Source organism: Hemitrygon akajei, chromosome 10 (assembly GCF_048418815.1).
Source record: "Hemitrygon akajei chromosome 10, sHemAka1.3, whole genome shotgun sequence".
Taxonomy (NCBI): domain Eukaryota; kingdom Metazoa; phylum Chordata; class Chondrichthyes; order Myliobatiformes; family Dasyatidae; genus Hemitrygon; species Hemitrygon akajei.
Genome location: NC_133133.1, coordinates 126,880,456 through 126,948,418, shown reverse-complemented (window position 1 = coordinate 126,948,418; position 67,963 = coordinate 126,880,456). Strand labels below are relative to the sequence as shown.

Sequence of the window (67,963 nt, the reverse complement as noted above, 5' to 3'; positions counted from 1 at the left end):
CAATCTACTCCCACACTGTCGTTTTGCTCCTGTTCATCCTGCAGGTGTTGTAGGCTGTAACGATACATTTTCGGTGTTTCTTTCTCCACTAAGCTAGCTTCAGTAATTGCCACGAGCATCGGAAATTGTTTGGTTGCAGCACGTACTACAAGAGATTTGAGACAAGGAAGAAAACAGCACAGCAGAAGCGCACAGCTCAACAATACAATACTGACAGTTATTGCCATTTTAGTCAGCCATGCTCCCCATCCTCCGAGTCTACTTTCTAACCAATCAAAGAACTGATGTCCGAACCCTACATTCTGTTTGATCTCCGTCCGCAGATTCTTTAATTTATTCATTGCTCTGGTGAAAGACCCTTCTGGGCTAGTATTGTTCGGTATGAAAGTGCAGCATTGTTCTCCAAACGTTACACACACACACCCTTTCTCTGCCAAAAGCCAATCCAGTACCTGTCTGTTTTGCCACGCCACCCTGCTAGTTGCATCTAGCTGTTGCCCTAAGGCCTCCAGTGCATCATCGGTGTAGTTGATGAATCTCTGTTGATTGTAGTATATATAGTTTATCCATTCAACATTTTTGCTTACCCCTATCACAGGTATGATAGCTTCCCAGTGAGCATCTCATGCAGTGTCAGGCATGTGATTCGATTAGTTTGCATGCGGTAACTCATCAATGCTAACCAAAGCATCGACCCAATTAAGTTTAGTGTCTGCACAAATTTTGTTTAGTTCGGCTTTCAGGGTTCCATTAATTCTCTCTACCATGCCCTGCGCCTGAGGGTGGTATACACATCCAAACCTTTGCTTTATCCTCAGTGCTTGTAGTACCAGTTTGACCACTTTCTGGATAAAAGCTGAACCATTGTCTGAGCTAACTTCTGTAGGTATTCCAAACCTTGGGATCACTTCATTTGTCAGGAATTTTACCACTGTCTTTATCATGTCTACGTAATCAATCACTAAATGTTTAAATGGTCCTTCAGGTACAGGAATGTGACCTATTGGGGTTGTAATTCCCTTCCGAACATTATTTTGTGCGCATACCTCGCACTGTGACAAAACAAAGTCCACTGAAGCCTGTAAATAAAGGTGACCAAAAACCATCCTTCTTTATTTTCTTTATCACTTCCCCCCTTTGCACAATGGTCCATCCCATGCGCTTCTGAAATCAGAATCGTCAGTAGAGGGGTGGGCGCTACCAACAAACCGTCTTCCGTGCTCCGCAAGCCTTCCGGGTTCTGCTTGGCCCCCCTTTTTCTCCACATTGTCTGTTCTGCCAAAGTTGCCTTACCTTGTATTTCAATTAGGTCCTCCACGCCAGGTTCTGGAGTTAGGCTTACCTGGGGGGCAATGACCGCTGACGTACATCCAGACGCTTTTCTGGTTGCCTCGTCCGCAGCTTGATTTCCCTTTGTTATTACATCATTTCCCTTTTTACGTGCCTGGCATATTACTATAGCCAATGCTTTAGGTTTCATTATGGCTTTTATTAAGTCTAGAATTTGCTGACAATGTTGTATGGGATCTCCGCTATCTTTTTTTAAACCTCTCTGCTTCCACACTGCCCCGAACAAATGGCATACTCCATGAGCATATGCTGAATCAGTATAGATGTCTACTTTCTCACCTTTCATCATTTCGCACGCAGCTGTCAGGGCTTTGATTGCTGCTAGTTGGGCGGAACACGGTTGGGGACAGGACTCCATCCTAATAATCTTATAGCTCGACTGATCCTGTTGCACCACTGAGAATCCTGCGTGATTTCCACCATAATCCCTATAACAAGAGCCATCTACGAACAGAACCTTTTTATCTATATCCTCTAGTGGTTCTGACCGTAAATCTGCTCTCAATTTAGCAAATGCCATCGTCTTCCCTACACAATCATGGGGTTCTCCTTCATAGTCTAAAGGGACAAAATCGGCTATATTACTGGTAGTGCATCTCTGTATAAAGCTATCTCCGCCTCTCCATTCCACTGTAAGCCGTTCTTTAAATTTGTATGTCCTGCTTCTTTCATTATCTTTCTCAAAGGTGCCACAATCTCAGCATATTCTCCTATCCAATCTGAGCTGTACCCTGCCACTCCCAAAAATGTCATCATCTGCCCTACAGTCTGGGGTTTTGGGGCCTTAGCTATTGCCTCAATCTGATCTGGTGCTATCACCTTCACTCCCTTGGATATTACCCTGCCTAAGTACTCCACTTGCTGCGTGCAGAATCGCAGTTTCTTTTTGGATACTTTATGTCCTCCGTGCGCTAGCTTCTCTAACAGAGTTATAGTGTCCTGCTTACACTGTTCCTCGCTGTGGGAGCAAATCAACAGGTCATCCACATACTGTAACAATGTACTTTCCAATGGCATGCCCTCTAGGTCTGCCTTCAATACCTGATTAAAGATGTGTGGTGAATGTTTAAATCCTTGTGGCATTCTGGTATAGGTATACTGAGCACCTCTGTAAGTAAATGCAAACAAATATTGACACTGCTTGGCCAGAGGAATGCTGAAGAAAGCCGAACACAAATCGATCACTGAAAAGTTGAAAAGTAACTTGCTTCTGGTGGAACATTAGTCAAAAGTGTGTGTGGGTTGGGGACTACCGCTGGCCAGTCCTCTACCACATCGTTTACCGCTCGCAAATCATGCACCAATCTCCACTTAGATTTATCTGCTTTTAAGACCGGCAACAACGGGGTATTGCATGGACTGTTTGTTCTTTTAAGCACTCCTATTTCAAGCAACCCCTGCACTGTCGATGCTATTCCCTCTTCTGCTTCTGGTCTTAGAGGGTATTGTGGTCTCCTGGGTGGAATTTCTCCCCTTTTCAGCCTTATTTCCACCAGACTAGCTGTTTTTATTTTCCCTATGTCCGTGTCATGCTGTGACCACAGAATAGATGGCAACTCATCTAACCTTTTATCTTTCTGCTGGCCTCTTTCCTTTCCCAGCAAGGGCATGTGTGGTTGGGGAGTTATTTCGACCTTTCTCACTGTCCCTACCATATCTACACTTACTATTATTTTAATGCAATTGTTGTCTTCTGATATCCACACCTCTGGTGTGATTTTCCTCCACACTGTTACGGTTTCAGCACTCTTAACTAAAGGTCCTAAGTCTTTAGACTGATATCCCTTATTTACCAACAACGTTACATGGGGCGCCACCTCCGGTATCCTGTACCATTTTTCTAAAAAGGTGTTCCACTTAACTTGTAAAGCTGTCCCTTGCTTTCCAATTATCACAGCCTCCCCCTTCCAGGTGCTGTTGGGTACATACCTCCAGGTGCCATTTCTCCTCTAACTCCCTGTTCTGAGTCTCGTCAAAAATCACTGTACAATGTAGCTCAGATTTGGGCATTACAGCCCTGGGTAATATAGCCTGCACGCCCTTTTTCCATTTTTCCCAGGTTTCCTGAATCTGATCTGCGATGTCTCCTATCCAAAAGACATTAGCCTTCTTGTCTTCTCACACTATCAATTGAGCCCCTGCTCTTTCCACACTCAGCCCATTTCTGGTGCATTCTAATTTTAATTCCAGTTTCAACAAGGCATCTCTGCCTAACAAATTAATCGGAGTTCCTTTAAATACTAGCACCGGCAAAACAATTTCTTTATTTCCCATTCTCAACCGCATTGGAGCCGTGCACTGTGTCAACTGTGTTTTCCCCGAGAACCCTACCATCTTAATAAACTTTCCTGACATGGGAAGGTGAAGGGCATACTGTGGCTGTACGCAAGTGTACGTGGCTCCAGTATCTATCATCATTGGTGTCAGTTGCCCTTCTAAAATAACCTGAACAATGGGTTCCTCATCTGCCTCCCCTTTGCCCATAGCTTCTCTGTCCCCCTCCTTGGAACTTCCAGTCCTGTCTGGGCTGTTTGAATTTAGTCTGTTCCTGATAGGGCATTTGTGGGAATGCTCCCTCAAAGTTAATTATTGGCATGGGGTTTTCCAGCCCTTGTCTTACAGTATGATCGGTCCCTCCATATAGCAGTGCTTTGTCCAGCTCGATGGCTGTACTCGAACCGGTGGTTGTTGGCAGCATCTTTTTGTTTTTCTCTTTTTCCTTCTTTTTGAGTTTTTCGAGCTGCATTTGTATTAACTTTCTTTGCACCTCTTCCTGCTGCTCAGCCAACCTTTGTTTGTCTTTCCAGTATTTCTCAACCGCATGGACTACGTGGTCTCTAAATTCTTGTGGGGTCTTTGACGTTAGCCCAACCACCTCCTCCAGTTTGGATTTTACTTGTGGTGGCATTGCATCCAAAATGCTATGTCGGAACAGTGAGGTCATAAATAAGCTATTCTCCACCTCTTGCTCAGTCTCCAGTCTCCACCTTTTCAACTGGTTTTCAACGTAGGCTGCTGGGTTTTCAGTGTCTCCCAGTGGATCCCCTTTTAAGGCTTTGGGGTACACTTTGGGTGGATAAAGCTTTCTGAGGGCCTGCCATACCCTCTGCCTCACTCTGTCAAACCCATCTCCATCAGTTCTTGGGTCGTTCGAGTTTACTATGCCAGCCATTTCCATTAGTTCGTTAAATTTGGAGGTTCCCATCAACCTTATCAACAGTGCCTTCAAATCTCCCATAGCCAATAATCATCCCACTGTTTCTTCTTCAAAGGCTCTAATCCATTTCCCTGCTCCTTCATGTAGATTGGGCAGAGTGTTTTTCAGCCCTTCTAGGTCCTGGGATCCCCAAGGGATATACTGCACTTGTCCTGATCCTTTTACTAACAACGGCATCATTCTTCCTCCTTCTTCCCACCTGCCCTGGCTTTCCTCCTCACCTGACTCCCCATCTCTCTCAGGGTATGTCTTTACTGCCTCCCACACAAATGTCTCCGGGGTTCTGCTCTTCCCTCAGTCTCCCTGTGGAGTCCTTCCTTTCTGTCTTGATTCAATACTTGGTTGGCCCCTAGAATATTTTTCGCATCTCTCCTGGCAATCCCCTTTCAGTAACTTATCTGGCTCTCTCTCTACTTCCGCAAGTCGCTCCCCTACTGCCTCCTTCTTTCCTTCTAGGCTTCTGCCTCCTACCTCTTCCCCACAAATTCTCACATCCTCTCTCTCTCCACTTAACTCTTGCTCCTCCAATGAGTCACCTTTTCTAGTCTGTTTATTTCTATGGTATAATCGATACTCCTCATATTCCTTTTCCTCTCTCAAGTATTTCATCCGTTCAATCCCTTCTTCCATTTCTCTCTGTACCTGTTCCATCTTTATCCTTTCTGCCTGTATCTCCTTCCATATCGCCGCTTTTTCCTTCTCGTATTGTTTTTTCTCCTCCTCATTATCCCAAACCTGTACTTCTCCCTGCATGTTTACTGTTCCCGTCAGCAGGGGGCACTGCTTAGGGGTTCCTTCCTCATTATAGGGAGGGGGCTTTTCTGTTTCTTTCGCATCCGGGTACGGAGCTGAAGCCAGCTTCTCACTGTACCTTCCTCCCTCTCTAACAGGCTGTTTCTCCAGCACCTTAGTGTCTTCCTCGCTTGTAATCAATATTCTCCCCGTCCTCCTCAGCCTTTCTCCCTCCGTTCTGAAGAGTTTTAGCACTTCCATTTCTCGTTCTCTTTTTTGCTCTCTTTTCTTAGATTTATCTTTTGATTTGTAATTTTTAATTAGTCCCTCCATTTCTTCGCACAAATTTACATCAAATGTTCCTTCTTTTGGCCACTTTGTGACCAGGTTTTTGGTTCTTTTTTCCCATTTTTCTGAAGTTTTTGTGATCTCATTTTGAACTAATGGGAATTCTTTGCTCAGAATCTCTACTGCTGTTCCTTTACCTGTCATGTTATTCTCTCTTTTTAAGGTATTTCAGAGATTCACAGTTTGTTTACTGGATAATATTATTTACTCTAATTCTACACCTAGTCCTAGTCTAACACCACGTGGACTTTTTCTTCCTATAACTTACTCTAATTCTACGCCTAGTCTAACACCTCGCCCGTTCAGACCCTTATCTCTTAAGGCGGTATCCACGAGGACTTTCTACTCTAATTCTATTCTAACACCTCATGGACTTTTTCTTAACATATTAACTTATTTGTACTTACCCTCACTGCAGTGTTCTTGAGCAATCCTCTGAGCCTCCTCCGTTAACCCCCAATTCTGCCAGATTCTTTGGACCGAAGAGACCCTTTGGCAGCGGTTCCACACTTCCGAGACTCCAAGACCTCCCCAAAGCCAACAGAATTCTTAGTCCAAATTGTCGCAAAAAGCGCTTACCTTTTGTTTGGGTGCACCCTTAATTCTCTTAGCCTTATGGGGGTCCCTAGAGGACTGGGAAGCGTCCCCAATCTGCCGTTTCCTTTCCGTGGGTCTCTTCCCGGTCCTGTCACGGTCGCCAATTATGTCGTGGTTTTTCGTGCCTTACAAATGACCAGGAGACGCAGAAGATTCTTCAAGAAGGGTTAAACTTTAATTTGCAAATCAAAGCTGAGACAGTCATTGAGCTAGTCGCCGATTGCCCCCGATCCCCGGACACTGCAGCTTTTATAGCAAATCTCTAGCTGCATACTACACATACATCATGTCCCTTTTGTTCCTATCAATTGGCTTAATCATGTTTTAATCTACACCTCTTAGCTACCTCTCATTAACACACCATTGTCTTCTACATTCCTAAGATTTCATTCTACTAAATTGAGTAAATTGAGTACATGCATAGAAAATAATAAACTCAGAACTGAGCAATGTTCTAATCTACATCTCTTAGCTACCTTTCTTTAACACACCATTGTCATCTTAAGACTGCAGTCTCCTACCAAATTGGGTACATGCATAGCAAATAGGAAACTCAGAACTGAGCAATGTTCTAATCTACATTTCTTTAGCTCTTTAGCTACCTCTACATTCCTAAGATTTCATTCTACTAAATTGAGTAAATGCATAGAAAATAATAAACTTCATAGTTAAAGTTTATACTTTTATACTCCAATAATGTCAGGGATAAGTTTTTTTATGCAGAGTGTGGTAAGTGCGTAGAATGGGCTGCCTGCAACAGTGGTGGAGGCAGAAATGATAGGGTCTTTTAACAGACTCCTGGATAGGTACATGGAGCTTAGAATAATAGAGGGCTATGGGTAAGTCTAGGTAGTTTTAAGGTAGGGACATGTTCAGCACAGCTTTGTGGGCCGAAGGGCCTGTGTTGTGCTGTGGGTTTTCTATGTTTCTGTGGTAGAGATAGGAGCAGAATCAGGCCATTTGGTCCATCGAGTCTACTCCATCATGGCTGATCCTGGATTCCACTCAACCCCATACACCTGCCTTCTTGCCATATCCTTTGATGACCTTACTGATCAGGAAACTAGCAACTTCTGCCTTAAACGTACCTACTTACTAGACCTCCACCGCAGTCTGTGGCAGAGCATTCCACAGATTTAATACTCTCTGGCTGAAAAAACCAACTGCAACACCTTTGTTGTAAAAGGTCACCCCTCAATTTTGTGGCTGTGCCCTTTAGTCCTGGATACTCCCATCACAGGAAATTTCCTCATCTCATTCACCTTATATAGTCCTTTCAACATTCGGTAGGTTTCAATGAGTTCTCCCCACAATCTTCAAAATTCCAGTGAGTACAGGCACAAAGCTGCCAAGTGCTCCTCATAGGTCAAGCCCTTCATTCCTGGAATTATCCTTGTGAACCTCCTCTGGACTGTCTCTAATGACAACACATCCTTTCTGAGATATGGGGCCCAAAACTGTTGGCAATACTCCAAGTGTGGCCTGACTAGTGTTTTATAAAGGCTCAGCATTATCTCCTTGCTTTTATATTCTATTCCCCTTGAAATAAATGCCAACATTGCATTTGCCTTCTTTACCACAGACTCAACCTGAAAATTAACATTCTGGGAGTCCTGCATGAGGACTCTGAAGTCCCTCTGCATCTCTGATGTTCTCCCCATTTAGATAATACAATTATTTAGAACTCTTGTACAATACGATGCCCCCTCCTCTACATTGATGAGAACCATTGTAAATTGGGAGAATGCTCTGTCGGGCACGCCTGCTTCATCTGGCAAAAGTGGAACTTCCCGGTGGCCAAACGTTTGAATTCCATTTCCCATTCTTGTTCTGACATGTCAGTCCATGGCCTACTTCTTGTGCCAAGATTAAGTCACCCTCAGGGTGGAGGAGCAACACTTTATATTCTGTCTGGGTAGCTTCCAAACTGATGGCATGAATATCAATTTCTCCTTCCGGTAAAAAAAATCCCTCCCCCTCCCCTCTTCTATTTCCTACTCTGTTATCTTATCTCCTACTTGCCTATCATCTCCCCCTGAGTCCCCTCCTCCTTCCCATTCTCCTATGGTCCACTCTCTTCTCCTATCAGATTCCTTATGCTCCAGCCCCTTAGCTTTCCTAAACACCTGCTTCACCCATCACCTTCTAGCTATCCTCCTTCTCCTCCTCCACCTTTTTATTCTGACATCTTCCCCCCTTTCTTTCCAGTCCTGAAGGACCTTGGCTAGAAATGTCAACTGTTTATGTTTCTATAGATGCTACCTGACTTGCTGAGTTCCTACAGCATTTTGTGGGTCTTGCTGTGTAGAGAAAATATAGTGGATTCCATTTAATTGGGCCATCAGTTAATCAGGAGATTCACTTATGTGGGATAATTCTTAAAGAACAAAAACTAATAAAGAAAGTTGCCGGGATTTTCTTCATTTTGGGATACTAACCCACTTAATTGGGGCAGGAGACTTGCCAAACAGTTTCTAACCACTGTCAGTCACGCGCACTTGTGTGGCCATTAGACCATTAGAGAGAACAGTTTTTAAATAGTGTCAGTTGCATGTGTTTGTGCTCAAATAGCAGTGATTTTTGTCACTGGCACTTGGCGAGAAATAAGCAGTAAGCAAATCCCAAACACTTTTGCCTACTGTGGTTTCAAGCATTCAAACTTGGAGATGCCAGAAATGGCCAGGAGTCACCATGAAACGATTTCACTACTTCAACAAGTTAGGACCTATGAAAAATTTGAAGGCATCAGCAATCATCTTCAATGTTATAATGAAAATGGATGTCTTGCTCCAATCACCTAAAGCCCTGTAGACACCACCTTGAGTACACACCTGAAAGGAAGGATATATAGCATTTGTAATAGAGGAATAACAGGAAAGGTTTCGCTGATCGGTTCCAGGAGCATGGAGTGAACAGTGCAGGTCATTTGCTCTATAAGGAGAGATTTCACAGATTTATTGTATCTCAACCCATTTATCTTCAGTACAGAATGGCAAGCACCAATGAGAAGAAATGCTGATGCAGTGTGGCCCTCTGGTGGTTGCTCGATGGAAGAACAGGCTGGATCTGAACAACTTACCATCAATCTCGTCATGCCAGAGACTTGGTTATATCATTTTTTTCATCTTGTGACTTTTTTTTGAAAGTGTGCTATCAGTAATATGATTTGCACCTTGGCCCTGGAAAAATACTTTGTGTTTTATTTGGCTATGTTCAGGCGTGGCTGAATAATAAAACTTGAACTTGAGAAGTTAGGAAGCTGTGTTGCAGTTTTCGAAAACTTCAGTTAGGCCACATCTGGAGTATAGCATACAATTCTGGTCACCCTGATATAGGAGGGATGTTGAGGCTTTGGAAAGGGTGCAGAAGAGGTTTGCTAGGATGCTGCCTGGATTAGAGGCAAGTTCTATAATGAGACGTTGGACAAACTTGGGTTGTTTTCTCTGTATGGCCAAGACTGACAGGAAATATGATAGAGGTTTATTAAAGTATGAAAGACATAGATAGACAGCATCTTTGTCCCCCAGGTTTGAAATGTCTAATACCAGAGGGCATGCATTTAAGGTGAGAGCAGGTAAGCTTGAAGGAGATGTGAGATATGCAGTGGTGGGTGTCTGGAATGGACTGTCTGTGTGGTGGTAGAGCCAGATGCATTGGGACTTTTAAGAGATGTTTAGAATCACACATCAATGTGAGGAAAAATGAAAGAATATGGACATTGTGTAAGCAGAAGAGCTTAGTTTAGTTGACCATTTGAATATTAATTTAATTGGTTTGACAAAACAGTGTGCCAGAAGGCTTGTTCCTGTGCTGTACTGTTTTATATTCTATAACTTTATCCGAATATCCACTCTCAAAGTTTACATTGGTTTACAGAAATCCTTTAGGCTGCAGGTATTGAAGATGTGTTCATTCATAATGCAGACCTACTGGCCAGAAGATGTTCTTCTCATTGTGGAAGGCTGATTTAATTGACGTGAACTCTGCTTAAAGTATACTTGTGTCAGGCCGAGGTTGTTGGTTTCAACCTTTGAAATGCATGGGCACCTGCCTCTTGGGTCAGAACTGACAGACAAATAAAACGATGAATTCTCAGTTCTTTGAGCTTGCCAGAATGTTAACTTGCTGGGAAAGGCGGTGGACAGCACAAATGTGTACCAAAATTTAGCCAGCCAACTGGTCCTACGTTTAATCCCCTCCCCCTCCCCCAAAGAGATGAAATCAGAAAAAAAATTAAGTTTATTACCTAACAACACACACAAAATGCTGGTAGAACACAGCAGGCTCGGCAGCATCTATAGGGAGAAGCACTGTCGACGTTTCGGTTAGTCCTGACGAAGGGTCTCGGCCCGAAACATTGGCAGTGCTTCTCCCTATAGATGCTGCCTAGCCTGCTGTGTTCTACCAGCATTTTGTGTGTGTTGTTGTTTGAATTTCCAGCATCTGCAGATTTCCTCATGTTTGAAGATTCTTTTCAATTTCTGTCTCTGAAAGTTCAACGATTGAAAACAAGAATCAAAAGTAAAAATGGAAAACACTAGAAATACTCAGCAGGACATATGAAAAGCTGTACATACAGGGAGAACTAAGGTAGTCATATTTGATTCCTCATCAGCATGTGCAAAAGTGTGTTGCACAAATGGTAGCTGTAAGACAAAATAGTGCAAGCTTGGAATATGGAACTGTTCAGAAAATGTACTGGTGCTAAGCCTTGACAGTAGATAGTACTGAAAAGCATGGTACCTGCCTTGAATTTGAGACAGGCAAGGCACAGCCTGATGCCATAACTAAATGGAAATGTACTAAGGTGGAAGTTTTGAAGGATATAAAAATTGGTACTTTTTTTGTGCATATCAGAATCTCACCATTGGCCAGGGGTTGTGACCAGCACATATGTGAGCCAGACAGCGCCAAAGGTTGTAGAAGATGCTAACAGACACCAGGGGTTCTCTCCGGCACTGTATTAGATAATTTGTTTAATTAATATGCATTTTTCCTTCTGTATTTGACTATAGTTAAATGAGTAGTTTTTATACAAAGTACAATACTTTATTCAAACTATTTAAGTACCTTGTATAAACTTTGACCTGTGTAGTGCCTTCTTTGCGAATTTACAATACCTCATTGCAATAGTAAATGTTTCCAGCCGATAATTTTCAAAACTGGAAGATATTTTTTTGAAATATAATTTATTGTTTTATGCGAACAGACTTGGAAAAAACTAACGTAAAAAAAAAAGAAAAAAAATACAGCACATCCACAAAAACCACAGCCATAACAAAATCAAATTAAATATTGAGCAGGAAAAGAGAGAAAAAAAATAAAGGCAAAAAGTAAACATACACAACAGAGGTGCATCGCACCAAAAAACCTCAGTCCTCACCCCGTACGAAAGTCCAATACAGGGTCCCATATCCTTTCAAAGATGTCCCCTCTGTCCTCATTACATAGTCTCAGTCTCTCCAAATGTAAAGTATTCGCCAGTTCTCTCAGCCACAGATCGCACATAGGCACAGAGTCCATTTTCCACATTTGCAGGATTAACTTCTTAGCAATCACCATTCCAAACAATACAGCCACTTTTTCATACTTATTGGCTGAAGATAGGGAGCTTGTTGCTCCAAGGATGGCTATGAGCTGGTCTGGTTCCCACCGCTTCCCATAAGCCTCAGAGAAACAGTGAAAAATACTTTTCCAGTATGCATAAAGCTTACAACATGACCAGAATGAATGTGACAAGTTACTGTTCTCAGATTTACATCTATTACAAACTGGTGAAACATCTTTGTAGAAGCTGTGCAACTTTTCTTTGGAATAATGGAGTCTATGTAATATTTTAAACTGTATGAGTCAGTGTCTAACGTTGGCCAAACAATCACGTATATTCTTTAAAAACTCATCCCAGACCACCTGTCAGTTCTATACCCAATTCATCCACCCATGCCTGTTTAAGACCTGCAGTATTCCACCCGAGCTCCATTACGTAGGATCTGATAAAAATAGGATACCGCATTACGAGTAACAGGATCAAATTTATTTATTGCCTCCAGGACTCATGTTTGTCTAAAACCTTGAAGTTAGGTATATATTTCCTAACATAATTTCGAATTTGTAAATATCTAAAAAAAACTAGATGCAGGGATATGGTAAACTGCTTGTAACTGCGCAAATGCGGCAAAGTTTCCATTAATATATAAGTCACCTATACTACAGATGCTTCTCTGTTTACAAGTGGAACGAAACTGTATCATTCAGGCCATGCAAAAAGGAATGATTGTCACAGATCGGATAAATATAAGTTTTTGGAGCCTTAATGTGTAGTTGAATCTGCTTCCAAGTTCTTATAATGCTGCCGACCACGAAGCTGTTACTAAAATGTGACTTATTGACTGCAGTGGGGCTATTAAGGAGCGCTGGTAAGGAAGTCTTCTTACAAAGCACTCGCTCTATGAGTAACCATGCTGGACACGAGTCTGAGGTAGAGGTTGGGCCTTTTTTCCACCATGCAAGAATGGATAGGTGGGCAGCCCAGTAATACATTTTAACGTCTAGTAGAGCAAAACCACCTGCTTCCTGGGGCTTTGACAAGTGTTTTTTTTTTGTAATCCTAATGGCTTTATAATTCCAAATGAAGGGTATAATAATTGAATCCAATTGCTTAGAATATGACAGAGGAATAAAACATGGAATTGACTGGAAAAGATGAAGAAATCGTGGCAGTACAATCATCTTGATTGTGTTAACCCTCCCCACCAAAGAAACTGGAAGGGTTTTCCAAAAGTCAATATTGTGTTTAACCTGCTCAACTTTGTTTCACCAATTCACTTGCAAAAGATCATCTGGGTTTTTTGTAATAGTCACACCAAGATAGGAAAAACTATCATAAGTTATTTTAAAGGGAATATACTGTAAATACGCTGTATTAACCACTGCAGTGACTGGCATTAGTTCACTCTTATCCCAATTAATAGAGAAACCTGAGAAACTGCCAAAATTATTAATTAGAGTCAGAAGAGCGGGTATTGATGTTTGTGGGCTGGAGATCTATGAAAGGACATTGTCAGCATATATCAAAAGGTGATGTTTATGTCCATGCATGTCAATGGGAGATATCAAAGGGTCCTGTCTTTTGCTAACAGCCAGTGGCTCAATGATAACTGCAAACAAAAACAGAGACGGGGGCACCCTTGACAAATCCCACAATGAATTGCAAAACGGAAAGAAATATTCTGATTAGTGATAATTGAAGCAGATGGGTGTGAATAAATTATCTCAATCTACTTAATAAAGGATGGTCCAAATACAAATTTCTGAAGTGCAAACATCATATATGGCCATTCCACTTGGTCAAATGCACGTTGCACATCTGATGAAATGACTGCAGCCTCTTCTGCATGTTTTGTATATAAAATATTGAAGAGACAGTGCAGATTAAAATGCATATGTTTACCTGGCATAAAGCCAGTTTGGTCTGGATGAATGATAGAACATATGCATTCTTTCAACCTATTGACCAGGACTTTCCCAAGAATTTTGGTTTCAATGGGCAGCAGCAAAATGGGGCAATATGATGAAACCACCTCGGGTTCACTGCCTGCTTTTGGAATCAGGGAGATATTGGCTTTACATAAAGTGGGTGGCAATCAGGAAGCTGTCCTAGAGTGTTTCAACATTCTTAGGAGCACAGGCGACAATTTTGGACCAAATACTTTGAAGAATTCCATGCTAAAGCCATCCCGACCTGTTGCCTGGGGAGAGAGGAGATGACCTTCTTAATCTCATCTAGGGTAATATCAGCATCAAGTGCACTTACTGAATCTGTTGACAGCGTGGGCAGATTCAGATGATCAAAAAATGCTTCCATAGCTTCAACGTCCGGATCACCTTATGATTGGTAAACATTAGCATAGAACTCCACAAAACACATTAATTTTTTCCGGGTCCGTCAATAAAAAGCCATCTTTCGTCTTTATACGATGTATGGCCCTGGAGGCCTGCATCTGTCTTAACTGACGGGCTAATAACTTATGGGGCTTTTCACCAAGCTTAAAATACCTCTATCTGACTTGTGTCAGAAGAACACTCTTGGACATTATAGAATTATACTCATACCATAAGGCAGTAATCTTATTAAGTAATTCTGCTTCATGGTTCATTTTGTAAGAAACTTCCAGATTTGCCAACTGATCATCTATTTCAGTTAACCTTTTCTTGGATCTTTTTTCCGCTGTCTCACATGCTATTATGCAACCTCTAATAACCGCCTTCATTGCCTTCCAAAGAGTGGAATCATCAACATCACCCACATCATTGGTGGTTAAGTATAGATCTATCTTATCTGAAAGATAAGAGTAAAAATCCTTATCCTTTAAAAAGGCATTACTTAAACACCAACTATATTCTCCTCTTTTGTGGTTCAATTTAAGTATAAGGGAGACAGGAGCATGATCCAATATAAGCATATTATGGTAAGTGCAGCCGACTACTAACAAGACCAATTTCGAATTATTTCGAAATAATTAATCCTAGAGTAGGATTTGTGTACTGTGGAAAAATATGAAAAATCTTTCTTCATGGGATTAAGAAGCCTCCAAATATCCACTATGTTATATGATCGCATGAGATTATTACGTGTTACACTATTTTGAAGTGAACAAACTTGGGGACATTGCCTATCTAGGAGGGAGTTTAAGATGCAATTAAAGTCTCCACCTGCGATTATGTTAGAGTCAGACAGATTAGGCATGACCTTAAAGAGGTTCTGGAAAAAAAAAAAGAAAATCGGATCATCAAAGTTTGGCCTGTACACATTCACTAGTGTCAATGGTATGGAGTTTAATATCCCACTTATTATTACATATCTGCCCCTCAGGTCAGCAATAGTTTGCGTGTGAATAAATGGTATGCTTTTTTAAAATTAGGATTGCAACACCTCTAGTTTTTGTACTAAGATTCGACAGGTAGTCCTGAGATGCCCAGGAGGGACAAAGCACTTTCACTGCTGTTTTCTTAATGTGCGTTTCTTGGAGAAAACAAACATCATCAGCCTTAAGTGTATGAAGATGTGCATACACCTTCCCTCTCTTCAGTGGACTATTCATCCCCCGTACATTCCAACTGACAAATGTAATCTCACCAATGCTGTGCAAATGCAGATTAGATGTCATGTCTATTGCGTAACAAAAAATAATGCTGTATGGTCGTGGCGTGACACAAACAGTAATTCAAACAGATGTGCTGTAACAACTCCTTGAGAAACACAAAAAACCCCACCCAAAAATAAAAACACACCAGGAGTAGTACTTCCATATCCCTAACCTGGAGTCAAAGCTATATCCACAGGCCAACTGTGGTGAACTACATATACCTGTCTGGACATGCCCCTCTGCTGACTGCTCCTGTGGCTCCTCCCACAGACCCCGGTATAAAGACGATTGGAGGCACTGCTCCTCCCTCAGTCTGCAGGATGTTGTGTGGTGGTCTCTTGCTCATAAAAGCCTATTGTTCGCCTCCCGTCTCCAAGAGTTATCGATGGTGCATCACTAACACATGGCCCGGAATAGCAAGATAACTACCCATTACTCACTAAATGCAGGAGAAAGGCCTCTTCACAAATACACTATGAAATAGAAAAATAAACAATATCAGTCCTCACCCACATCTTAATGTGAGCTTACTCTTCAGTTCCTGATGCGCTGAACATAAACAATCTCCAGATGAAGCCACTAGCGATCAACTACGAAACCAGTAACCCAGCGTTAATGCATTTTTAGGTTGATACAGTGTCATAATGCCAATCTTTAACTTCTCGGCTCGGGAACTCCTCAGCTACGGCTGCAGTGCTGAATGTACTGGTGGTGTTGTTAACTGTGACCATAAACCTCGCTGGGTACCGGAATCCACACCAAATTTTCCTGGCTTTGCATTTCTCCTTAATGTTCTGAAAATCCTGACGAGGTTAAATCCAGGTATATGAACACAGGGTGCCCGTCATATAGCAGCGGAGCTCTCTTAGACAGCCGTAGCACCAGCTCTTTAACCTGGCAGTGGTGAAGCCTAGCAATAATAGCTCTTGTCCTGCCATTTTTAGCCGGTGGGCATGGTCCACTTCAATCGGCTGGTGGAATTGTTCTTCCCCCAGCAACTTCGGAAGCAATGTGGCTATAAATTACATCGGCTTATTGTTTTCGGCTTTCTCCCGAACCCCGCTGATGTGAATGTTTTGACGGCGAGTCCCTAGATGTGAGTTTTGGGATATTAGGCTATGAAGCTGCCGCTCCAACTCTTCAATTCGCCTCTCATATGCTTCAGCAGTACCCTCCATTAAAGAAACGCACTTACTGACTTCGGCTAGAGCCGCTGTTAGGTTCATGATTGACTTATGATGCTCAGCATGTCTCCCGTCTACCAAACTGTACAGCTTGTTTACCGCCACAAGGACTTCTATGGTAGTTGGGACCGGGGCGCTACCAGCATTAGCTTCTCCCGGGCCCGCTAGTTTCACGGAGCCCTCGCCAGAATCATCTTCTCCTGCGCCCTTTTCTTGTTTCTTCCCTTTACCTGGCTTTGTCATTTTATTCAGCCCGTTACAGCTCACTTCAGTCATTTAAAAAATAAGAATTAACTGATATTTGGGTGAGGCAAAAGGTGAAGGTAGGCGCAGCCCCCGAGACACACGTCTACTCCATACCAAGATCCCCCAGAACTGGAAGACGTTTTCAGTGAAACAAAAGTTGCAGGGAAAGGGGACAGGGTGGAAGCAAGAGGAACATTTAGGTCTGGCTGGAAAGCAGCATGCTGAATGAAATAAGTGCTGGTGGTGCTGACAGAAAGAGGCTGGAAAAGAAAAACACAGCCGAGTTCACTGGAAATGTTAGCAGGAGGCAGTGATGGAAATATAAAATTGTAAAAGTTGAGGGAGAGAAAGTTAAATGTGGAAATAATGTTAAATAGGTGAATGAATCATTTGGATTTCCAACTCTGATCACAATATTACAACTTGAAGTTACCCAAATGCAGAGTTATGCAATTCAGCTAGATCACAGAATGCAAAGCATTTACAAAAGTATTACTACAACACCCAAGAGAACAGCTAAAGCAGATTCAGAACTCAATAATCATGGATCTCAGAGCGTTAGCCAAGATGAGTATTCCAAATGTTTACTGTGACACAAGAATACAAATCAACTCCTTAGAAAGGAAAATATCTGACCTGAAGCTTGGTACATTTGGAGTTGGGATATGCATGTTTCCTGTATTCTTTGCATGAAGCACCAACTTGTCCAAATTTGAGACAGCCATGTTAGTTCAAACTGTTACTAAATTTGCCAGATAAAGCTATTGACAGATTCTTCCAGTTTACATCTCTGCATTCAAAGGCATTTAGCATGATGCTAATACAAGTGGCTTGTTTGAACATTCTTAACAATTCCTTGCTTTCATATAACACTTTGGATTCATTTTAGCTGCCCACCGTTACATGTGAAGCTACAAAGCAAGTGCCTGCCACAGCAGTTTAACTTGTACCCTTCCAGAAGCTGGGCAGAGAAGTGCAGCACCTAGCAGTTACAAAGGTCAAACAATAACCATGAACTTGGGGCTCAGACCCATCAGCGATCACACCCCCTGGAGCATGAAGAAAAGGAACAACTGCTGCATAATCCTCAGGCACAAGTTGTACCTTAAGTTGTAAATGAGAGGGAAATCCAGAATGTAGAATACCCTGCTGTTCATGCAGAAGGCAATTACACTGTACAAACAAGGGCAAAATGCCCACATGCTTAGGATTCCCAGAATTAGCTATTTTAAAATTGATTTAAATGCAATGTTGTTAAGACATTAAACAATAGCAGGAATGGTTTTTTTCCATTAAAAAACTTGTTAAATACAGCATTAATCCATATGGCTAGAGAGAGTTTAGCACAATACTTGGAACCATTTCATGAGTGGAACCCTCAAATACAAATCGAAACGTTGTAACGCCCACAGGTTCTGAAACAATCTCTCTTAGGGAGGCACAACAGTGTTTCCTGTCCAGATGGGCCATAACTTTATGGCTTGTGTGCCAGCAGAGTGGTCAGCTTTATTCTTCCGTCCATTGATGCTGTCAAGCAAGTCCCACAATCCATTGCTGTGCACCAATCAACAGTAACTACAGGAGCTCGATGACCTCCAAGTGATAGGCAGGGCTCCATGGCTCGCTCCATGTTGGTCAGCTGCAAGACACAAAAGTTAATGGGATCAACAAGTGCTGTCGGGAACATCACCTACTCCTGGATCAACTTTTTACAGGTTTACCATCACTTCCGGGCCTTTCACTCTTACAAATTCCAGCATACTTTCACAAAACTACTTACTCAACCTATCCTGTTGCTTTCAATGAACTGAGTATGTAAGAGCAGACAAATAGTTTGGACAGAATTCCCACAGGGTGTGCTGGAACGACAACTGTTTCACCTATTGCAATCAAAGTATGAAGCCCCTGCAGAATCTACCAAGTGTCGCTTATCTGTAGTGTGGGCAGCTCTCCTTTCCAAGAGGCATTTGGTGGACCGGCAACCCTCTGATGCTGCCTTCATGGGGACCGCAGGGGAACAGGGGTGTAAATTGAGGGGAGAGAGAACAGTGGGTATGTGGGACAGACGGAACTGGAGATGTCTTGTGTTTGGGGTGTGGAGTGGGAGGGGTGCCACGAGAAGGACTGAAGAGACTGCTACTCAATCAGAATCAGGTGTCATATCATTGACAGGCATTGTGAAATCTAGCAGCAAAGTGCAAGACATTAAAAAAGAACTAAGTTACATTAAAATTAAATAAATACTGCAAAAGAGGTATAGTGAGGTAGAGCTCACAGGCCAATCATAGTTAAATGATAGGGAGGGACCAAATCAAAGCTAACTGTTGGACTGGTGGAGGTGGAATTTAAAGAGCAGAATAGGAAATAGCACAGCACTGTTCAGGCCCTTCAGCCCACTATACTGTGCTGACGTTATAACCTACTTTAAAACCAATCTACTCCTTCCCTCCCAAATAGTCCCACATTTGTCTTTCATCCATACACCATATGTAGATCTCAAATATTAAGAATCTATTTGACTTTAACACAACCCCCAGCAGGGCTTTCCACACATTCACCACAGTGTAAAAAAAATCTGATCTCTAACATCCCTCTATACTTTTCTCAAATCACTTTAAAATTATACCCTTGGTATTAGCCTTTTCTACCCTGGAAAAGTCTCTGGCTATCTACGATCAATGCCTCTAATCATCTTGTACACTTCTATCAAGCCTATCTCATCTTCCTTTGCTCCAAAGAGAAACCTATCCTCAGAGGACATGCTCTCTAATTCTGGCAGCATCCTGATAAATCTCCTCTGCACCCTTTCTAATGTGACCACACCTTTCCTATAAAGAGGTGACCAGAACTGAATACTATACTAGAAGTGTGATCTAACCAGCTCTGTAGAGCTGCACGTTACCTCATGGCTCTTGAACTCAATCTCCCATCTCCAACACACCATATACCTTCTTATCCACCCTATAAACTTTAGGCAAATATCTGGGTAGGAGTTGAGGGGGAACTATATCAAGAGTTTGTGAAAGAGTGCATGCTGAGCTGAGGGGGAGGGCTGCTCTGACAAAAAGGGAGAGAGAGAGACTGCCTGTCTGTAGATGGAGTAGCAGTAATTTTGTGCTGCTCTTAGTTTTCTCTGTCTCCCCCTAGTTTAACTTCTGAATTTAAAAGTTTTAATTGCTGATTCTTGAAGGGGAGTAATATGTCTATGTCTACGAGGAGTGGGAAGAATCTGTCTGAACCTAGTGACAAAGGTAATGGAAAAGGAGAGATCTGATGAAATGCCATCATGGGCTGAAGATATCGTTCGGACACTGAATTCAATTCAAGATCAGAATGGGCCAATTAAAGACCAACTGGAAAAGAATAATAATGAAATGAAGTAATTTCTGGGAAAACTTAAAAATGTGGAAACTCAAGTTATTATACATGAAGAGGAGCTGAAAGTTAACTAAGCAAAAATTGTCTGAAACTACAACCCGTTTGGAAAGATATCAAAATAAGATTATAGACCTGGAAACTAACTCTCCTCAAAAGAACATACAATTGTTGGATTGCAAGAAGGAGCTGAAGATGGAGATTTAACAGTTTACTTTGGTAAGCCTTTCCATACTCTATTTCCTACTATTTTATCACAGCCACCTGCTATAGAAAGAGCACATAGAGTGTTTACTTCGAAATTTAAGGACTCAAGTAGATCAAGATCCATTCTGGTTCGTTTTCATCACTTTAAAACTAAAGATCAAATAATGCAACAGGCAAGAGAACAGAGAGTTTTTAGATTCAAGGAGTCTGAGCTCTGTTTTTATGAAGATTATCTGAAAGAAGTAATGGAACAAAGATCAAGATTTGCTTTGGTAATTAAACAAGCATATGATAAGAAATTGTTTCCCTCTTTGCGTTACCCTACAAGAATTAAAGTTTTTCCTCCTAATTCTCCTCCTTGCACATTCTTTGATCCAAAAGTCGCTCTGGACTTTGTTCAGACTATACCTGCCGCTGCTACTGATGCCACTACCAAATGAACTATCTGAAGAGTTGTTTGATTATCTGTATATTATTCACATTTCGAAAAGATATATGAAGGTTATTTGGATTTCATTGAAAGATTAATAAAAGAAGGTAAGAACACTTGCTCATTCTTGCATATTATAGGATTTTTTTGGAAAGAAGATTTATGGTTCAAGTTTGACTGTTTAAATGGCTATTCAGATATTTGACTGAGAAAAGAGGATAAAGGGATTTGTTCCTTTCATCTAATATTTGGTTTTTTTTTTTGTTGTTTCTTAATTAACTAATTGGTTGTTTATTAATAGTTAATTGGTAGTTAATAGGGTTTCTTCCTATACATATAAATTTGGGAGGGTTTAATTACTTATGATATTATTAATTAATATTTTTGTAAATTTATTTTGGTTAAATATACCGTTAACCTTTTTTTCCTCTGTTTTATTATAGCGTCTTATAATCGAATTTGAAGTTTTTTTTAGAGATTTAAGGTTAAACTTAAGATGGCGCTGGTTTTTCTCTCTAAGAGATTATATTATTTTGGTTTTTTTTGTTTAATAGATGGAATGTAAATACTTTCCTTTGCTGAGACTTTACTGTCTTTCTTGCAAGGTCATTTTATTTTTGCGTGCTGGCTGGGGGGAGGGAGAGAGGAGACCGACAGAGCGGTCCATGGCTTTGTATTCTATCTTAGTTCGCTTGCCTTTTTGTCAGGCTTTTGGGAGGGTGGGTGGGTTTAGAGTCAGGAGTTTTTACCCACTGGGTGGTTCCGGAGCATGCGTGTTTTCTATGTGGTTGTATTCTTCATCATCGCAATTTTTGATCATCCCGTATTGGTATGTGTTCTGCGCATGTATAAAGTAAATTAGAATAAAATTATAGTATGGCATTTAAACAGATTAATGTAATAAATTGGAATGTACGTGGTTGGAATCATCCTATCAAACGAAAAAAGACTTCAAATTATTAATCAATTCCAACCTGATATAATTTTTGCTCAGGAGACGCATATCAGGGCGGGAGATCAAAATAGGTTTTTTGGATGGTGGAATGGCTTGCAGTTCCACTCTACTTCTCAGAGTAAAACTAAAGGCTTGTCTATCTTTATTAAATCCAATATATTTATTCAAGAGGATATTGAATCAGATTCTAATAGTAGATTTCTAATTGTTAAAGGAGTGATTTGTATTAGAAAAGTTGTTTTGGTCAACTTGTATGCTCCTAATTTAGATGATCCTTTTTTTTTAAAAAATGTATTTGCTTTATTGCCTGATTTAAATGAATGTATGTTGATAATGGGCGGGTATTTTAACTGTTGTTTAAATCCTATGATTGACAAGAGCTCAACTAATCAGTGGCTTCCAAATCACTCCATGTCACTTATTAATTCCTTTTTGATCGATTTTGGGTTGATCAAATTATGGAGGCACTTGCACCCCGATAACAGAGAATATTCCTTTTTCTATAAACAATATTTGAGGACTGATTATATTATAATTGATCCCCACTTTTTGCCTAGTGTTAAAAACTGTGAATATGACACTATTGCTATATCTGATCATGCGCCTCTGAGTTTGTTCTTTGAATTTGATGATGTCATTCTTGCCCATCCACCATGGCGCATGTCTCAGACTTTACTGCAAAACTCTGATTTTGTCAGTTTTATTGAAAACCAGGTAAAAGAGTTTTTTCTTTTTAATGATATAGGGGGTACATCCTAATTAATTATATGGGATACATTTAAAGCATTTTTACGTGGTCAGATTATTTCTTATTCGGCTAAACTTAAAAAAAACAGACTAAAGTAGAATTAGATAAAATTTCAAAACAAATTAAAGATTTAGATAATATCTATTCAACTTCCCCTAATATTGATTTATTTAAACAAAGGATGGAACTTCAATCACAATATAACCTATTATTAACTCATCCAATTGAAGGCTATTTGCTTAAGTTAAACAGTCAATTTTATATGTTTGGAGATAAAAATAACAAACTGCTTGCATTTCAATTAATAACGGCTGGAACCAAAAGGCAAATTTTGAAAATCCGTAGAAAGGATGGTACCCTGGCTCAGGAATATGAAGTAATTAATAAGATTTTTCAAGATTTTTATACTGAACTTTATAAATCTCAATGTCCAGTAGATTCTTCTGAAATGAATGCTTTTTTACAAAAGATTGCTTTCCCTAAAATTTTTGCTGAGGATCAAAAAACTCTTGATGCCCAAATTACTGAATCCGAAATTCATAAAGCTATTTATTCAATGCAATCTGGTAAAGCCCCTAGACTTGATGGTTATCCTGTAGAATTTTATTAAAAAATTTGGAAAATTACTTTCTCCATATATGTTGGAGATGTTCAAAGATTCTTTTGTGAAAGGTGATTTAACTTCTACTTTTTATGAGGCTTCTATTTCTTTAATTCTTAAAAAGGATAAAGATCCTACTGATTGTACCTCGTACAGACCTATTTCATTACTGAATGTTGATGCTAAGATACTATCAAAGATAATGGCCAATCAGTTGGAGTGTATTTTGGGTAAAATCATTTTTAAAGATCAAACAGGATTTATAAAGGGTCACTTTTTTTTCAAATGTTCAGAGACTATTTAACATTATATATTCGCTCTCTTTGTAAACTCCACAATGTGTTGGTTGCATCTTTGGATGCTGAAAAAGCGTTTGACCGAGTCGAATGGAAATATTTATTTAATGTTTTAGAAAAATTTGGTTTTGGTGCTAATTTTAATAATTGGATTAAAATGATATATAAAGCTCCTCTTGCTACTGTTGTCACTAACAACTGTAAGTCTCCTTTTTTTCAGCTATCACGGGGGACAAGACAAAGTCGTCAATTAAGACTTTTGTTATTTCATTTAGTATTAGAACCCCTTGCCATTGCTCTTCGTGAAGCCAAAAATATTCATTGGATTTTTGTGAATGAGACCATGCACAGGATCTCTCTACGCTGACGATTTATTGGTTTATATATCTAAGCCTGACGAATCTATTCCTGCTTTGCTAAAATTATTTAACGAATTTGGAGATTTTTCAGGATATAAAATAAATTTTAGTAAAAATGAATTGCTTCCTTTAAATGAATCTGTCTCTATATATGATAATATTCCCTTTAAAGCTACGGAATCTTTTAGATATTTAGGTGTTATAATTACTGAAAAAATAAGGGTCTTTATAAAGCCAATTTTGTTCCCTTAGTGGACTTTATGAAGTATTTATTTAGTAGATGGAGTCCACTTAAATTTTCACTTGTTGGTCATATTCATATAGTTAAAATGATGATTTTACCAAAATTTTTATATTTATTTCAGAATATTCCTGTTTTTTTGACTAAGTAGTTTTTTTTGATCAGATTGATTCTGTTATTCTATCTTTTATTTGGAATAATAATAGTGTCATTTACAAAACTTGAAAAAGGATGGAGGTCTTGCTTTGCCTAATCTAAGAATGTATTACTGGGCTGGTAATTTGCGATACACGTCCTTTTGGTTATGTTGGGTTGATAGGAATGATCAGCCAATTTGGGTAGACCTGGAACTGAGAGCTGTGAAACAGTTTTATTTAACCTTGTTATTGGGAGTTGCTTTACCTATACAGTTAGCTAAAGTTGCTAATTTAAACTTATATCCTGTGATTAAGCACTCTTTACAAATTTGGCTCCAGTTCCGCAATTTTTTTTAATCTTAAAAAAATTTAAACTTTGTAGTTTAATCTATTGTAATTACTTTTTTTTAAACCTTCTTTGAGTGATCCAATCTTTTTTCTTTGGAAAAATAAAGGTATTAATTCTTTTTTGGATTTATTTAAAGAAGGCAGATTGATGTCTTTTGAACAATTAGTCGATAAATATTCTCTCTCATATTCACACTTTTTACAATACCTTCAAGTTAGACATTTTTTACAAAAATATTTAAGTAATTTTCCTTACATATTGGAGGCTGACCTGTTAGATACTATTATGAGTATGAACCTTTCGATGAAGTGTTCTATTGGAAGAATTTATAATTTATTATTACAATGGGATAAGCATCCTTTATTTAAGATTAAACAGGATTGGGAAAAGGAACTCAATTTGACTTTTACATGGGAGGATTGGATGCAGATTCTGAAGCTGGTTAACTCTTCTTCGATCTGTGCTAGTCATTCACTGATTCAATTTAAAATTGTACATCGTTACCATTTGACGAAGGAGAAGCTCTCTAAAATATTTCCCAATGTTGATAGCTATTGTGATAGATGTAAAACTGAGATAGCTACATTGACACATATGTTCTGGTCATGTTCTATACTGGAACAGTTCTGGAAGTCAGTCTTTTCAACAATTTCTAAAGCACTCAGAACTAACCTACAACCTAATAAATTGACTGCGATTTTTGGAATAATCCCTCAAAATATCCACGGTATTTCTGTGTCTGACCAACATGTTATTGCATTTGTTACATTGATAGCTAGGAGGGCCATTTTGTTGAAGTGGAAGGATATATCAGCTCCTACTTTGTCACAATGGTTCTCTCAAGTGATGCCGTGTCTTAAGTTTGGAGAAAATTAGAAGTCAAACCTTTGAACCTTTATTTGATTGAGAAAAGATGGGGCTCATTTGCTCATTATTATCATTTGAGCTAATTGATAGATCTTCTCCACGATCTAATTGTAAATTTTTTTGATATATTTTTTTTTTGCTGGCGGCTTGATGTTTATCTTTAGAAGCTTTTTGTATGACGCATGGCTCCAGGGTTGTACCCCTAATGGTTTTCCCCCCCACTTTTTTGCTTAGTAGGGTTTTTTAATTCACAAGATGTTCAACCTTTAAGATAATTTTTTTCCTTGAGGCATTGTAAGTGTTGTTACTTCGATGTACTTGTGTTATTTTTGAATAATATAATAAAAAGATTTAAAAAGAAAAAGGGAGCAATTTGAAGTTCTAACAAAGATTGGAGGCAGGACTCTGATATAGAATTAAAGGTTATGGCATCAGAGGGTCATGGGCTCAGCAGAACAGCTGGATATTTGGGTGGTGTGTGTGGATACAAGCACAACAGATGGTCCTGCTTCAGTGACCCGGGGTCAATCCTGACCAATGCTGTCTTGTGTGCAGTTTGCACGCTCTTCACAACCACATGGGATTTACCCCAGGTGCTCCGGTTCCTTCCTACATCCCAAAGATAAGGATGCTGTAAATTGTTGGTCCCAACTTGGTTGGATATCAGAACCAATAGGGAGTGGGGTGGGGGAGGTGGTGTATGTGATTACACCAGCAGCCAGTATACCATAGGCACAATGGCCTCCTCTCAAGTCACAGAAGAAATAAATGGGGTGAGGATGGGGGGAAAAGCAAAGGTACAAACCAGGATCCTGGACCAGCACTATGGGATTAATAGGGTTCCCCTTAGAGTGGCCAGTAATATTCACCCTGGACAAAGTGGTCCACATCACCCAGCAATGCTACAAGAGATGTCACCAAGAGATGTCATGGTTGCAAGAAGGACTTAGGACAGCAAGTTACAGTCATACTTCCCGATTTGTCCCAGGAAACAATCTGGACTAAATCTGTAGTCAGTTGTATGCTGCTGATAGTAGGCAATCTAGTTTCAGGGTAGGAAGATTCTGGTCTGAATTACTGAATTTTGAATTAGTGTCAGGAAGGAGAACATCCATTTAAGATTCAAACAGATGACTTTCCTCTGCCAGAGTTTGGAAATCTTTGTAATTTTCTTTCCCTGAATGCTATGATGGATCAATTTTTGGAGAAATTACAGCTATCAGGGACAGAAGTAGAGCTGGGACCAACAATTAGTTTAACTACAGCCACCAAAGGGCAAAAGGAAAGCAGGGCTATTTGTTCCAGTCTGGCTCCTATTTCTCACGTATTGTTTAGTAACTCAACCCCATTTCACGGAGTGACTGAAGTTGTGAGTGTCAAGAGTATGCATCAACTGCATTGCATTAGATCAGAGAGTGATGGGTTTCATAGTGTGTAAATGACCCCACCACATACTAAACTGTGTTAGAAGTGGCAGGCCCTATAATATGACAACTGATGGGTATCAGACCCCCTTAACTGAGTAACTGGATGTTGGGCATCAGTGTGTACACAATCCCATGATACTATGACACTATGGAATGCACATCATGAGACACAATTAACACACAGGGACTAGGAAATCAGAGCCCAACTCCCTGCCTTGCTGAAACTGCTCTATAGCAATAGAAGCAACAATGTCAGAGCTTCGCTGAACAGTGAAATGAGCAGACCAGTTCCCCAAGTCTGTTCCATTGTGGAATTGGAAAGTGTATGGTCATGCACTTTGGTAGAAGAAATAAATGGGCAGACTATTATTTAAATGGGGAGAGAATTCAATGTTCTGAGATGCAATGGGACTTGGGAGTCCTTGTGCAGGGTGGTGAAGAAGGCAAATGCAATGTTGGCATTCATTTCTAGAGGAATAGAGTATAGGAGCAGGGATGTGATGTTGAGACTCTATAAGGCACTGATAAGACCTCACTTGGAGTACTGTGTGCAGTTTTGGTCTCCTTATTTAAGGAAGGATATGCTGACGTTGGAGAGAGTTCAGAGAAGATTCACTAGAATGATTCTGGGAATGAGAGGGTTAACATGAGGAATGTTTGACCACTCTTGGACTGTACTCTTTGGAGTTTAGAAGAATGAGGGGGGACCTCATAGAAACATTTTGAATGTTGAAAGGCATGGACAGAGTGGATGTGACAAAGTTGTTTCCCATGGTGGGGGAGTCTAGTACGAGAGGGCATGACTTAAGGATTGAAGGGCACCCATTCAGAACAGATGCGAAGAAATTTTTTTAGCCAGAGGGTGGTGAATCTGTGGAATTTGTTGCCACGGGCGGCAGTGGAGGCCAAGTCACTGGGTGTATTTAAGGCAGAGATTGATAGGTATCTGAGTAGCCAGGGCATCAAAGGTTATGGTGAGAAGACTGAGGAGTAGGACTAAATGGGAGAATGGATCAACTCATGATAAAACGGCAGAGCAGACTCAATGGGCTGAATGGCTGACTTCTGATCCTTTGTCTTATGGTCTTATAACTATTCTGTGAATAAATTCCACCTCCAGGGCCCTTGTCAGTAAATATCCATCAATCACATGGTGAATTCCTGGCAGCTGCACCATTTTAGGGGAGTTTCAACTTCTATCCTGAGGAAAAACCTCACTCCTGAAGGCTCAACTCCTTGTTCAAACCCTATTATAAAAGAAACACTATCAAATTGTTAGCTTAAAATTCTATTGTTAATGTCACTCTTAACACACTGACTTATAAAAAGTGACAGCAGTGTTCAACTTTAAGATAAATAGCACTTCCTATAGGAGAGAGAAAGCAGAGGGTGTGAAAATGCACCAACCTCCTCCATCATAAATGCTTGAGGCCCATGTCTTACCTTGTGAATAATTCCACCACTGGATGAGCAGGTCAGCACATAGTGTCCCTCCGAGTCAAAGGCAAACAGTCTTCCATGTGGCACCTGCACTTGCTTGTACCCACTGTAACCGGACAGCACAAATGGGCCAATAGCATCCGACTGCACCCCACACTCTGAAACCTTGACTCCACTCTTATGAATATTCCACTGTATGAACTGGATTGGCCCAAGAAATCAAAAATAAATCAGTCAGAGATGTTAATAGCTGCATTTCTTCAGATGGTACATACATCTTCACACTGCAAAATAAAACTGAACACTTGCTAGTTGAAATGAGGAGTTACACAGACACACTAATGGAAAGTTAAGTGCAAAAAAAAAGTTCTCAGACCTAATCCTTAAAAGTAAATGTGCACCATTGGAGCACTATTACAACTTGTCAAAACAAAATAGTTGTGTGTAGGATAGGTGGTAGGGGTGGGGGGATGTGGGGGAGTGTAAACCTTGGTTTCACAGGCAGGGACCATTCATAAAATGGGAGGCTCAGCAAAATGCCAGCCAATAACCAGGATTGGCATCACAAATATAAGAAGGGAAGATCCAAGTGATGGCTATCAACTGACGCTGTAAGTGTGAAGACCAAAATGATGATCAAATATATTTTCAAGAAAAATGAGGGCAGAGGAATTCACACTAGTAACTTGAATACATTTAGTAAACAATTCCAAAACTCTATTCAAGACATTTGTTTTAGCATACACAGAGCAAGCCAAACAAACAGGCTATAATACTTAAATTTAAATTTTGGAAATTAAGCTGAGCAAGCAAAAGGACTAACCAGTGGGACAACAGTTTTATGGTAGTGAGTACAATTTGTTTAGATTTAAGAAAGTTATGGAAAAGGATATAGACAAGAGGAAGGATGTTGTTAAATTAGTGTACTGCCCATTTTACTTACAATTAACTCTTTAAACAATAACATTTCAGGAGAAACAGCATTGGTTAAAGCTGTTTACTTTGAGTAAATTATTGTCAACAAATTTCCCGTCAGGCACCAAGATGCAAGGAAAGTTTTGCTCTGATAAAGGTCAACAGATTTTTAGCTTCACAGCACTTTTTCTTGTGACGAGAACATTACTACAGGGAAACAGTTCCAACTCCACTGCCATTAAACATGCCAAGGAAGCTCCTCCCCCCTCTCATGATCCCTGTGGGTATAGTCACTGATGCCTTCTCTCCAATACTGTGTAGTACCGCATTTAACAATATTTCCAATACCTTTCCATCTTCACCAATGCTGTAAACAGAGTTTTCATCGTAGCTGAACTCCACGGAATAAACTTCACCAGAATGTGCGTGCCAGCTCATAGCACAGTCATACCGCTGCATGTCTGCAACATACAAATAGACACACACTCAGATTTGATGTAAGGTCATCAACCTAGAACAGCCTTTCTCTCTCCCCAACCCCCCACCACACCCCACCCCCTGAAGATGCTGCCTGACCTGCTGAGTCTCGGCAATATTTTCTGTCCTCATTTTAGATCTCCAGTCTCCAGTTTTTTTTTGCTTTTCAGAAATCTTCTCATATTGAAAAAGGTTTAAAGTAGTACCTGGCTTTGGGGAATTGCAACTCAAGCAGTGACTAAACGGAGAGCTCCATGAATACCAAGGTAGAGCTGATTGCTTGAGTCAGGTACCCCCACCTAATTTTCCGCTCAGATCAGTAAGGGGAAACAAAATTCAAAACACAGGTCAGGCATTCCTCACTGCTCAACTCCCTCCCTCATACTCAGGTTCTTTAAGCTGCAGGTTTCTCATCCCTGAGACACCAGAGACCGCAGATGCTGGAATCTGAAGCACCACACAAAATGCTAGTGTTTAGCTGCTCAGGTGAAGCATTTTTATCCATAAATGCTACCTGACCCACCGAGGTTCTCCAGCACCTTGCAGTTTGAGTCTGGTCTGTACTTACTCAATTCAAGCAAGCTGAGGTGATGAAACTGGTTTTAGGATCCTGAATCTTGGGCATTGGAATAGATGGGCTCTACGCAGATCATCAGCTTTTACCCCAGCTGAGCTATCAATGTGCAAGCAGTTCACAAGATACTAGAGTGAAGCAGTGTCCATAAATCTGGACCCCAGTAGACCTTCACCCAGCTGAAGACCAGACAACTGGGTGTACAGATATTGTAGTTTCAGTGTTATTTTCAGATCTAACCAAATGCAGAATCAAGTAATTACAGCAAAAACATTTGGAACCAAGCATTCAGAGCCTAAATCCGTGGAAAGGTCAACCTTACCAAAGAGTCGGATGATGCCATCAGCTGCTCCAGACACCAGCAGATTTCCATTATGACTGAAAGCCGTACAGTTAATGGCAATGGGCTCAGGATCCAAGGAAAACTGATGCTGCAGAAAACAAGTCAACATGTTGAAACTTTAAACCTTCAACAGTAAGAATCTACAAACTGATATCCTTCAAAAAAAAACAATCCTGTTGATCTACATCAGGACTGTACTCCTCAAACTCGATCTGAATTCAACATTTACTCCCCAGTCTGGTGAAGGGACTGAACAAAATAACTTACTCCCGACTGTTCTGACACCTCCAAACCTGAATGCTTGAAACAGTAGTGAGCAACAGGTTTTCAATTGCCTTACTGTTTATTTCCCAACTAACAGTGACAAAACTCACTGCTTTTTAAATACAAACACATGCAAATGACACCATTTAAAAGCTGTTTGCTGTCAGCACAGTATAGTCTAACGGCCACACAAGTCCAAGTTACTGACTCTAGTTAGAAACTGTTTGGTAACGGTGTCCTATCCCAATTAAGCAGCATATTGTCCCCAAAAGATGAAGGGAATCCTATTTTCTCGACTAGTTTTTGTTCTTTATGAGTAGTTATAAATAAGTGGCTGCTCTGATGAACCGAAGGCTCAATTAACCAGAATCCACTGTGTGGATAAATAATTTGGATGTCGTGGCTTCATATGAAGATTGGTGGTGATGTTGATGGTGTGGAGGGAAGTATTGGGTTACAGGATGATATTGATGTGTTTGTAAAACGGGCAAGAAATGGCAGGTGGTGTTTAATTCAGGTAAATGTGAGGTGATACATTTTGGGAGTACTAAAGAAGGTTGAACATACATGAATGGCTGAATTCTTGGGAGTACTGAAGAATAGACAGACCTTGAGATACAAATCCAAAGATCCTTGGAGGTAGTAATGCAGAAAGGTAATGTGGTTAATGAGGCATGAAGGATACTAGGTTTCATTAGCCAGGAGATTACATACAAGGCAAACTTTGCTCCAGGATGTGACTGTACTAGAGAAGATGCACATGGGATTCACCAGAAAATTACCTAGGATGTAATGTTTCAGCTATGAGGAGAGACCAGAGGTGCAAAATTTGTTGCTCCCCAGAATGGAGGAAGCTAAATGCAGATATGTTTGAAATCTACACAATAATGAGAGGCATAGAAAGTGAAATGCATGAATCTTTCCAACCCACCTCGTTTCACCTATCATCTTTGAGCAAGTCTCCTTCCCCTCCCACCTTTTTATTATGACATGATCTCACTTCCTTTTCAGTCCTGAAGAAGGGTCTTAACTCAAAATGTCAACTACTATTCATTTCCATGGATGTTGCCTGACCTGTTTAGCTCCTCTGGCATTTTGTGTACGTTGATCAGGAATCTTTCTCCACCCCATCAGAGACAGATAAAACTAGAGGACATAGACTTACAATATGGGAGATACAAGGGGGACATTTTCCACCCAGAGAGTGGCAAATACACAAAACATGCTGCCAGAGAGACTACAGCAGAAGCAGAGTCACTGACAGCATTCAAGATGTATCTGAACAAGCACCTGAGTCAATGTACCAATACCTTATATTTAGAACTGGTAGTTGCCATTAGTTGGCATGGAGGTGGTAGGCCAATTGGCTTGTTTCCAAGCTGTACAAGTTGATGCCTCTAAAATAGGAAGAAGTTGGGCAAAGACTTGTTCAAAATTGCTGGTAATAGTGTTTCAAAGTATAGAGTAAACCAAAAAATAAAGAACCAACATGCTAGAATGGCAAGGTGTGTTTAAACAAAAAAAGTCATGATGACACTGCAAGAAATGCAGGGTAAATTCACAAGTACAGGGAAATTTCTAAGACTAAGTGATTTGGGATGCAGTTGTCAGAAAATGACCTTCTCTAATAATTGAAGGGTACTGGTCAAGGGGAAGAGGAACAAAATTAAACAAGTTTAGAAGAAATGAATGGGAGATACAACAGAGTGTGGGGATGGTGGCAGACTGCTGAGATAAGATCAGAAATTGATTATATAGACAGGTTAAAGATTAGATTAACTGTTTTTGTAGATGATAGCAATTCAAGCAAAATGAGCCATTTCTACATTCAAGGTGTATTTTATTTACAGCCCCAAGGCTGAAGGAGCCACATGGTGCGTTGGCCTTCATTGGCATTCAGCTCCAGAGCCTCAAGTTATGCTGCAGCTCTATAAAACCCTGGTTAGACCACATTTGGAATATTCTGTTCTGATCTAGTTGTCTCATTATAGGAAGGATGTGGACATTTTGAGAGAGAGAGAAGATGAGATTTCTAAGGATAATGCTTAGATTAGAGAACTTATCTTACAAGCTGGGGCAATATTTTTTGGAGCAAAGACGGGTGAGAAGCAATGGATAGAGGTGTACAAGAGGCATAAGGTCGAGTGGCTACCTTATTCCCAGGGCAGAAATAGCTAATACCAGAGGACATAATTTTAAGGTGACTGGAAGAAAATAACAGGGTAGTTAGAGGTAATTTTTTTTTTAAAAAAAAAGACAGGATGCATGGAGCACCCTGCCAGAGGTGGTAGAGGAAGATACATTTGGGACATTTAGAAAACTTAGATAGGCATATGAATGATTTAAAAAAATTGAGGACTATGTAGGAGGAAAGGGTTATATTAATCTTTGAGCAGGTTAAAAGATTGGTACAACATTGTGGGTTGAAAGGCTTGTACTGTGCTATCTTCTATTATACTTGGCACTAGCTTCTCTGAGAAGCTGCTGGTATATTACCTGTTGCTTCATGGTCTTCGTGTCCCAGAGCAAGAGATTGCCTGGAACCAGGTTCACTCCTTTCTCTCCAGTATCTGGCATAGCCACGAGTTTGATGCTTGGAGCAGCTGAGGAGCAAACAAATGAGGTGCCACTTGGACTGCAAGCTAGAGACAAGATTCTGGTGCACAAAAGCAGTATTCTTAAGTTAAAAATTTAAACATTGAATATTTCATACTGACTCTAGACAGTTTAGAAAGCTATCTGATACAGCTCAGTTTGTAGTTACAATCATCAATTTCTTCCATGTATTTTTCTGCTAACCACCAAAAATTCTCAGTAATTTTCTACCGATGAAAGCTTTCAGAACATTGAACCTGTGGCAACACTGAGCTGTGGCTCAGCGGTAGCACACTTAAGCTCAGAAGGTCATTGGTTCCAGCTCTAAAGGATTTAGCAGAAATTTCAGACCAACACTGCAGCTCTGAAGGAATGTTGTTCCAGGGTGGTGGTGAAGAGCAGTACTGAGGGAGTAATATGGACGTTGTTGTTTTTTGTGATCCAGAGCCCAAGTGTTTGTTCTATAAACGATACCATGACGTTTATTGGAAACATTGCACATTAGGGTCTAGAGGACTGAGAAACTTCCACTGACAGCAGAGCCAAGAACCAGAGTACAAAATGAAAGTGAGATTATAGATTAGATTAGCTTTATTAAATGTACATCAAAACAAACAGTAAATTGTGTTGTTTATGTCAACAACCACAGTATGAGGATGCGCTGGAAGCGACCCAAAAATGTCACCATGCAAAGTAGGATGCCTGAAACTTACTAACACTTACTACTCCGTACTGCTATGTGGGCGGAAATTGAAGCTCCTGGAGGAAACTTACACAGTCACTGGGCTTACAAGCTTACAGACAGTGGAGGGAATTGAAACCTGATCACTGGTGCTATGAAGCATTAACACTAAGTGCTACACTATTGTGCCATCCCTGATCAGCAAATGAACCAAATGGGACATTTGAGAAAATGGTTTATTTTATATAGTAAGTGATTAGGAAGTAACACACTCAAGACACTGGAGAAACTCATCAGGTCAGGCAGCTTCTATGGAAAAGTGAAATGTAAGCAAAATGAGCCATTTCTACATACAAGTATTTCATTTACAGCCCCAAGCAACTGATCAGATGCATCTTAAAATTGCAATCTTGCAAATCTACTGTATTTCGTGTACTTTCCATGCCACAATAACTCCAAAACTTACCGGGGATATGATTCATCAATTATTAACTCGTACAAATTCTTCTTGGCATCAGTGTCATAAAGTCGGACTGTCCCAACTCCGCTGCCAAGCAACAGCTGCAGGAGATATAATCAACAATTTATTACACATACTTTCTCAAACCCTGAGGAAGATGAGGTGTTCTCTTACAGTTGACATTATACACTTTATTCTTAATTGTACTCTTGTGTAGGTAAAATGCAACAGATGATCTCTAAAGTTCATAGAAATCTGGCATCACTCACAGAACTGCTACTGACCTTGTGGATGTGGAGATGATATTTACCCCTGGGAAGAAACTAGAGGTCGTGATGACTGCTTAAAAATAAGCACCTTCCAATTACAACAGAGAGGAGGCAAATCTCTCTCAGAATCACAAATCCCACCATGACATGCAGCTGGTGCAAAACGTATTTTAACAATAAGTCACCAATCATTGATTTAGTCAATTTAGGCCAAAAGTAGATCAAGATCCCCCATTTTGGAGAGCGAGGGGATGGAGGGAGCCAGGTGAAGAAGGACTGGAGGAGGGATTTAAGGAACAGCTAACACTATTTATGTGCAGCTCTTGGATGCTTGTGGATATTATCTGTCACTTAGGACTACAACACAAACACCTACAACTGCCTCCCCGTCAGGTCTAGTCACCAAGCACCAGAGTAGCTGACAATCTATGACAATATAAAAGATTACAGATGAAAGAAACCAAGATGATTCATACTGCAGACAAAATGAATTGGTCAGAAATGGACAACCAACTATAAAGAGGGGATGAGGGGATATTGAAAAACCTGAGGCAATTGAGGAAGGCATTCTGCTTTCAATGTTTTATAAAATCATAGGGCAATCAGCTAACCTCAACAAAATAAACATAATACTGTAAAGATGCAAACAAATACATGTGCTGAAAGAAACATGCACAAACTTTGGCAAAAAAAAGAGATATTAAAGGAATAGAGAGAAGAGCAAGAGGGAATTCTGGAATTTTTGTATTTGCTTCGTTTATCATCTTGTGCATACTGGTTGTTTTGTCAGTATTTATGTATAGTTTTTCATTGATTCTATTATATTTCCTTATTCTACTGTGAATGCCTGCAAGAAACTGAATCTTGGGGTAGTGTATGGTGACATCTACATACTTGGAACTTGAAGAGCAATGGAGGTTTATGGAATGAATTCTGGAATGTTTGTCAAATGTGGATGAAGATCCTGTGGATTGAGCAAAAAGATGCAGAGTGCACAGGGTGATTGAAGGGTTACAGGTCTGCCTCAACAGGAGAATGGCATTTTGACTTTGCGTTTACAACATGGAGAATGAGAGGGTGACCAGACTGGAGAGGAAGCAGAAACCTTGTAGCTGAGGTGTTTTAAAAGAGCAGCAAAGGGCCTGAAGCTGCTACTCAAGCAGTGATGTTTATAGTGAGAAGAGCAACTCTCCAACTATGCTTGCTAGAAGCACATAATTGAAGAAAAGCAAAGGTTGAGAACAATAAAGATACATCTTCAACTCTCAGGTTGTTGTTAAAACCAGTTTCATAGATTTTCCTGAGGGAAATAACTCTGTAGTCTCACCAAGTCTTGCCAGTATGAGATCTTCATCTGCTTAAGGGAATTACAGATGGGTAGTAAATGATGGGACATATGAGTAAAACCCCAGAAGCACAGACAAATAAATTATTCTGTTTTACACCTGCAATCTTTTGTCTTGGTAATGATATTTGCAGCTCAAAAGTAGCCACTGAGGTCACCACATCCATGATGTCCAATGAAAGGAGCTGTTTAAATGTACCCCACTTCCCAGCTCTCTCTCTGTGGCCTTATCTGTAGAGCTCTTCAAATGCCTATGTAGCTACCTTGAAAATGTAGATTGAGCATTTCCACCAGCACCCCCTTTCATGACTCTAGGGGTGCATTTCTCCCCTTTCAACTCCTTTAATCCTAATCTATGCTTCATTGTTATTAAATTCTCTACCAAGTTTTTTTTTCCTTTTCCAAATATCTATACCTCTCAAATATTATGCAACTTAATTTAATCTACTTTAATACGATACCATCACTGAAGTCATCTTCCCTCAATTTTTCTTCCCTCTACAATTCCCAAGGGACAATTCCTCTGCTTTATTTTTCTAGTCCCACCACCACCTACTCTCAAGAAACAATCCATGCAACAACGGAGGCCCTAACATTTGCCCTTATACCTCTTCCTTTTCCACCGTAAGGAGCCCAAATACTCTTTCCAAATGAACTAACAACTTATTGTCCTTTCTTCCCCCCACTCCCCCAATCCAAAACATACATTCTGTGTTCACAATGTGGCCTTCTTTGGATTGGAGAAAATATTCAGATGTCAGAACAGCTCCAGACTACAAGGGTAGTCCTGAGCTTCCAGCTACCTCCATTCTACTGACGTGTCCTTGGCCTCTGCACTGTTTCAACAAAGCCCAAAACAAGCTTGAGAAACAATACTTTATCATCCAATTAGAGTGGTTACAACCTCCGGGTCTCAAAACTGAATTCAACAACTAAAGGATAAACTCCCAGTACTCACAATTTACTTTTCTGTAGCCCTTACACTTGTCTACCCACACTGTAATTTTCCTTAGCTGCAATTCCATGTTCTATTGAATTCCAATGTGACTACGTAAGGCATGAGGCATCTGGATGGTGTGCAAGAGAACAGCTTTCAATCTGGATCTCAGTACACATCATAATAAAGCTATGAGAAACAGACATTAGAGGTCTCTAGTTCATCCCGTACAAACTATAATGTTAATTCAGCTCATCTTCTCTTCAGTTTTTGCCTCATTTGAAGAATTCCTTTCCAGGTCCAAATTTGTTTCTAACCCTGGCCCAGTGCCCCCTCCCCAATAACCAAAAATGAGCAGTGCATTTCGGGTCATCCCATCACGAGGAGAATGTGGAAGGTTTGGAAGATGCAGAAGAGGTTCATCAGGATTATAAGATCATAAGATATAGGAGCAGAAGTAGGCCATTCAGCCCAGTGAGTCTGCTCCCCCATTCAATCATGGGCTGATCCAATTCTTCCAACCATCCCCACTTCCCTGCCTTCTCCCCATACCCTTTGATGCCCTGGATAATCAAGAATTTATTTATCTTTGCCTTAAATACACCCAACGGTTTGGCCTCCATAGCCGCTTGTGGCAACAAATTCCACAGATTTACCACCCTCTGACTAAAGTCATTTCTCCGCATCTCTGTTCTAAATGGATGTCCCTCAATCCTGACATTGTGCCCTCTTGTCCTAGAATCCCCTACCATGGGAAATAACTTCACCATATCTAATCCGTTCAGGCCTTTCAACAGTTGGAATGTTTCTATGAAATCCCCCTCCACCTCATTCTCCTGAACTCCAGAGAACACAGCCCAAGAGCTGCCAGACGTTTCTCATACAGTGACCCTTTCATTCCTGGAATCATTCTTGTCAATCTTCTCTGAACCCTCTCCAGTGTCAGCATATCCTTTCTAAAATAAGGAGTCCAAAACTGCACACAATACTCCAAGTGTGGTCTCACGAATGCCTTATAGAGCCTCAACATCACATCCCTGCTCTTATATTCTATACCTCTAGAAATGAATGTCCACATTGTATTTACCTTCTTCACAACCGACTCAACCTGGAGCCACAAATCCATTAACACTGCAGTCCAAATCATTTGACATACATCGTAAAAAGCAGCAGTCCCAACACTGACCCCTGTGGAACTCCACTAGTAACCGGCAGCCAGCCAGAATAGGATCCCTTTATTCCCACTCTGTTTTCTACTGACCAGCCAATGCTCCATTATAGACAAACCTATAACCAAAGGGAGATAGGACAAACCTAGGCTGTTTTTGCTGGAGATCTGCTAGAGTTTTATAATATAATCAGTGGCATAAATAGAGTATAGAGTCAGAATCTGTTTCCCAGAGCAGGATGCTGGAGACCATGGATTAAGGTTCAGAGGAAAAGCTTAAATGAGATGTGTAACATAGTGGTAGGTGCTTGGAATGCGGTACTGGAAGCAGCTGAGTTTGTGGTATTTTACAGGGATTTAAGGCAGGAACACAAAAATGCAAGGAATAAAAGGATGTGAATCGCGTGGAGGGAAATGGGTTCACACAAACACAAAATGCTGGAGGAACTCAGCAGGCCTAGCTCCATCTATGGAAAAAAGTAGTGTTGATATTTCAGGCCTGTTTTCCATAGACGCTGCTTGACTTGCTGAGTTCCTCCAGCATTTTGTGTGTTGCTTGGATTTCCAACATCTACAGATTTTCTCTTGTTTTTGATAGGTTTTACTTAATCTGCGTAGATCTGGGAGGCTGAAGGATCTGCTCCTGTGCTCTACCACTGATGTTAAGGAAAGGAAGGATAACCAGAGTCTAATGGAAGACAAAGGAGATAGGTGACAATGAAATTTTAAAAAGTTGGTGAATAGTTCAAGTGAGAACCAGACTAAAGAAACTGTAAAGAATATTTGGATAGATACAGAGGAATGTAATTAATGTAAATTGCAGGCAGTAAATTGAAGTTTAAAACAACCTTTGCAAAGAAGCATTACTGTCCTTAGAATCAAGGCCCTAAAGCAGTGGTTCCCAACGTGGGGCGTATGCCCCACAGGGGGGTAATTTGATTTTTAAGGGGGGCAATTCGAGAATGAGTTATTAACAGTGAATTTTTTCTAGTAAGTCTGTGTGAGTATGAGTGCGAGTTAATACATATGTGTATATACAGTATGCATACATAAAAATACTTGTATGTACATGTGTAATTGATGTACTGTATATATAGTGTATCACCATCATTACAACCATCAAATGGCTTTCATAATTAAATTAATGAATTGACTGATGTAGGAAGGAACGAATGAACAAGTCCAAACGCGTAAGAAACTCGTACGAGGTCGCACCAATGCTGCTTTTTGCAGTAGCTTTCGGTTCTTGGTGGTGTGAAGGTGTGTACATTGCGTCATCTCTTTTAAATGGTGTATCTGTCTTTGTAAATTTCTTCCTCAGAACTTTAACAGTCCTTTGGTTCTTTTATTTTTCTCTTTCATGAATGCCATGTTCTTTGGAAGCTTGTTTAAACCAAGTTAATGGTCTTTTAGGCTTCCTCCAGGTGAATAGGAGTTCACTTTTTGAATAATAAGAATTATATATCACCACAGGGGGCATCAGGATTTTAGAGGTGATTAGGTGGGGCATGGCCAAAAAAAGGTTGGGAACCACTGCCCTAAAGGAATGATAGTGCAAGAATATTTAACTTTCTATGTAAAAGGAATACAGCAATGTCATGGGTTTAATTGTGATGAGGGGAAAGCTCTCAAAATATACACTTCATAAACCTGCATATCTGCAAGAGAAAACAAAGTGTCAGAAATCACAGTGAACAAATCACAAGGCTACAAGAGGAAATGGATGAATACAGAGAACAGCAAGACAAATACAGCTGGGCAGATTGAAGGAACAGTTAGAATATTGAGAGAGAGACACATGGGTGAGAAACAGGTTTTAGAACAATTAGAACAATACAAGAATAAATTAGTCAGGGATCTGGACAGACAGGTAAATGGGATAAGGCCCAGCTGATGGGGTTCGCAGGGTAGCAGCCATTGAAATGATAGTGGAGGAAGATAATGAGATAAATTAGGAAGTGTTAGACAAGGAATTTGACAAGTGGGAAAGTGCCCACAAACAGAAGAGATTATTGCCAGTACTGCCTGTCAGAATGGCACATATAGAGACCGAGCAATGGGAGGCTCTGAATCCTGATGATCCCAACCAGCCACTCACAATCATGACAAGCCCTACACCCCAGGAGAAAGGCAGAGCATTTTATCCAAACCACACAGAATTGCCAATGACAAAGCAGAATTTTGGTGCAAGTTAGAAGAAATGCTATTAAATTAGAAATCCACCAGATGCTCCCCAAAGACAAACGTGTATTGGTTAAAGCTAAATGCCTGAAAGTATGTGGATCAGTACGAACCTAAAGGTGTAGAATGGAAGACAAGCAACTAATAGGAATGCCAGTAATGAGGGAGGTATCGGAATTTTAAGGAAGAAGTGAGGCAGTGAAGGTTGACCAGATCATCATCATAGCTTGTCACACCAGACAGCCAGCCACTCTAGTGGTGCTTGGTTGATGTTGAGCAGGTCAGCGTCAGCTAAATCAGGTGAGAGTGGACAATTGCACAGAACACGTTCAATGTTCTGCACCATTTCACCACACTCACAGGACTCACTGGTCTTTAAACCCCACTTCACCATATTGTCTCTTGTCCTACAAACTCCCGCTCTCGCTCTGTTGAGAGTGTACCACTTCTGTCTCAAGGAGTGCCCCGTCTGGCAACATTTCTGTCGGGTCTTGCACTGTATTGTTTGGTGGGGTTCTGGCTTCTGGTTGTTGCCAGAGGTCAATCCTGTATGTTCGAGGGGATGTTCCGTGCAGTAGTTCCTCCACTGTAGCAAAGCTTTTCCTCGATTTTAGGCTGTTGGAAACTGGCACATGATGATGTAGTGGGTGCTGTGGATCCATGCTCTGTTTACCTTTTTCAATTTTTGATGTAGTTGTGTCTTCAGATCTCTGGGGGAGCAATACCTGCAGGTCTGTAAATGATGTTAGTGGGTGTGGGGCACAGTGTGCCCGTGATTATTCCGGAGGCCTCGTTAAGGAATGGGTCTATTTTCTTCGCATGAGCTGATCTGCCTCCACATGGGTGCACAGTATTCTGCAGGTGCACAGCAGAGTGCTTGGGCAGTTGATCTAAGTGTGTGAGTATTGGCTCCCCATTTCGTGCCTGCTAATTTTTTCAAGAGAGAATTGTGAGAGCCAGCTTCCCCTCAGAGTTTTTGGATGTGGGTGGAAAATGAGAGCGTCCTATCCAGTGTCACACCCATGTAAATTGGAGTCGGACAGTGTTCGAGCTCCTTCCCACACCAGAAGATCTTGAGTTTCCGAGCTGCTTCCCGATTCCTCAGGTGGAATGCACACACTTGAGTTTTTGATGGATTTGGGTTCAGAGACCTATTTTTATAATAATGCTTCATTGCTTTGAGGACTGCTGTTAGTCGTACTTCAACTTCTTGGAAGGAGTTAAGCTTGGGTTGCTATGCATTCTTTTTCTTTCTTTTTCAATTTTTTAAATTAATATCAACATGATAAGATTAATATATAGTTATTGGGATTACAAAATTACAAAATTAAAATTAACATAAAAGGATACACAAGCAATAAGTACAATATAGTTAAGTCTTCCCAAATCATGCATGATACAACTATCATATAAATGAAACAAAAAACTAGGTATATCATGTTGAAAAAAAACAGAAAAGAGAAAAAGAGAAAAAAAATTACCCTTAGAAAAACTAATCTAACAAACTAACCACTAACTAATAAAGAAAAAAAAAGGAAAAAAGGGGGAAAAATGGGCTGTTTATAGTATCTATAAAAAGACAAAGAATCATCAGTGTCCCCAACTCTGATCCTCTCAATATATATATATAATCAAAACCAGAAAAACAAATAGGATTGGAACAGGGTCAAATTACATCATGTGAAAATATTGAATAAATGGCCTCCAAGTCTTTTCAAATTTAACAAAAGGGTCATATATGACACTTCTAATTTTTTCCAAATTTAGACATAACATAGTTTGAGAAAACCAATGAAATATGGTAGGGGATTTAATTTCTTTCCAATTCAACAAAATAGATCTTCTAGCCATTAATGTAAGGAATGCAATCATCCGACAAGCAGAAGAAGATAAATGAATTGACTCTATCATTGGTAAACCAAAGATTGCAGTAATAGGATGAGGTTGTAAATCAATGTTCAATACCACGGAAATAATATCGAAAATGTCTTTCCAATATTTTTTCAAAAGCGGACATGACCAAAACATATGAGTTAAAGAAGATATCTCAGAATGACATCTGTCACATATAGGATTTATATGGGAATAAAAACGAGCCAATTTATCCTTAGACATATGAGCCCTATGCACAACTTTAAACTGTATCAATGAATGTTTAGCACATATAGAGGATAAATTAATTAATTGAAGAATTTTATCCCAATTCTCAATAGGGATAGTAAAGTTAAGTTCTCTTTCCCAATCATTTTTAATCTTATAAAAGGCCTCTGAACATATTTTCATAATTATATTGTAAACATTTGATATTACACCTTTCTGAAAAGGATTTAGTTCTAACAATTTCTCCAAAATACCCAAAGAAACAAGATTTGGAAAGGTAGGAAGTACAGTGTTTAAAAAATTCCTAATCTGTAAATATCTAAAAAAAAATGAGATCTAGGCAAATTACATTCATTAGATAATTGTTCAAAAGACATAAAACAATTATCCAAAAATAAATCAGAAAATCGTAGTATACCTTTAGTCTTCCAAGCTGAATAAGCTTGATCCATAATAGAGGGATGAAAAAAGAAATTGGATACAATGGGAATTGCTAAAACAAATTGATTTAACCCAAAAAAATTCCGAAATTTACATATATGTAAAGTGTGTTTGACTATCGGATTGTCAATTCGTTTATGCAATTTAGAAAGAGCAAAGGGAAGAGAAGTCCCTAAAATAGAACCCAATGAAAATCCTTGTACAGATTTAGTTTCCAGATTTACCCAATGAGGGCTAGGAGATTAATCCAAATCCCTTAACCAACAATTCAAATATCGAATATTAATTGCCCAATAATAAAATCTAAAATTAGGCAATGCCAATCCACCTTCCTTCTTTGACTTCTGTAAATATCTTTTACCTAATCTAGGATTTTTATTCTGCCATATATATGAGGAAATTTTTGAATCAACATTGTCAAAAAAGGATTTTGGAATAAAAATTGGTACCGCTTGAAATATATATATATATATATAAGAACTTGGGTAAAATAATCATCTTAATAGCATTAATCCGTCCTATCAGAGATAAAGACAATGGTGACCATTTAGTAAACAAACATTTAATCTGATCAATTAAGGGTAAAAAATTAACCTTGAATAACTCCTTATGATTTTTAATCCCCAAGTATATAAAAATATAAATTTTAATCCCTAAGTATATAAAAAAAGTCATTAACTAATTTAAAAGGTAAATTTCCATAAACTGGAACCTGTCTATTTAAGGGGAACAATTCACTCTTATTAAGATTCAATTTATACCCGGAAAAATTACTAAACTGAGCCAATAATGATATAACTGTAGGAATGGATTTCTCAGGATCAGAAATGTATAATGACAAATCATCTGCATATAATGATAACTTATGTATATCCATCCCGCGAGTAATGCCAAAAATGTTAGGTGATTCTCTAATAGCAATTGCCAAAGGTTCCAGAGCAATATCAAATAATAATGGACTAAGAGGACAGCCTTGTCTGGTACCCCACTATGCATTCTGCATAGATGAACCTGCATGTGTTAGGAAAGGTTGGTTGGTCGTTTGTGTAAACATTAAATAGTAGAGGTGCCAGGACTGATCACTGTGGTAGTCCGTTCTTTTGTGGACGCCACCTGCTCTTAATTCCATTCATTTTTACGTAAAATCTGCAATTTTCTAGGAGGCTTCTTATTACTTTGACTGTGGTTTCATTCTTTAACATTTTAGATAATTTCAGTAGAAGGCCTCTGTGATTCACGGTGTCATATGCTGCTGCTAAGTTGACCAGATAATAGAATGAGTAAAGACAGCATCCAGTCAGACACAACAGCTCTCAATAGCCCCCACTGCTGGTACTGGTCACCCTCAATGTACACAAGAGGTTTAATAGGAGACCAACAATGCAATATGTCATGGACAAAGGAGCTTCAGTATTTATAACTCATCTTTCTTTGCCCGTAACTGGAGAGGCTATTTATCTCACAGGTGTAGGGGGCAAAACAATGAGGGCAGAAAAAAAGTGAGTCTCAAGTACTTGAGATAGAGGGAATGCATTTTCTAGTGGACTTCTGGATGTGCCAAGCAATGTGGACATAGTTCTGGGGATAGATGCACTTAGTAAAACAGGTGCTGTTATAGACTCAGGGAAGGGACAGATTACATGGACAAATCAGGGACAGCCAACAAGATTCACACAGTGGACAAAATGGCCACAGCAGCTCTGTTTAATAGGGACTGGAGCCAGGATGGTGTATCGGCATTATGTCAAATGGTCCAAGGGGTACAGGCTGAACACAAACAAGATAGTGAACCAATCAGAACAGGCCCAATTAGAATATAATTATATAAACCCACACACAAAAATCCCAAACACAAGTGGAAGCATGGATTTGAACTAAAGGATGGTCCTAGAAGGATGAGTTGTTCTAAAGTAGATTAGATTGCCCAAGACCAAGACTAACAGGTCATACAATCAGAATTTTGTAGATTAGAAACTTGAATCTGGGAAAGCTCAGATGTTACAATTTTGGTTGATGTGAGGTGTTTGTCCATGACCAATAATTCCCAGTATTCAACCACTTAAGGACTAAGATTCTGTAAGATGGTTATAAATGCATGCTGAATGTTTAGCCAGTGAGCGAATGAAGCATGAATAATGGTTTATTAAAAAAATGTCGCATGCAGTGTGGCCACACACAAATTCTCTCACTCCCTCTCCCTTGAGAGAATACAGCATGAATGAGTGCAAAGCCCATCATGTATTTGTTAAATTTGTCATGTGTTTAATTACTTCAATTAATACAAGAGGATTCTGTAACTTGATGTGTAACAGTATTTGCACGATGTCTTCTTGAGTATCTACCTTTCAGAGTCAGAGAAAAGTACAGCAGAGAAACAGGCTCTTCAGCCCATGCCAAACCAAACCACTGCCTAATCCCATTGAACTGCACCAGGACCACAGCCCTCCATACCTCTGCCATTCAAGTACCTTTCCAAACTTCTCAAACATTGTAATCAAGCTTGCATGCACTGCTTGCACTGGGAGTTCGTTCCACACTCTCACAATCCTCTGAGTGAAGAAGTTTCTCCTCATGCCCTCTTTAACTCATGACCTCCAGTTGTAGTATCACCCAACCTCAGTGGAAAAAACTTGCTTGCATTTAACCCATGTACCTCATCAAAACTCCCCTCAATCTTCTACATTCCAAGGAATAAAGTCCTAACCTATTCAATCTTTCCTTATAGTTCAGATCCTCCAGTCCCAGCAACATCCTTGCAAATTCTCTTTCAACCTTATTTACATCTTCCCTGTAGGTAGGTGACCAAAACTGCACACAATACTCTAAATTAAGCCTCACCCATGTCTTATACAATTTCAACATAACATCCTATTTCCTGTACTCAATATTTTGATTTATGAAGGCCAAATGCAACCCTATCTACCTGTGATGTCACTTTCAATGAATTATGGACCTGTATTCCCAGATCCCTTTATTCTACTGCACTCCTCAATGCCCTACTGTTCACTGGGCAAGATCTACCCTGGCTGGTCCTACTGAATTGCAACATCTTGCTGTTATCAGCATTAAATTCCATCTGCCACTTTGCAGCCCATTTTTCCAATGCGCTCATATCCTACTGCAAGCCATGATAGTCTTCCTGTCTACTATACCCCCCATCTCGGGGTCATCCACAAATTTACTAATCCAATTAACATCATCATCATCCAGATCATTGATATAGATGACATATCCAGCACCGAACTCTGTTGCACTCCACCAGTCACAGGCCTCCAATCAGAAAGGCAACAATCTACTACCACTCTCTGGCTTTTCCCACAAAGCCAAGTCAAATCCAATTTACTAGCTAATTTTGAATGCCAAGCGACTGAACCTTCTTGACAAACCTCCATGCAGGACCTTGTGAAATACTTTGCTGAAGTCCATGTAAACACTATCCATTGCCTTGCCTTCATCAACTTTCCTGGTAACTTCCTCGAAAAACTATAAGCTTGGTTAGACACAAACTATCACACACAAAGCCATGCTGACTATCCCTAATCAGTCCCTGTCTATCCAAATACTTAGAATACCTTCCAGTAATTTTCCCACTACTGATCTGAGGCTTCTCCTTTGTTTTTGCAATGTGTTTATTGCGTGTTAAATGTATGTTTCAAGTTTTTTTGTCAGTTTATTGGTGAATCTTCAGAAGGAAGAAAAGTATATGTTGTTTTATTTGTGTTTTAAGTTTGTGTCTATTTATTTCTTTGCTTTGAAATCGGTTTTGGAGAGAAAGACCTGGATTCCGCTCTGGCCATGTGGAATTCAGGTCAAGGTGAAGGAAATGTGAGTATCTCTACTGAGATACTATGCTGCTTAAATGGGACAGGACACTGTTGCAAACAGTTTCTAACTAACGTAGCTGTGTGGACTTGTGTGGTCACTGTGCTGAAAGTGAAGTTTTTAAACAGCATCATTTGCATGTGTTTGTGTTCAAAATACATTGATACTGATAGTTTGTGGGAAATAAGCAGTAAGACAATTCAGAACTGTTTTGCTCACTGTGGTTTGAAGCATTCAGGCTTGGAGATTGGAGAAACAGCCAAGAATGAAAATGAAATGATTTCACTACTTCAGCAGGTTAGGAACTATGAAGAATTAAGGTATCGACAATCATCTCGAACGTTACAATGAAAATGAAGGCTTGGAGGATGCAATCATTGAAAGTATTATATGGAGGCAATCCATCATCCACACTAGATGTCCGTGCTGATTTTGTTCATTTACAGTCAAATAAAAAAAACATGACAGCGTACACTGGATGAATTCCTCCATCCATAGCTATTAGAAACTAAGTTTTATAGTCTTAAAAGTGGCATTGACAGTGTTATAATTTGTTCAGTTAAATACATGTTACCCAGCTAAAATACACTGTTCCTGTAAGGATTGCAGGTGGAAAGAGATTATTTCTCACCAATCGATCCGGTTTTGCGGCCCACTCCAGGGAGAGGAGCTGTGACTTGGACATTATGGTGGCCTTTGTCTGCATGGTGGGATTGAATGTCCATACTTTAACCACTCCATCCACATCCAGACTAGCGACTCTCCTACCAGAGCAATCCACTCTAAACCAATCACAAAGTATTTTCAAAACCAGCATAATATCTTTAGAGACCTAAGCAGACTGGTATTAAATCTCCTTTTCCCACCCACCATAATAAACATTCCCTTCACAAACATTTCAAATCCACTTTACATGGAGAAGGTCCACCATGGACACCAACATTGCCTTGTAGCACATAATCCCAAACACTTCATACTTCAGTACAAAAATGCTAACTCAGAGCACTTGAAAAGGATAGTTGTGTAACAAAGTTCAGTTAACTGTTGAAACAAGCTCTGATGAAGGCTCTTCAATCCAAACTGTTAACCATTTGTCACTTATACAGATACTGCTTGATCTGCTGAGTATTTTCAGCATTTTTTTGTGGGATTTCAGATACCAATTGCATCTGCAGTTTATGGCATCTTTAAGCATCTTGATGTTTACTGAATTAAGTTGATCCAATGGGTGCTTTTAAACTATGAACAGCTACAGCATCGAAGCTTGTCAAAGGTAGCCTGAAAGACTAAACTTTACACTGCATTCATCACCAGCCATGAATTCTGCAGCACAGGAAAGGAAAAACACTTGGTGTAATGCAAGTTAATCTGATTCAAAGAACACCAATCATAGAACACTACAGCACAGAATAGGCCTTTCAGCCCACTACATTGTGTCGTCCTTTTAACCTACTCTAAGATCAATCTAATTCTTCCTGACACAACCCTTCATTTTTTCTATCATTCATGTGCCTATTTAAGAATCTCTTAAATATCTCTAATGTGCCTGCCTCTACCACCAACCACACCAACTCACCCATCACTATGTAAAAAAAATTAGCTCTGACATCCCCCTGTACTTTCAGCCAATCAGCTTAAATTATGTCCCTCTGGCATTTGCTATTTCTGCCCTGGGAAAAAGACTCCAGTTATCTACTCAATCTATGCCTCTTTACATTTTGTGCACTGCTATCAAATTGACTCTCATCCTCCTTTGCTCCAAAGGGAAAAGCCCTAGCTCACTTAACTTATTCTCTTAAGACATGCTCTCTAACCCAGGCAGCATCCTGTTAAATCTCCTCTGCACTCTCTCTAAAGTTTCTTCCTTCTTATAATGAGGCAACCTGAACTGAACAATATTCCAAGTCTAGTCTAACCAGGCTTTTACAGAGCTGCCACATTACCCTGCGGCTCTTGAACTGTCTCCTGACTAATGAAGGTTAACACACCATACACAACTGTAACTTTAAGGGATCTATGGACGCAAACCCAGAGATCCATGTGCCTCCTCACTGCTAAGAATCCTGCCTTGAACTATGTACTCTGTCTTCAAATTCGACCTTTCAAAGTGAATCACTTAACACTTTTCAGGGTAGAACTCCATCTGCCATTTTGCAGCCTAGCTCTCATCCTGTTAATGGTCCACTGTAATCCAAAACTTTTACATAATGCACAACTCCACCAATCTTGTGTTATGTAGATTCTGATGTCCACGGTGTACATTAGATTCAAAACAAGCTAATTACACTCCTGGAAGGAGAGGTAAACCCTGGAATATATTCCCACTAGAAGTGTTGCTAAGGGGGGGGGGGGGGGGGGGGGAGAGGGGGTCATTGGGCCAGAGAAAGTGCACTTCCAGAATATACATTTAATGAAATTTGCCCTCCAATAAACCAAGGCCATTATATTCCTCCAAACTGTTTATAACTTTAGCATACAGTCACAGAATCACATAAGGGAATTAACATCCAAGCTACCAATTGTTCACAATATACCAGAGCTGCTCACCTGCAGTGCATGATTGAAGAGTGATGCTCCACATATTCCTCCTGACTCAAGACAATGAATGGCTGCTCATTCCCTCCATCCAGGCTGCTCTTCTTCAGTTTGGAAGAGGAATCCAGCTGATCTGCTGACAATTCAGGACTACTAGGAATGTCAATCTCTGCATTACTGCAGTCAAGCTTTTTCTCCGTACCCTACACGTAGCAAAAGTATATGCACAGTGACATTGTAACTTCAGCAAGCAAATATCTACGAAATTTATACAGGTTGCCTTATTAACAAGCTTGAAACTATCCATAAAAAATGATGCAACTCTTTACAACAGGGACAATAATTACAGACCAAGGGTCCTAGATTTCATCTTTTAGTAAAGTAACCCTTTTCATTTAGAGCAGCAGGTGTGATGACTCAGGGCTGCCCGAACACGTTGTATTTACAGAGTAGAATTTGGCTTGACTTTGATGTATTCTGCAATGAACAAATTCTGTTTCTCTCAATCTAGGTTTACAAGAGGTAGCAGTAGAGTCCTAGAGTCATTGAACTGCACCTCACAGGATTCAAGACCATTAGAATTTACTATAAAATGTCAAAGGAAGCAAAATAAATTATAAATTGCACTATTTTACATAATAACTGACTGATATATTAACCACATGAAATTAAAGATCAGTGATTAAATTATTTTTATATGTCAATGGAAAACAGCAACTCTTGTTAACTATGGGATGTTCAGCAAAGGTTGAGACTGTGGTTGTTGAGTGCATCTTCAGTTCTGTTCAGGAAGCTTGGAAAGTCAGCCCGAGAATGGCAGGCTAACAATGACAGTCCAATTTACCATACATGCAACAGTAATTTCTTTTACTGTAAAGATATTGCACCATGTTGCCAGCTGGCTACAGTACACAAAAGCCATGTCACCAGAGCCAAATCTGATAAGCTGATTTGCAATTGGTGTTACTAAGAAATTATATTCAGACATCAAGAGCTTTCGGTTTAAGATGGCGCTGGTGAAACACAATGATACATTACTGCCAGCAAACAGCTCTACTAACTACTCTGTTAATCACACTTTTGCTGGACAACAATCACTGCAATTAATAGCCTGCAACTTTCCTTTCAGATATGAGCTTTTGAACCACCTGTACAAACTGGCATTTTAGCAGTGTGAGCTGAAGTCCCAAAGGTACGGGACAGTTGCATGTGGCGTGCAAGAGCTAAACTGAGGCAGCGGGGTCCGGGCCTGACAGGGAGGAATGAGCCTATGTCTGTCCATTGCCGGAGCAGACTTGGAGCCGATTTGAAGCAGGAGATCTGAGGTGATGCAAGGTAGAGTTGAGGTGTCAAGGCCCAGGCTCAAGAGCGAGGAATGAGCTGATGTTTGACCTAATTTAAGTGCTGGGCCAGATTGAAAAGGTCAGAGTGTTGGAGCTGGAGGCAAGGGATAGACCTGCATTCAGATTGCTGCCCAGTGAGGTTTACTCATCCCTGCGCTGAACTGAGGCTGTGGTCTGCAACAAATGGGCTCCTAGACTGGCTGCAGGGATGACTGGCTTCATGGCTGTGAACTCACTTTCATGAAGTTTAGTTCTGAATGCTATTTGCTTACTTTTTATTGTTTGCATGATTTTTTTCTTTTTTTTTGTACATTAGGTGCTTGACCTTTTTTAATCAGTTGTATTGATTTGTTTTGTAGCTGTCTGTAAGGAGACAAATCTCAAGGTTGTATAGACTGCAATATACATACTTTGATAATAAAAGTACTTTGAACTTTAATGTACTGATCAATTTGGTCATTACCTGGCCAGTCTGTTTGGACAAGAGCTCCTTTCGTTCTTTCCCGTAGTCCAGCACTTTTCTCTGTCGTTGTTGTAGCGTACTTGGCTCCCTCTCAAGGTCCTGCACCCTCTTCTGACGCTGTTGAACAGAGCTGAGGTCAGCAGTCGTGCTTGCTAACATTTTCCCTTCTCTGGCAGCTGAGCCATCTTTGTTCTTGGCAGCCTGAATATTATGAACGAGAAAAAGCCAACCAGCTTCCTAAAGCAGTACCAATTGGAAGCGAGAACAGTGAAATATCAAATGGATTCACTGTCAACAACAAATACCTGGTTATTGGTAACATCTTTTTTCCCAGTGGATACAGGTGACTGAGACTGCTGAGGTGGTGCTGAGTGCACGGAACCTTTCACAGAGGGTTTCTTGCTTTGCGGCAGTAACATTGACAGAAATGAGCCAGCTTTAGTCTGAGATGGCATTGGAGATGAGGTCCTTTGACTCGACATCAAATCTCTGCATATAAACAGCACAAGTTAAGCTGACAGAAGGTATTATCACAGTCACTGACTTCCAAGTCAGCTCACAGCATGGCATGACTTCCCACATCAGACCATATTCCATCAGATCTCCGTGTAAATAAATGTGTTATAAACGGTGAAGACATTACCAGAAGGACACAGTATCAGTAGAAAACACTGATACTGTGAAAACACAGACACTGCAGAAGCAAGATGACTTCCAGCTTAAGGTGTAAAGGGCAGAGAAAAACAGTACGTACAACAGGAATGGGATTGATTTTGAGCTGCCATAGGCTCAATGGATGGATGGCTCCCTTTGACATAGTAAGGAAATATGGAAAGTCCAAGTGAGCTCAGGCACGATTCCCAACCTAGACCGAGTTGTCAGGTTTAAGAACTCCAATAAATGTATACGCGTGGTCTGTATTAAAGGTTAAAAGTTTTTAGGAGTTCCTTGCTTTGGAAAACAGGGATAGCTTTTCCAATGAAATCTGCCATAAGCAAGTAGCCTGCCAAAGCCCACCACCTCAATTTCTATATTTCCTTAGAATATATAAGGAAGCCATTCACCCAGATGGTGATAGTCATACAACAAGTTCAATTACGGAACCAACTGGCAGAGAATGTAGACAATAATGATGTCAAAAAGGCATTTGGATGTACGTGGGTCAGAAAGATTTAGAGTGATACAGGCCAAATGTGGACAAATGGGAGAAGCTTAGGTGGCTGACTTGTTCAGATTGAATGAGTTGGGTTGAAGGGCCAGATTCCATATTACTCTATAAAGCAGCATACAGAGCAAGCTGCCCTCGGTCCCGATGAGGAACAGATTTAATCCTGTATAACGGTCAGTCCTGGAGCAACATGGAGAAAAATATAAAGTTTATTAAAAACAGACATTACTACTGTTTGGATGCAACACTCACAATTCAGAATCTCCCAACCGGTCCATATTCTGTACATAATAGGGTAACTTATGGTGAATCACTTCTTCCTCTTTCTTCATTTTTGCTTCTGCTTGAAGTGCAAACAACTAGGGTACAACATGAAACATTCAATAAACTAATACAAATTTTTAAATGTATTTCTTTTTCAAGGCATAGACTCCACTGGTATTTACTGTCTACCTCTTTTGCCCTTGGTCATGCAACAAATGACATTCCTGAAACTGACTGGTCAAAGTCTACAATAAAACCCATGTTGAAAATCAAACATACCCGTACTGGTTGGTAAGGTATGAACAGGTCAAAAATCAAGCTCAACTGTTCTAATACTGCCAGGGACAACAGGTGTACTCTGCAGGGCAAATGGCATATAGGTTTACCATTCTGTGCAGTAGTATTTCTGTAATTTAAAAGCAAGACTGAGTTACACACCAGGTAAGAAAGCTGAAAGGAAAAAGAAATGAAGAAATGTGATTCTCACACTTGGACTTGCCTTTCTTGTCCTCAGCAACCTATTTCCAATTCACCCATTCTTACAGATCAGGCTCTCACATCTTCATCATAACCCACCCAACTCAAGTTTAATTATCAACTATACATGAACACAGCCAAATGAAACAGCATTCACTTGGGGCAAAGGTGCAAAACTTGTCACTAGTGCAGGATAAACAGCTCCAGTCAGCACGCAACTGTCTTGGGATCACTGGGACTGCTCCAGCCGTCCACAGCCCATCTCTGGAACACTGCACGTTGGTGTTTAGCTTCCAGTTCCTCAGCCCCTCCCAAAACCCTAAAAAAAAAGTCCATCCCTAGTTCTCCAGCCCCCAGACCTCAGCAGAATAAAACACTACCTTCTGCCACAAAGCTTCATTTTCTTCTTGCAACTGGCAGCGTCTCTGCACCTCTTCATCAAAGCTCAGCAACACAGGAACAGGTGACAGAAGTTAAAGTAAAAACTTAAACAACACATCAGTTCTCATGTTTAAGATTGAAGAGGAATCTCACTTATTGATATGGTAAGCATTTTTACCGCTTTAAGAATCACCTCATTCTCACACCAAATGTCACCATGGAACAATCCTACATTAAGACCATTCCACTACCTCTCTGATCTCAGTTTTCTAGTCTCAATCAAGCTCAGTAAAAAAATTCAGATCAGCGCACCTCTAACCGAGCATATCATAGCAGAGCACACAGAATTCAATTACATTAAACAATAATTCTGCTATCTGTACTTTTACCTCGTCTTGAGGCACTTCTCTGGCTTTATTTGGACAATTACCATTCACACTTGCCATTTAATTTCTTTGTCACAAATGTTACCTTTTCCCATTCACAGTAACAACGTTCCAATTTGCACAAAAATCACCACTTTTCATCTCCTTCAAGACCTCTAACTCAGTATTTTTCCATTGTACCAGTTACTGTCCCTCCTCCTTTTTCTCATTTAGGTACATAAAGATAGAAACTGCAAGTTCTGCAGGAAAAAAACCGTCATGATTATCCACTCACAAGGCTTTGTATCAGTTCTCTGCTTTGTTCTGAAAACTTTTCCCACATTCCAAGCTGACACTATTTTGTCTTATAATCATCATTTTGGGTTAACACTTTTAAATGTACTAATATGGAACCTCTGCAACCCCTGTTACTGTGAATAGTTAAGTGAGTAGAAGATGAACTGATCTCCAAAAGTCATAAAGTTAAAGATGAAACATTCTTTTCAACATTTTAAGATTAGTCTATTATTTTTGTTTTGTACAGTTTTAGAGTGGGGGGAGAAAAGGAAAGGAGCACCATGGAAAAGTTGGGCACCCCAGGAGAACTGAGCTCTCAGATAACTTTTACCAAGGTCTCAGACCTTAATTAGCTTGTTAGGGCTATGGCTTGTTCACAGTCATCATTAGGAAAGGCCAGGTGATGCAAATTTCAAAGCTTTATAAATATCCTGACTCCCAACAATAAGCAGCCATGGGCTCCTCTAAGCAGCTGCCTAGTACTCTGAAAATTAAAATAAATGATGCCCACAAAGCAGGAGAAGGCTGTAAGAAGATAGCAAAGCATTTTCAGGTAGCCGTTTCCTCAGTTCGTAATGAAATTAAGAAATGGCAGTTAACAGGAACGGTGGAAGTCAAGTTGAAGTCTGGAAGACCAAGAAAACTTTCCGAGAGAACTGCTCATAGGATTGCTAGAAAGGCAAATCAAAACCCCCGTTTGACTGCAAAAGACCTTCAGGAAGATTTAGCAGACTCTGGAATGGTGGTGCACTGTTCTGCTGTGCAGCGACACCTGCACAAATATGACCTTCATGGAAGAGTCATCAGAAGAAAACCTTTTCCTGCGTCTTCACCACAAAATTCAACGTCATAAGTTTGCAAAGGAACATCTATACAAGCCTGATGCATTTTGGAAACAAGTCCTGTGGACTGATGAAGTTAAAATAGAACTGTTTGGCCGCAATGAGCAAAGGTATGTTAGGAGAAAAAAGGGTGCAGCATTTCATGAAAAGAAACACCTCTCCAACTGTTAAACACAGAGGTGGATCAATCGTGCTTTGGGCTTGTGTTGCAGCCGGTGGCACGGAGAACATTTCACTGGTAGAGAGAAGAATGAATTCAATTAAATACCCGCAAAATCTGGAAGCAAACATCACGCTGTCTGTAAAAAAGCTGGAGATGAAGAGGATGGCTTCTACAACAGGATAATGATCCTAAACACACCTCAAAATCCATAATGGACTACTTCAAGAGGCACAAGCTGAAGGTTTTGCCATGGCCTTCACAGTCCCCCGACCTAAACACCATCAAAAATCTGTGGATAGACCTCAAGAGAGCAGTGCATGCAAGATGGCCCAAGAATCTCACAGAACTAGAAGCCTTCTGTAAGGAAGAATAGGCGAAAATCCCCCAAAGAAGAATTGAAAGACTGTTAGCTGGCTACAAAAAGCATTTACAAGCTGTGATACTTGCCAAAGAGGGTGTTACTAAGTACTGACCATGCAGGGTGCCCAAACTTTTGCTTCGGGCCCTTTTCCTTTTTTGTTATTTTGAAACTGTAAAAGATGGAAATAAAAAAGTAATCTTGCTTAAAATATTAAAGTAATGTGTCATCTTTAACTTTATGCCTTTTGGAAATCAGGTCATCTTTTACTTAGCTATTCGCAGTAACAGAAATTTTGACCAGGGTGCCCAAACGTTGGCATGCCACTGTATGTGGAGAATAGTAACTAAAAGTTGCTTCACCATGTTTAGTTTTCAACCTGGGGGCAGTAGGCAGACTCACCCAAGATGACCTGAGAACTCAGGAAGGTTCATGATGCCATAAGAGATCAGAGATATATTTTGGGTCTAGACCATTCAGTACTTTATAAACCACATGACCTCAAGAATCTGCAGTTGAGGACACAGCTCAGCACATCACAGGAACCAAGACCAGCCTATACTTCTTGCTTCCTCAGTAAAGCAGTCAGCATAAACAAAGCATAAACATCTTGTGCATTCTCTTCTCCTCTCTGTCATCAGACAGAAGATATAAATGCCAGAAAGTGCGTACCACCAGGCTCAAGGAAAGCTTCAATCCCACCATTATCAATCTTGAATGGACCTCTTGTCCCATAAGATAGACTCTTGGACTGACAAGCTACCTTGTTATGATATTGCATTTTATTGTTTACCTGCACTGGGCCTTTTTGGCAGCTTTTACAGTTTATTCTGCAATATTATTTAACTTATTCTAGAGTAATGCACTGTATAATGACCTGATTTGTATAACCAGTATACAAGCTTTTCACTGTACCTGTATGTCAATACATGTGACAATAATAAACTAATACCAATTTGCTTCCCATGTCACCCCTGACCACTTTCTTCCTTACACAATTATAAAAGTTGTGTTTATCTTGGTATTGTTTGTAAAATGTTCCCATTCCCTGACCAGTTGCTTTGTCACGTTTTTAGTTAGCAGATCCACTGGAAGGTAACATCTCAATCCAAGCCACAAACCACAAAGTAAAAGAGGGGAGGAAAACAAATCAAGTGAACACAGAACAGATCAGTCTTCAATCTTGTGCCAACCTTTACCTATTCTAAGATCAATTTAAACCTTCCTTCTATGTAACTCTCCATTTTTCTATCATCCATAGTATTTCTTAAATGTCCCTAATGTAACTGCTACCACCACCGGCAGGGTGGTCCACAGACCCACCACTCTCTGCAAAAATCTTATTTTAGGCACTCTCCATATGCTTTCCTCCTAACACCTTAAAATTATAGCCCTTTGCATGCCATTTCTGCTCTGGGAAAAGATGTCTGGCTATCTATGTGATCCATGCTTCTTATCCTCCTTTGCTCCAAGGAAAAAGCCCTAGCTCACTCAACTTATTCTCACAGGACATGCTGTCTAATCCAGGCAGCATCCTGGTAAACCTCCTCTGCATCCTTTCTAAAGCTTCCGAAAATGAGACCACCAGAACTGAACACAATATTCCAAGTGTGATCTAAGCAGGGTCGAAACAAGTGGTGCAGCTGCTACTGTGATCCCTGCTGGGAAGTGGATGTGCAGTGCATGCCACCCTGATTCATGCCTTAATGATCTCAAAGACTCTCCACCTAGAACTACATGGTTATTCCGATGGCCTGCAATGTGGTCAACACTTACTGAATAAAGAATGACGGGTGGAACCACTGGTCCATCAGCCTGCCCACTACAAACCAACACTAATGCTTCACGATAAAACATTCTTTCCAACCTAACTGTAACCGTATGACCTTTGGAAGAAAAGAAGAGTACATAACAAAAGGAAAAAAAAACAGTTCAATGTAGGGCAAAGTGGTCATGGAGCTGCTATATTGCAAGGAAGAGTTAAATTTGCCAGATGTTAGAAATTCCTCCTTAGTATGTTTAAAAGTGTTTTAACACTAAATGGTGATCATAAGACAAAATGTTGCCAGATTAGAAGGTGGAAAAGGATAATTCATTACAGAACCAACCTTTCACTTGTTTGGTCAAACATTCACTGGTAGAAGAGTGCCTGAGAAGGTCTAAGAACAGTTTGATATGTGAAACAAGTGTGATTGTTCAAAATAGAGAAATGACAAGAGGGAACTAACAGCAACTAAGCTGTTAAATGGATTTCTTGCATTACCAGGGAAGGGGCTGTTATTCTAGAAAACTAGCCACATTGTGATTTTCCATAAGGCAAAGAAAGTCACATCTCCTGTGCTTCTGAAACATAGAAAACCTACCGCACAATACAGGCCCTTTGGCCCACAAAGTTATGCTGAACATGTCCCTACCTTAGAAATTTCTAGGCTTATCTATAGCCCTCTATTTTTCTAAGCTCCATGTACTTAGCCAAAAGTCTCTTAAAAGATCCTATCGTATCCGCCTCCACCATTATTGCCGGCAGCCCATCCCACGCATTCACCACTCTGAGTAAAAAAACTTACCCGACATCTCCTCTGTACCTACTCTCCAGCACCTTAAACCTGTGTCCTCCTGTGGCAACCGTTTCAGCCCTGGGAAAAAGCCTCTGACTATCCACACAATCAATGCCTCTAATCATCTTATATACCTCTATCAGGTCACCTCTCATCTTCCGTCGCTCCAAGGAGAAAAGGCTGAGTTCACTCACCCTATTCTCATAAGGCATGCTCCCCAATCCAGGCAACATCCTTGTAAATCTCCTCTGTACTCTTTCAATGGTTTCCACGTCCTTCCTGTAGTGAGGCAACCAGAACTGAGCACAGTACTCCGTGGGGTACTGACCAGGGTCAATATAGCTGCAACATTACCTCTCGGCTCCTAAATTCAATTCCACAATTGATGAAGGCCAATACACCGTACGCCTTCTTAACCACAGAGTCAACCTGCGCAGCTGCTTTGAGCGTCCTATGGACTCGGACCCCAAGATCCCTCTGATCCTCCACACTGCCAAGAGTCTTACCATTAGCACTATATTCTGCCATCATATTTGACCAAAATAAACCACTTCACAATTAGGCAAACACGAGGAAATCTGTGGATGCTGGAAATTCAAGCAACACACACAAAATGCTGGTGGAACGCAGCAGGCCAGGCAGCATCTATAGGAAGAAGCACTGTTGACATTTCCGGCCCAGACCCTTCGTCAGGACTAACTGAAAGGAAAGATAGTAAGAGATTTGAAAGCAGGAGGGGGAGGGGAAAATGCAAAATGATAGAAGAGCGGAGGGGGTGGGGTGAAGCTGAGAGCCAGAAAGGTGATTGGCGAAAGTGATACAGAGCTGGAGAAGGGAAAGGATCATGGGAAGGGAGGCCTAGGGAGAATGAAAGGGGAGGGGAGCACCAGAGGGAGATGGAGAACAGGCAGAGAGAGAAAGAGAAAGAAAAAAGAGTGGGGAAAAAAGCTAAATATATCAGGGATGAGGTAAGAAGGGGAGGAGGGGCATTAACAGAAGTTAGAGAAGTCAATGTTCATGCCATCAGGTTGGAGGCTGCCCAGACAGAATATAAGGTGTTGCTCCTCCAACCTGAGTGTGGCTTCATCTTGACAGTAGAGGAGGCCATGGATAGATACATCAGAATGGGATGGGACGTGGAATTAAAATGTGTGGCCACTGGGAGATCCTGCTTTCTCTGATGGACAGAGCGTAGGTGTTCAGCAAAGCGGTCTCCCAGTCTGCATCGGGTCTCACCGATATATAGAAGGCCACACCGGGAGCACTGAATGCAGTATATCACACCAGCCAACTCACAGGTGAAGTGTCACCTCACCTGGAAGGACTGTCTGGGGCCCTGAATGGTGGTGAGGGAGGAAGTGTAAGGGCAGGTGTAGCACTTGTTCCGCTTGCAAGGATAAGTGCCAGGAGGGAGATCGGTGGGAAGGGATGGGAATATCTAACTTCCATTAATGCCCCTCCTCCCCTTCTTACCCCATCCCTGATATATTTTTTTTGCTTTCCCCCCCTCCCTTTTTTTTTCTTTCTCTTTCTCTCTCTGCCCATCATTCTGCCTGTTCTCCATCTCCCTCTGGTGCTCCCCTCCCCCTTTCTTTCTCCCTAGGCCTCCCGTCCCATGATCCTTTCCCTTCTCCAGCTCTGTATCTCTTTTGCCAATCACCTTTCTGGCTCTCAGCTTCACCCCACCCCCTCCGGTCTTCTCCTATCATTTTGCATTTTCCCCTCCCCCTCCTACTTTCAAATCTCTTACTATCTTTCTTTTCAGTTAATCCTGACGAAGGGTCTCGGCCCGAAACGTCAACATTGCTTCTCTCTATAGATGCTACCTGGCCTGCTGCGTTCCACCAGCATTTTGTGTGTGTCACTTCACACTTATCTGGGTTGAACTCCATCTGCCACTTCTCAGCCCAGTTTTGCATCCTATTAATGTCCTGCTGTAACCTCTGACAGCCCTCAACACTATCCATAACACCTCCAACCTTTGTGTCATCAAAGTTCATTGTGCAAATTTGAAAGAAAATTACTTAACCAACAAATTTTATTCCACATCTGAGGCGATTGTGAATTTTGTAAGGATAAATTTCCGTCACCCAAATTGCTGGTACGTAGCAGTCACCTCTACTTTTCAAGCTGTCTGGATTTCAGTCTGCTGCCAGCGGCAGTAGCTCCCTCCTCAAATGACTGATGAGTAGAAAAAAGTTCATCTCTCACTTACAACAAAAGGATATGCATGCACTGAAACAGCACACTTAGGAAATTGTGCAGTGACACCAGGAACGTTTCTGCCCACTGCTTGGAGAAATAGGTGGCAAACACCTGGTTTTGCTCTGGATTTGGAATGAAGGGAAGAATGAACCACTCTTTCCATTCGGGCTGGTTCTGCAGTTCCAGGGAGTATTTCTGGAAGAATTCTTGGGTTTTATCAATCCTGTTGGACTACAATAAGAGGAAAGAACATTACTTTGCCTTAGTCCCCAGCTCTCAAGTGTGCACTGCCAGATGGAAGTATAATTCAGACACATTGCCATCTTTAACAAAAAAACCCAACCCCACCACCCTTCGACTCCCCCACCCATTTCGGAAACACCTTAGATAACACAAAGACAAGTATTCCTGTTTACAGTTTGGCCCAAGTGGCCAACATGGATTGTCTAGGGAACCTATAAGATTTGTGTGCTCAAAGGCACCAAGTAGGAGGGTGAGCAAGTGGGGTGTCTCAGAAAATTAATTCTAAGTCTAAGTCTATAGGGGGCAAAACATGTTGTCCCACCATGTCAACTAGATCCAAAGCCAAACATCACACCCCTGCTCTAGAACTAGTCTGCAATTATTAACCCAGGGGCCATCTCTGGAAGTACAGGGTGGGATAGCCCTTTATAGCCATCTCCAAAGTAGGAGGGGGTGATCATCTGGCCCGCTTCAGGACAAATGTGGGGGGGGAACATGGTGGCTGGAAATCGTCAAAACCAACTTTGGGTTAGGGTGTCAACCCCTATGTTAGCAACCAGCTATCAAATATCCAAGGTACATGCATCATAAATTCCAAACAACTATTCTGCATAAACCTTTGACAGTAATGCAGCACACGTGTGAACACATTAAATATGCAAATTAAAAGATCTCTGCAACATTCAAAGTCCTGCATACCAAGGTGCACAAAGATATGAAAATGTTCTCAATCATAATTCAGGAACCATTTGAAAGAAAGACTGTGCGGGTACCAGAGGGATGAGGCATCCAGAGAAATGAGTCTGAGGCAGGGAGCTCCAGAGTAGGGCTGGAGGATGGCTGTGCCGTTTCTTGCAGAAGAGGAAATGTATGTTCCTCGGTACTAGAGGCAGGATCATAGTGAAAGCAGTTGTTCACCATTAGCACTGTTTCCGCTCCCTCCCCCACCTCCCAAATGATTATCAGAGCTGGAAAAACGGTCAATCTCACTTCCTTTCCCATCTCAGTAACAGGAACTTGTTGACCAAGAATACAGAGTGAATTTGCTTCTATTCTGTCCTAGCAAACATTCCCAGTAAATGTAACACAACAGCCAAATAGTGAGACACAGTACCTTGTAATCACATACGCTGGCAACATGAATCAGATCTACTGCAAGGACAGCTAGGCAGTTACCTGAACAGTATGCACCAGATAGTAACGGTACAGGCTGGTTCTCAGCTTGTTAACAGTGTGTCGATACGCATCTTCCAGTCTTCTGAACAAACGACGATCAAGGTAGTTCCAGTATTCGCGTAGTCCACTGAGATCATATCCCTGAACCAAATGCTGCAAGTGCTCTACAATTTTATCTACCTACGAGATAAAAGATTATTTTGAGCATAATCTTTAAGTTTAATTTTATTTGCATTGATACATTCTTACTGAAGCATTCTTACATGGTTAAGTACATTCTTACTTAACATTTTAAATCTAAAATTGGCAACAGCAACATCGGTGGTCGACAGTGATTTGCCTTGCAATTATATAAAGGCAGGCTTAAAGATGTACGCCATATAACCTGTTGAGTTTACTCAGTCATTTCAACATCAGAAGCAGAATCAGATTATCACCGGCGTGTGACGTGAAATTTGTTAACTTAGCAGCAGCAGCTCAATGCAATACATAATCTAGCAGAGAGAAAAAGATAACAATAAACTTAAAAAATAATAAATATTCAAGTAAATGAATTATGTATATTGAATAGATTTTTTAAAACTGCAAAAACAGAAATACTGTATATTAAAAAAAGTGAGGTAGTGTCCAAAAGATTCAATGCCCATTTAGGAATCGGATGGCAGAGGGGAAGAGGCTATTCCTGAATTGCTGAGTGTGTGCCTTCAGGCTTCTGTATCTCCTACCTGATGGCAACAGTGAGAAAAAGGCATGCCCTGGGTGCTGGAGGTCCTTAATAATGGACGCGGCCTTTCTGAGACACCGCTCCCTGAAGATGCCCTGGGTACTTTGTAGGCTAGTACCCAAGATGGAGCTGACTGGATTTACAAACCTCTGCAGCTTCTTTTGGTCCTGCGCAGACAGTGACACAACCACTCAGAATGCTCTGCATGATACAACTATAGAAGTTATTGAGTGTATTTGTTGACATGCCAAATCTCTTCAAACTCCTAATAAAGTATAGCTGCTGTCTTGCCTTCTTTATGACTACATTGATATGTTGGGACCAGGTTAGATCCTCAGAGATCTTGACACCCAGTAACATAAAACCGCTCACTCTCTCCACTTCTGATCCTTCTATGAGGATTAGTATGTGTTCCTTCATCTTATCCTTCCGGAAGTCCACAATGAGCTCCTTCGTCTTACTGACGTTGAGTGCCAGGTTGGTGCTGCGGCACCACTCCACTAGTTATAACCACATAACAACTACAGCACGGAAACAGGCCATCTCAGCCCTTCTAGTCCGTGCCGAACACTTACTCTCACCTAGTCCCACTGACCTGCACTCTGCCCATAACCCTCCATTCCTTTTCTATCCATATACCTATCCAATTTTACTTTAAATGACAATATCGAACCTGCCTCTACCACTTCTACTGGAAGCTCGTTCCACACAGCTACCACTCTCTGAGTAAAGAAGTTACCCCTCATGTTACCCCTAAACTTTTGCCCCCCAACTCTCAACTCATGTCCTCTTGTTTGAATCTCTCCTACTCTCAAAGGAAAAAACCTATCCACGTCAACTCTATCACCTTCATAATTTTAAATACCTCTATCAAGTCCCCCCTCAACCTTCTACGCTCCAAAGAATAAAGACCTAACTTGTTCAACCTTTCTCTGTAACTTAGGTGCTGAAACCCAGGTAACATTCTAGTAAATCTTCGCCGTACTCTCTCTATTTTGTTGACATCTTTCCTATAATTCGGTGACCAGAACTGTACACAATACTCCAAATTCGGCCTTACCAATGTCTTGGACAATTTTAACATTACATCCCAACTCCTATACTCAATGCTCTGATTTATAAAGGCCAGCATACGAAAAGCTTTCTTCACCATCCTATCCACATGAGATTCCACCTTCAGGGAACTATGCACCATTATTCCTAGTCACTCTGTTCTACTGCATTCTTCAATGCCCTACTATTTACCATGTATGTCCTATTTTGATTAGTCCTCCCAAATCCTAGTTGGCATAGCTTGCTCCTGTACACACCCTCATCTCCATCTGAGATTCTACCAACAATGATTATATCATCAGCAAATTTATAGATGGCATTTGAGCTATGCCCAGCCCCACAGTCATGTGTATATAGACAGTAGAGCAGTGGGCTAAGCACATACCCGAGGTGCACCGTTGTTGATCATCAGCCGGGAGGATATGTTATCACCAATCCGCACAGATTGTGGTCTTCTGGTTAGGAAGTCAAGGATCCAATTGCAGAGGGAGGTATGGAGGGTTCTGCAACTTCTCAATCAGGATTGTGGGAATGATGGTATTAAATGTTGAGCTATAGTCGATGAACAGCATCCTGACATAGGTGTTTGTGTTGTCCAGGTGGTTTAAAGGTGGAGAGCCATTGAGATTGCATCTGCCGTTGACCTATGTGGCGATAGGCTGATCCTTTATCTCATTCACAATTGATCCCCACTGCCCAACAATCCCTTTAGTATGTCAGTCTTATTCTTGAGATACACACTTTGGATGCACTCTAGGATTTGGGTTGAAACTGTAACAATTCCTTTCCCTCCACAGATGCTGCTTGGCGCACCGAGTTCCTCCAGCAGATTCCAGCATGTGCATTCTCTTGTCACTCCACCTAATATAAATTAATGATTGCAACTTGATGGTCCTGCAGCTCTCTCCCTGCTCCAGGGAAAATTACAGGGCTCCAAACAGAGTAAAAGAGTGGGCTACTTTTTCGATTTTTCTGGCACCTAACTAGGTGATTGCTTTCTATAATGGAAATTATTTTTATGATTGCTATATTGCTAAGACAAGCCCCCCAAGTAGCTCAAGAACAAGTTTTAAAGAAAGCTTTATCACAAGGCAACTTAGTGAAGTGTGCAATACTTCATAACAGATGCACCTTCATGCTAATCATGAACTGGATGAACATTTGTAGGAAGCACAGTTATGACTGATTTATATTTCAATTCCTCTGACCTGTCATATTCCATCACATATTAGCATGACAAAAATGTGTTAAATAGAGCCTTTAAAAACAAACTAGCTTATGATTTCCAGTATCACCTAACAAGGATATTGTTTCCCAATTTCACTCCTGAACAGAAATAATACCAGTTGAAGAATAGATCCCACTTTTTCTGGTGCCACCCACCCACTTCAATTCTACTTCCCATTCTCAATCCGAATTGTCAGTCCATGACCTCCTCTACTGTTGCAACGAGGCTACGCTCAAGCTGGAGGAGCAATATTCTGCCTTATGTTCTGTCTAGGTAGCTTCCAACCTGATGGCATGAACATCAATTTCCCTAACTCCCGGTAACTGCCTCCCCCCACCCACCCCCCCACACCATTCCCTATTCCAGTTTCCCTCTCTCATGCACCTTACCTGCCCGTTATCTCCCTCTGGGGCTCCTCTCCCTTTCCTTTCTTCCATGGTCTTCTGTCCTCTCCTAGCAGGTTCCCCCTTCTCCAGCCCTCTATCACTTTCACCAGTCAAATTCCCAGCTCTTTTACTTCACTTCCTCCCTGGTTTCACCTATCACTTTGCACTTCTTTACCTTCCCCACCTCCTTACTCTGACTTCTGTTCCTTTCCAGTCCTGATGAAAGGTCTCGGCCCGAAACGTCAACTGTTTACTATTTTCTATAGATGCTGCCTTGCCTGCTGAGTTCCTCCAGCATTCTGTGTGTGTTGCTTTGGATATCCAGCATCTGCAGATTTTCTCGTGTTAGGGTTAATCGGGTTTATTGGGGTTGCTGGGACGGTGCGGCTCGAAGGGCCTACTCCGCGCTATATCGTTAAATAAAAAATACAGTCCAATCCAACCAAGATCCTCAGACCATTTACTTACTATTGGCCCATATTCCAACAAGCTTTTCCTATCGGTGTACCCGCCCAAGTATCTTCTAAATACTGTTAAAAGTAACTGCCGCACATACTAACCACCCATTGGGTGAAAAAGTTCCCCACAAGTTCAGACCGTGAAGGGACGGCCCGGGGTTTGACAGTGGTGGAGGAAGGAGTGACATTCAGTCTCCGTAAGCGAGAGTTCTCCAAACAACACTGCCCTTACTCACTGGTTAATGACAATGTCGATGTTGGTTCTCGCTGCTGCTGATTCAGAAAGGGGTGATGGGGAGGAACAGATCCCGTCAGGACCACCAACGCCAGCATTGACGTACACACTCACTCTGCATCCCTTCTCCTTGTCGGCCTTCATCTCTGCATCCAGCACCTTCAGGGTACTGCTGAACTCCCTGTACAAAAGGTACTCGCGGACCAGCTTGTCCATGCGCTCCACCGCCGAGGCCATGGCTGCTGGACCCGGGTGCGGGCTCCCCCTGAACGGAGCGAGACAAATACCAGACGAACGTTCCCTGTCGCTACTGGCACACTAGAGACCACAGTACGCCACTCACAATCTCCTCCTCCTCCGACACCGATCACTATCTGCAGGCCTCATCCCTCCCCCAATCAGCTGACCCAATACGGACACCCGTATCACGTGACGAGAGTTAGCCAATCAGACTTCGTTTGCTCAGTGGACGCCTCATCGATTGCGCGTCCCGCCAGAACGATGAGAAAGGAAATTTATCGCATCACCGCTATTGCTTACACCTCACTTATCTTCCCTTACATCTTACCATTGCCCCCCTCACCACACCACACTTGCTCACAGCCCTTCTTACCCCATCATCCCCTCATTACACCTACACCCCACACCCAGTCACCCTCCCCTTCAACACATCACACCACGACCCTCTTTATCAACCTCCCGCATCCATGATCTCATCAATCCACATTACCACACCCTTTCCCCTTCTACCTCATCCCCTCCCACACTCATCCACTCATATTCCATCAACCCTTTTGTCCCATAAATTTTCCCATATCAACCCCGCCCCCGCACCCATCAGCAGACTATGCCCATTACCAGACCAACCCCCTCCCGCCACTCGAGATGCTCACCTGAATACCCAAGGTAGGCTATGGAGCAATTTGCTGGAAGAACTCAGCAGATCCATCAGCACCTGTGTGAGTTAATGAATGGGTCAAAATCCTGTAACTCGACATCCTCACCCAACAGCCCCTTATGGGCCACGAGTACCTGTGGGTAACAGAGATAGGAAAATCTCCACCAGAGCCCAGCAATCTCCTCCCTACTTCCTATAATATCCTAGGATCGATATGGGCAGGTCCCAAGGCACCCAACGTTTTGCATTTCGAGACCTCCATCGTAATGCTGATAGCTACAAGATGTCGCCATCACCCTCCCTGAACTGGCTAACTTTGTGCCTCTCCATGGTAAATAAAGGTAAGAAGTATTAATTTAAGATCTTGCTAATTTCCCCTGGCTCTACGTATACTGTAGATGGCCACACTGATCCAAAATAAAGAACTGGTTTAACAAATACGTTAACTTCGGTGGTGGAGTGAAGCTAATTCTCTTCCAAAGGAGGTGTAAGGCAATCTGTCTCTCTGCTAGCCTGCAGGTCACTCTTGGGCAAGGATTAGCATCTGCTTAGCCCCCTGATCAGGGTCACGTGAAGCATTGGGAGCGGGTGGTAGATGGTCATACGAGCAGCTGGTCCGTGTCGCAAGTCCTTGTTGGGCGACAACTGATGCCAGACAGACAAACTCTGAAGTGTCATAGAAAAGTACAGCACAGAAACAGGCCCTTCATCTTATCTAGTCCATGACAAACCATTTAAACTGCCTAATCTCATCAACCTGCACCAGGACTTATAGACCTCCATACTCCTGCTATCCATGTACCTATCCAAACTTCTCTTAAACATTGAAATCCAGCTCACCTGCACCACTTGTACTGGCAGGACCCTCTTAGGTGAAGAAGGTCCCCTCATGTTCCCTTAAACTTTTCATCTTTCACCCTTAACCCTGACATCCTCACTGGAAAAAGCCTGCTTACATTTACACTACACCCCTCATAATTTTGTATATGAAATCTCCTCTCAATCTTCTAAGTTCTAAAGAATAAAGTCCTAACCAATTCAATCTTTCTTTACAACTCAGGTCCTCTAGACCCGGTAATATCCTTGTAAATTTTCTTTGTACTCTTTCAATCTTATTTACATCTTACTTGTAGGTAGTGTGAGGATATCACGTGTCACATGTAAGAACGTGACTGGGCAGAGTTGGGAGCATGCGCAGAAATGAGGAATGATCTAGAAACTGTATGGTGAAACGTGGTTGCTGTTTGCTGTTAAATGGAAGTTCTAGTCTTAATTCTTCCAGAATATGGTTTGTTCTTAGTAACCCATGGTACGTATT

General features: G+C 41.0%; 1 protein-coding gene across 4 annotated transcripts; it reads right to left on the bottom strand.

The window, feature by feature from the left end:
• Positions 1–17,388: 17,388 nt before the first annotated feature.
• On the bottom strand, positions 17,389–66,162 carry wdr91 (WD repeat domain 91). 4 transcript variants are annotated; one of them, XM_073058917.1, is made up of 15 exons: positions 65,854–66,162; positions 61,664–61,843; positions 60,269–60,475; positions 53,456–53,539; positions 52,587–52,693; positions 51,472–51,655; positions 51,167–51,367; positions 49,373–49,563; positions 47,457–47,607; positions 34,569–34,663; positions 33,322–33,481; positions 30,541–30,649; positions 29,516–29,628; positions 28,256–28,453; positions 17,389–18,459 (listed from the first exon to the last, which is right to left on the bottom strand). In XM_073058917.1, exons 1-15 carry the CDS (start codon positions 65,866–65,868, stop codon positions 18,295–18,297), a joined length of 2,160 nt encoding a protein of 719 aa, XP_072915018.1. In that variant the 5' UTR covers positions 65,869–66,162; the 3' UTR covers positions 17,389–18,294. The 4 variants fall into 4 exon arrangements, with proteins under 4 accessions (XP_072915018.1, XP_072915015.1, XP_072915016.1 ...); XM_073058914.1 differs by having other exon boundaries at positions 65,862–66,162; XM_073058915.1 differs by having other exon boundaries at positions 51,167–51,283; positions 65,862–66,162.
• Between the last annotated feature and the right edge of the window lie 1,801 nt (positions 66,163–67,963).

Coding starts and splice junctions, on each gene's coding strand:
- wdr91 (XM_073058914.1), bottom strand. CDS start 65,984: ATGGCCTCGGCGGTGGAGCGCATGGACAAGCTGGTCCGCGAGTACCTT. Junction 51,368..51,471: donor AAGATGTTACCAATAACCAG/GTATTTGTTGTT, acceptor CATAATATTCAG/GCTGCCAAGAACAAAGATGG. Junction 34,664..47,456: donor CCGCAAAACCGGATCGATTG/GTGAGAAATAAT, acceptor TATCTCCTGCAG/CTGTTGCTTGGCAGCGGAGT.